Here is a 72,089-nt window from a genome sequence, read left to right as displayed (position 1 = left end):
TGGTCAAACATTAGCACGAGTATGACCCGCGTACCAGAGGAGTACACCCCCCGTACATCCTCTGTTGGACCTTTGACAATTGGGCTTCGGGTTTGGGCTGTTTATGGGCTAATTGGGTTTAGACTTTTGCTGGAATTTATGAATAAGATGTTTTGGGCCAAATTTTGATAATGGATCTAGGGATTAGGCCCAATTAAGGAGTTGGGCTCAATTTGGTAAATTGGGCCAATAATGAGCTTTCCATAAGGAATTTCAAGATTTTGGATCTGGAATTGGGCCTTGGCCTAATAGAGAGAAAGGACATGATGGATTGTGTGGACTGTAGTCAAGATTTTTATTTTTTATTGACTTAGTATCTATTGTGTTATAGTTCGGGATTTTCAGTGAGATAGCAATCAGAGATTTCCAGTACTTCGCCACTACTTGCGAGGTGAGTTATCCTCACTATACTTAAGGGTCTAAGGCACCAAGGCTAACCCTTTTGGATTGCTATCCTGATATGTTGTATGCTCGAGTATTGTATGATCGGTTAGATCAGTATCCTGGTAGATAGGATGTTATATGCCGTTATGATCCGTTAGATCAGTATCCTGTTAGATGGGATGTTATATGCCGTTATGATCCATTAGATCAGTCTCTTGGTAGATAGGATGTTATATGTTGATATGATCCGTTAGATCAATATCCTGGTAGATAAGATGTGCTATGCTATTATGATTTGTTAGATCGGTTTGTCTGTCTATAGACTGTTATATGATTATTTGTTATATGCGCACATGTTGTTTGGTAGTTGAGGCTTATCTACTTTATGAGAAAGCCAATACACCTGGGCATTCCAACCTGTTAGTTATGGGCCGTGAGTATTCCATCCCGAGGATGATTGGACTCATAGCATCCCAACCTGTTGGTTGTGGGCCCGGGGTATTCCATCCCGTGGATGGTTGAACCTATAGTATGCTGGCATTCCAACCGGATGGTTGAGGGCCTAGGGTATTTAAACCCGGTGGTTGACTGGACCCATGGTTGAGGGTATGTGATATTCCAAGTTGTTGGTTGTGGGCCATGAGTATTCCATCACGCTCCTCACTTTTCATGACTTTGTTTCTGAGAAACTCTAATATAGACTATTTTGATAACAAATTTGTAATGACTGTTGGTTTTTAAATGTTTTAAAACGTTTAAATTTGGCATGATTTTTATGGGTGTTACAAGTTGGTATCAGAGCCTTGGTTTGAGTGAATTGGAGGAACATTCGTGTGAATCCAGTCTCAAACCAAGGAAGGATTTTCAAAATAATTTTAAAATGGCTTTCAAAATGAGAAAAGGAGGATGCAAGGTGTACAATCAGCCGGAGCCAGTAAGTAGACACCAAAATTGTTGGGTTATGAGCATTCTAACACTCCTAAGTGTACATGCAACCCTAAATACCTTGGATCTATGTTTTCTCTATTATACATGCAAATATGAACATCCAAGGTATTATCCTAATATAGCATACAAAACTATTAATATAACAAGATAGAATACATACCTCTTTGATAGTGCTTGTCTTCATGAAGCTTGAGTGCCTAGTGCCCCAAGTGTGACACCTCAAATGGTTCACACAACACCAAATACACTTGGAATAACTTGAGAGAAATTAGAACACTTCATGAAATCGTCTAGCCCTCATACACACACACATAGTCACGATTTCTTGAGCCATGGGTTTCTTTTATATGGTGGCTATTAGGGTTACACCATGTAACCCATGACTTTACCCATTCCTTATGGTCCATGGATTTTAACCTCCATGGAGTATCCATGGGTCACCCCATGGACTTAGTCCAACATAAGGAATCTTGGATCACAAGCCCACATATATAAGAATGAATGATTTACACAATCAACCCATATATTTAATTAGTCTTCTTTTGACCACTTAATTAATCCTAGATTAATTCTTGATCAATACTAATTAAATAACCTTATTAATATATTAGAACTTATAATATATTAACAAACCTTAAGTGTTATTTCTCTCATTTTAGTCTATCCAAGTGCATGATGCCATGCAACCCAAATGGACCATGCCGGGTCGGGTCAAGTCTTACCAATTATAGTTATGGACCTAGACATTAATCCAACAGTCTCCCACTTGGATAAGTCTACAACTATTATTGCGTATGACTTCAGGAACCAACTGGCAATCGTAGCTCTCAAAAGCTTTTGTCGAACTCTGACCTTGTAGATGAACTCTGATCTTGTCAATGACTTGTCCATTAGATAAGGGATCATATATTCCTCCATTCTAGATATCATATGGATTGAGACATGGATTATAATCATTCTCTCTGTCCATTTGTTGTTTCCCGATTTCCGATTTATGACGACTGACTAATTGAACAAATCAAATCAGTCCTGGCCCGGCCGAGCACTTCCATTTGTCATCATCAAATCATCGAGGGGCCCACAGATATCGCTTTTATCCCGAAGGTAAAAGGAATGGATAAACTTCGACTCATATGGCTTGTTCTACTACTTGTTGAATCATACACAAAGACACGTTTTATAACATCGAGTTACCAATGCGTTTCGTGTAATCAATGTACTATCAACTCATAGTAACAACTCATATCTCTAGGTTTGAAGAATATAAGATATTATCGTCTCATGATCACTCGTGATAAAATCCATGAAGCGATTCCAATGAGCGCGGGTTGAATCCAATACTCAGAACTTATGAGCACTCATGAGTGTTGTAGCCCTTTGTCCAACACCTTAGACCTCTACAAGCCAACCCATGACAGTCTTAATTCATATCTACTTCCAACATATGACCGACTGTGGATGGTTTGAATAACTTAGTTATTCCGGAAGAATAACCTAGTTTATTCGGGAAGCCAAAACATGCAAAATGAAACACAATAATAATTGAATCCAATATGGTTTCAGAACTTATGAATTTAAATAAAACACTTTTTATTTATCACCATATGATTACACATTATTCATTGTATACTGTTTCAGCTATCAACATTATTCTTGAATTTAAAACAATAGTTGTCCCATGCTCCAAGCATGTACACTATGTTTTCTAAACACTAGTCATGCCATACACCAAGTGTGCATACTATGTTTGTCTATGATCTTTACTTTGTGAACTAGATCAATTGAACATAACTTCAATGATTCTCTTTTCACACTCCCAAATCCTTACTGCAAATGCAAGAATTCCAAATTCATGTCATTTACTGAAATCTGTTAGATTCTAAACTTATATGCATTGATCCTCTTGTAATGATTATGCACAAAGTCAGAAAGACTTAACAACAATCATTACAGAGCATTCCAAAGGAGATCAAGTCCTTGGAACCATCCTTCTTGCATTAAGTTTCCTTAATCTTACACAGATTGAAAATTCTAACTTTGAAACATTTCGAGGTTCCATTTCGACTATCACTTCTGAACAAGAGTTGCCTCCTTACAGATTATGTCAATATGGTCCTTCCAGAATTATCACTATACTTCCAATTGTCCTTGAGAAACCATTCTTTGGTAAACCTTAGATTGTCCTCGACAATTGTTTAATCCTTTTAGTCATATCCAGTTCTAAACCTTTTCCCTTCTTAATGCCCTAGGCATTTGGAAAATTTTAGAAAGGATGAATATAGCACATGTAATCGGTCCTATATCCGAAGCATATGGGACACGATTCATGATGTCTCACATAAAGACTAAACCAGTCTTTTGCTATAACATTTCCATTTCTATTTGCCAAGTTCTCATAATTCAGATTATGAAAAGGGATGCCGTAATCATAATCGAATTTAAGAACGCAAATAATGGACCCATATACAGAATTTCCTTATGTTGAGCCATTCCAACATGAGATTCATATATATCCTTGACTAAATGATTAAAACCTCACGATCTAAGCTTATAGATTTGAGATGAAGTATAATTTCCTCTCGCTTAATTATAGCAAAACAACTTTTTCCCAATTGAAACCTTTTGTTTTCTATAATTAACATTGCTAGCTTGCAATACTTATCGTAATTATCATGCTCCCACTAACATGATGATCATTAGCATAACACTTATGCTCCCACTAGCTTTGACATATACTCAGAAAGCTCGACTTCTAGAAATCAATACTTTATTGACTTTGTTACCAAAGTTCAGATTTCTGATACTAGATTGTTTTGATAAGACTTTATCAAAAACATACACCTTCCCTTAGATAGCTCATGGGTGTGTCAAAACAATTTTAAGAACTATGAAAAGGGATGTCGTAATCATAGTCTTGATTGTTTTGACCTTTGCCATTTCTCACAAGTCCAAGTTAGTGTGCCGGTAAACCACACACGCTCCACTAACGACTTTGAGAATGCAAATATCACAATTGCTATCTAACTAAAATCTACTTAGTGGAAGTGTTTCCTCACCATCATTTTCATGAATCAGAGAGAAACTTTATGACACTTAGATTTAAGGGTGTATGTGTTCTTATCCATGTGAATTGTCAAAACCATAGTCACAAGACAAGGATAATGACAAATCCAAACTCATATGGACTGAACTCAATCTCAATTTCTTGCCACCTGGCAGCTCAAGGGCCTACCATTGCTTCCAAGTTGTTGTGCAACACATTGAGAACTCTAAGAACTCATATGCAAAGCCAACTTTAACTAGCATGGGCACAGAATATGTCAACACGATAGGTTATAAACCTCAAGTCGTGTGCTAGTGAAGAACTTCAGGTTTCATTCTTGATTAGTTCTTGAGAATTTCAAGACCTTTAAGACTCCCACTGTCCTCTTGACCTATAAGACTTCCTTGTCAAACATCCAAGAGATAGTGTGGATTCTAATCAAGACAAACACTTCACACAATTGGCCTAAGTTGGTCTTTGTTTTATCCAAAACATCACAACTTACCAATTTCAAATGTACAAGAGTAGAAAACTTTTACTCTTACATTTGTCAAGTGTTTTAAACCTTCTTTAAGACATGTCACTCAAATTACAATCTTGGAGTATGACTCTAAGACTTGTATTGAAACGAAGTATGACTCATCTTCTTGATTTAACCATTTCAACAATTCAAGATCCCTTCTTCTTAGTCATAAGAATGCACTAAGACTTCCTTAGAGAACTAATTTTTGATATGGATTCTTAATCATTAAGATGATCACAAAGCTGATACTAAAGTACTCTCCCATCCTTTCAGATTTGAGAAACTTTTATCCTTCTGCCTAATTTGATTCTTCTTATTCGCTCTGCCTTACGTTGGAACCTTTTCCAATGTCTCAGAGTTACACTTAAGCATGTAAGTATAATCATATTTATTGAGCTTTAGTAAACTATGACGAATAGCCTTATATCTTTTGTGGTGGACTTAATCAGTGCACATGACTATGTACTCGATCCCTTAGTCCATTACATTACTCACACATCCATGTGAACAAGTAATTAGTCTTAATTTTCCAATACTTGAAAGTTCTCATTCATCATGCTATACAACTTGCATGATTCCAAGTCCCGGTCCAATTGAGACTTTGGATGATGAGAATCTTTCCTTATTTGGTAAATTTAGACATTACCACAAATGAAAGAATCAATTACATATTTCCACTCTTGCTATTAATGGAATCATATAAGCAACAATTTTTCCTCAAATGCCATTGTAAGGATATTTTAAAATAAATTAAATCAAAAAATTTTCTTTTATTTTAAAACTATGCGGAAAAACTTATCCTTACAATCCATATGAAAACTTGTTGTTATCTATTCCTAAGCAATATCTCATAACTCCTAAGAAGTAGCTCAAGAATCCGATCTTTCAAACTACGCGATAGAAATCCATCTATGCGATCAGATTCAGCATATTCTTTCTTTAAGTTCCTTTACTTTTCTTTGATTCTTAAAACATTACCATGTGACCCAGTCACATCATGTATCAAGAATCTGAAAATAGAAACTTAACAGAGTTAGATTAGTGGACTTTTACCTGAAGTAGAGTCAATCTTATTGACTTTAACATCCTTAGGTAAATCAGGCAGCTTCGCAACCAATGCCCCTTCCTTTGGCAATATAAACATATGGACCCTTTGATAATGGTACACGAGACTATCACAGACTTAGACTTTTCTCTTTACCATTTGGTCAACCGAGTTGACTATGGCCGATCCCTTTCCATTGGGAAGAGAATGCTTTTTCTGTATTTCCAGTGTCACCATTGTCAATGTCCATAAAGTTTCAGGAAGTTGATCTTAGCAAATAGATAAGATCATTAAGGGTCTTGTCATAGTCTGTTTCATAGGTGTTCCAAAAGAACTCACTATGTGACTTAGAAAGTGATTGAGCCACTAACTTTCTCAAGACTTTGACACCCAACTCTCCCGGCTTGTCAATATGTGACTACATCTCCAAGATGTGATCACACCTAGACCTTGCCTTGCCAATAGGGCTTGAGTGACTTTGAACTTGTGGGTTGGGGAGAATAATCGGAGGAGGAGAAAGAAGTATGATATCCATGGGACATCATCTTCATTTAGGAAAGCTTGTTTCAAGAGATTTGGGAAGATCATAAATGTCTAAATCAGACATTTTTTTTTGGAGATATTCAAGATAGTGATTTTAAAGTCCTTAATATGACACCCAATATGAAATATTAAGGCTAGGACCCAACAGACTATTTTATAACTTAGAAGAGGTATGCCGTAATCCAAGCTATAAAACAATTTGAAGGTAGGTGAATGACGATTCACCAATTTCCACCAAGATAAACGAAATGTATTATTAGGTCTTAATTGGTTTCAAAACTCCTAGATCTTTTGAGGTCATTGAACTGTTCAATGGCATGTTTCAATCTCGAGTGTGCCCTTCAGGTTTTGTGACTGGGATGCCGAGGATCACAAAACAAGGTGTGAAGTAACCATGCAAATTACTTGGTACCCTTAAGTGTTTACCCCTCAATCGATGTGCCGGTTAACCACACACGCTCCATCGATACTATGATAAACATTAAGTTACCCTTTGCCTACCTTGTTAAATACGAGTTAGTGTGCCGGTTAACCACACACGCTCCACTAACCGACTTAAACAAAGTGCAAAGTGTAATTTCATGGATTAGCACCTTATTCACATTTTCCTAAGTAACTAAGATTGGGAATTATTAAGAGTTTAGTTACTTAGTATTTATCATTAATACTTTTAATGAAGGGAGAATTATAGTCCTGTCAAACCCGTTCGGCTAACGACCCTCCACCAGTCAAGCAAGCGGTGGGTGAGAGTGGACACCCATTAATTTGCCATTTTATAGGCACCCACCTTATAAACCGGCTTCGTGAATGAGGCGTACTAGCGGTAAGACCGACTTTACTCTTATACATATAAATATTATTAACTTATAATATTGTAAAGTATAAGGGTTGAATTTTAACTTTTAAAATTCTAAGGGCTAACTTGGAATTAAAGTATTCATAAGAGAAAACTTTACAAATTCCAAAACTTGAGGGCAAGTTTTGAAACTATTCAAAACTAATTAATTCCATAACTTATGTGTTTAAAGTAGTTTTAATCCAAAAACTCTTCAAGTTCCATAACTTGAGGACAAATTATGGAAGACTTTAAACTAATAAAGAATTAACTTTTTCTTTATTTTATAACTTATGAAATTAATTAAGGTTACATTTTTTTTATATTTATTTAATGAAGAGACTCTTGGTCCTCCATAACTTGAGGACAAATTATGGAGTCATAACTCCAATTAATTAGAACTAGACTCTTCATTTTTGTAACCTTTGCCAACTTTATGAGTTTTATGAGTCTTTAATGTGACTCTTCATGTAACTTGAGGATAAGTTACACAAACACATTTTATACTCAACTCTTAGATTAAAATGGATTGAAAACAACTATTTCATTCAACTTTTCTATTAATCTAAGAAACTCATAAGAACAAGATAATTCAAATCAAACTTTTTCATGTAATTAGTCTAACCTTTAAACTAATACAAAACATGAATCTATTGACAATTATCTTTGAAAATGGATTAGCATGAACATTACCACATCAAAAAAAAAAGTTTATAAGTTCAAAAACAACTTAGGGTAATGTTTCTAGTCCATTTCTAGCCAAAAACCTCGAAAGTATGCTGTCTGGGGTCCAACTCGTCGAGTGCATGAACACAACTCGGCGAGTTGGATGCATTTTGCCTTGGACTCGGCGAGTCAGCTGGGCTGACAGTATCAAAACTCGATTTTTCAGCTTCTATTGCAGGTATAACAAGAAAACAAGCCTAGGCTCTGATACCACTGTTGGATCATGAGCATTCTAACACTCCTAAGTGTACATGCAACCCTATATACCTTGGATCTATGTTTTCTCTATTATACATGCAAATATGAACATCTAAGGTATTATCCTAATCTAGCATACAAAACTATTAATATAACAAGATAGAATACATACCTCTTTGATAGTGCTTGTCTTCATGAAGCTTGAGTGCCTAGTGCCCCAAGTGTGACACCTCAAATGGTTCACACAACACCAAATACACTTGGAATAACTTGAGAGAAATTAGAACACTTCATGAAATCGTCTAGCCCTCATACACACACACACATAGTCACGATTTCTTGAGCCATGGGTTTCTTTTATATGGTGGCGATTAGGGTTACACCATGTAACCCATGACTTTACCCATTCCTTATGGTCCATGGATTTTAACCTCCATGGAGTATCCATGGGTCACCCCATGGACTTAGTCCAACATAAGGAATCTTGGATCACAAGCCCACATATATAAGAATGAATGATTTACACAATCAACCCATATATTTAATTAGTCTTCTTTTGACCACTTAATTAATCCTAGATTAATTCTTGATCAATACTAATTAAATAACCTTATTAATATATTAGAACTTATAATATATTAACAAACCTTAAGTGTTATTTCTCTCATTTTAGTCTATCCAAGTGCATGATGCCATGCAACCCAAATGGACCATGCCGGGTCGGGTCAAGTCTTACCAATTATAGTTATGGACTTAGACATTAATCCAACAAAAATACCATACGTTTATTCGATATTGTGATATTTTAGAACAACATGCTAGTACTAGGCTTGGGATCTTCAGGAATTGCATGATAGAATTTCCTGATTACATGATGCCTACTAGCCTAGGGTTTTCCTTATATGATATTGACATCATTACTGTAGTTGCTAGTGTATGTATCACGATTGTACATAATTAAGATCTTATAGCCTAATAATGTCTGATTTTGCCTTATCATCTGTTCTTGCTGATTAGGGGCTTAGGATAGGATCAGATATTTGAAAGTCTATAGGGTCCAACGTTATGTATGGCTAGCATACACTAGTGTTGCAAGGTTAGTGGAAGTTTCATGGATGAGTGAGTTGTTGAGGCCGGTAGGTCGATGTGAAACAATTAGCTTTCCTATAGGAGTAGGGATTAAGAGACCACCATGTGAACGTATATTGTTAGGGTGTTGTGGTGATACTTGAGACAAATATAGGTATGTGTGGAAGGTCGTATGGGCCCATAATACTAAAAGCACAGTACTCAAACGCGTAGCAAGGAAGTCACAACCCCTAGGGTTTAGTCGGGAGTTGGTTCCCTATTATTTATGTGGATTATCTGATATCTTCCTGTTATATTTTTTAGTATGGTGGTTACGAGGCATTTTGTGACCAGATCTGGATCGAGAACAGGACAGGGCGATCGAGGTGGTCAAAACTGTCCGGGGTCAGATTTCGGAGTTGTTTGGGTCTATCAAGACCTCTATGATGGAGTACTTCGATGATAGATATGCAACCCTTGCGGAGACGACTACCGCTGCAGCTGCATCGGCTGTAACAGCGGTAATAGGAGGAGTAGGAGCCAGTCGGAGCTTCCAGTACAGAGACTTCGATAACACGGCGCCCCTTACTTTTGATAGGACCTAGGACCCTATCAAGGATATGAGGTGGCTTTCTGATGTGGAGGGGTGTTTCTTTACATGCTCGTGTCCTACTGACCAGAAGTTCAGGTGTGCACTGAGCATGCTGAGGTCCAGGGCTAAGGAGTGGTGGAGACTGACGACAGGGTCATACACTGATGATCCAGAGAGCTGCTGTTACTTGGGAGCAGTTCAGGAATATTTTCTGCACTCGTTACATCATACAGGTTGAGCGGGAATGATTGACTCAGGAGTTTTTGAGTTTGAGACAGGACGAGGAGTCTGTGAGGGAGATCGCCTGCATATTCATAGAGACGACAATGTTCTGCCCAGAGTTGACTTCCGAGCAGGCTTAGATGATACGTTATTTGAGCATGCTCAAGACTGACATCCGATAGTTTATGTCTACCCTGCGATGTGATACTCTTCTAGATTTATAGGAGGCTGCAAGGCAGCATGAGTTGGAGATTGATCTGCAGTTGACGGAGCAGCGGTAGGCCCCCGACACAGTCGCAGCCGGCACCGAAGCGTTCTAAGACCACTGATACCACGCTGGGGGATAGCCAGGCTGCACTTGTGGGAAGTGTGGAAAGGCTCATTCAGGGATGTGTCGATCAGGGAATGGGTGCCACCGATGTGGCAAGCAGGGCCATTCGGCCAGGGATTGCAGGAAGTAGACTCCGGCTCTGTAGTCAGACTTTGTTATCATTGTGAGCAGGTGGGCTATATGAAGCCCCAATGTCCTCTACTGACCACCAAGCCAATGCAGGCTCCAGCACCGACTACATTTAGGATTGCGGATGGGAGGCCAGTTAAAGCAGAGTCTCTGAAGGCTCAGGGGCGTGCCTTCCAGCTTACGACCGAGGAGGCCAGGGCGGCGCCGAACGTGGTTGCTGGTATGTTTCTATCCTCTGTTTCTTTTATTATATCTATTTTATGCTTATCTGTTGTACCTGTTGTTAGGTACGTTTTTAGTGAACTTATTGCCTGCATTGGTTTTATCTGACTCAAGGGTGAGTCGGTCGTTTGTATCTCAAACTTTCTGTAAGGTGTTAAGTGTGCTAGTCAGAGAGCTAGAGTGTCCGTTGTGAATTTCCATCGCCAATGAACACGGGGTTTTTGCTTCTTCGGTCTACCGAGGATGTGAGTTGGAGATCTTTGGGGTATCCTTTCTGATAGACTTGATTCCGATTCCCATGGGGGAGGTGTGCATGTTTGTGGGGATGGACTCGCTTAGTCGGTTTGGTGCCATGATTGATTGTGAGGGTCAGCGAGTGGTAGTTCGAACCCCAAGTAGGGGAGAACTGATTGTATATGGCGAGGGCACTAGAGTGGGATCAGGGTTTTGTTCGGCTGCTAGGGCTCGACAGTATATACAGCACGGGTGTGCGGGTTATCTAGAATATGTGGTGAACACGCGAGTCAGGGTTCTGATTTCAGTTTCAGAGGTTCTAGTAGTCAGGGAGTTTGCCGATGTGTTTCTGGAGGATTTTCTAGGGATACCTTCAGAGAGGCAGGTCGGGTTTCGGATCGACCTAGTACTGGGTGCGACCCCTATCACCAAGGCACCGTACCGATTGGTGCCACCAGAGATGCAGGAGTTGTCATCACAGCTGCAGGAACTACTGAGCAAGCAATTCATTCGTCCTAGTAGTTCCCCTTGGGGAGCGCCGATACTCTTCATAAGGAAGAAGGACGGTTTCCACCGGATGTGCGTTGATTATAGGAAGTTGAACAAGTTGACAGTGAAGAACTGTTATCCACTCCCGAGGATAGATGACCTTTTTGATCAGTTGCAAGGTGCATCTTGGTTTACCAAGATAGATTTGAGCTCTGGGTATCATCGGGTCTGGGTCAAAGAGGAGGACATGGAGAAGACCGCGTTTCAGACCCGTTATGTACATTACAAGTTCATGGTGATGCCGTTTATGCTCACCAACGCGCCAACAATATTTATGGACCTGATGGATAGGGTTTGCAGAACGATGCTTAATTGCTTGGTCTTCGTGTTTATATATGATATCTTGGTGTATTCCAAGACCCGAGAGCAGCATGAGGAGCACGTAGGAGTAATTGGAATCTTTGTTTCAATAAGAAACTTCAAGGAGTTTGAATTTCAAGAAACATAGATAAACCATATATATGTTAATGCTAGTGGGAGCACTGTAGTCATCCGTGTATTATACATAGATTATGTATGATTCATAAGAAACTATACTCTAACTTAGAAAGTGTAAAAACTTGGCTTTGTATGAGAATTGTTTTGCTATGATATACATGGGAGATACAAAACACGTACATAATAAGGATCTATGGAGATAGATCAAAGTGATTCATTGGATTAAGCGAAATTAGATGGAATGTTGAAGAAACTCGAAAAATGGGTTTAGGCTTATTACAATATGGCATGACATTGAGCAATGCTAATGTCCTAGTTCTACTATTGAGCTAAAGCAAATGAGTCGTGTCCCATATGCTTCTGCTATGGGATCGATCATAAATGCCATGACATGTGCTAGATCTAATGACTCGTATGCCTTGAGCATGACAAGTTTGATTAGATCAATTTTGCAAGAATCAATGAATCAAGATCAAGAACATTCTTAAATTTCCTTGGAGGACAGAAGAGACGATCTTGATAGTATGGAATAGATCACTGTAAGAGTTACATTGATGCTAACTTCCATACTGATAAAGGCAATTTCGTTTGCAGTCGGAATACGTGCTTTTAATGAATGGTGAAGTTTTAGCTTGGAAGAGTACCATGAAATACACCATAGTGGATTTCACAAAATTAGAGTATATTGTAGTTGATTAAATTGCAAAGAAGACAATGTGACTAAAAGAGATTCATTAGTGACATCTTTGTTGAAATTCAATCATTGATGGTCCTTATGAAGTTTCTTGTGACTTTGGGTGAACTTACCTTGAGTATGGATCCCAAGTCACACAATATCATATTACACATACTCAGTAAGTACCAACACATTTGATAGTGAGTCAAATGTAAAGACATCATAGTCAATAAGTCATATCGAAAGATAATCTTGTCGATCAATTCCTAAGCCGATGTCACTGACCAAGTCTGACAGTTAGGCAAAGTCAAAGAGGCATTAGATTTGCGAATGAATTGGCTTAAACACTCTTAGTTTGGTTTGTTTTAAAACCCAAGAAATTAAAGCAGTATAAGTTTTAATTTGATTTGGCGATTATTAAGTGGTGATCTTAATATACGATGGGTTTCGGTCATTTCAATTAGCCTATCACTGCGTTATCACTTTTGCATGTTTGGAACCCGCTTCCTGATTATTAATTTACTCAAACGTCCATAGTCGGTCATACTCTTGGCAGTAAGTAGTAATTTAAGATTGTCATGAGTATTAGTGGATTGTCCATATTGATTGGACATAGCAAAGAGATTGCGCTAACACTCATGAGTGCTTAATAGAGATTTAAGTATTGGACCAACCCACACTTAGAGATTACTTCATGGATTCAGTCAAGACTAATTCTAAGACAATAATATCTTCTATTCTTCAAACCTAGATACATGTGGGGTTTTTCTCTATGATTCTCTTATGCATTGGACTACTCCAACGCTAACCGTAACTGGTAGTTATAAAGGGTATATGCATGTGTGACATGATGAAATAGACAAAAACTATGTATTCGAAGTGTATTCGTTCCTTCTGCCTTAACAGGAGAAGCGATAACTATGTATTGATGTGTTCAATTTAGTAGTCAGATGCATTCATCACAAATCTATATCGGGAAACATAATCTTGAATTCTGAGATTGACCATTATCTATGTCTCTAATTCATACAGATATGATAGAACGAAGGGATAGTTGATCACTTATCTAAAGGATGAATCTTGATTAGATCAAGAGTTCGGTAGTTGCATTGGATGGCTAACTATCTGCTGATTATTGGAGAAATATTAGTCCCCGTATAGTTGATGGCTTGTCCAAGTAGGAGACTATTGGAATAGTGTCCATGGTCATTAACTATTGGTAATATTTCTAATAATAGCAGGGTCCTTTTAGGTTGCCCTCAAGACCCAAATGGAGTAGAATAAATAAAGGAGAAATTGGTTTATTAATTATTATGGTTAGTAATTAATTAGAAAATAATTAGAATTATATTTTTGAAATATATTATGGGAATTAATTAACAATTTAATTAATTAAAGGGTTGAATGTTCATTAATTGATAGTTTGTTAATCATGAATGTTCCAGAACCCTTATGGAATTAGGGTTGGATGAAATTCACTCCACCCCACATGAGAAAGGAGTGAAATTTCGTGGTTATGCCTCCATCCCACATGGGAAGGAGTACAAAACCCTAGGATGCATCCAAGGCTATAAATAGGGCCTTTGGGATTTCATTCCTCCTGGCACCTTGGCTTGAAGTATTCGCCAACCCTTCTTCCTTCCCCTTTTAGGGACGATTTCTAACCCCTTTGGGTTTGTGAAATTGACCCTTCTCCTACTTATTTTTATTTCACTCTTTGGTGTCATTGGGTGTGATACCATTAGAGGGATTCTGGTTTGGATCCTTTCATCCAAGCAACTTCATAGAGGTTCAAGATCTCAAGCATGGAGATCAAGGGCTACGTAAGATGTATGTTTTCTTACCTATGTTTTAGTTTTCTATGGTTGATGTAACTAGCATCAAACCATAGATCCATAGGATGCATGTACACTAAGGTATATCGTTGTTTCAATTTTTCTGCTGCCTAGTTTTAGAGTATATTTGATGCGTAGAAAACCTAACAGGTTATAAATTTAAAATTAGGTGTAGCTACTTGCATGCATCAAAGTTTTTGGCGCCGTTGTCGGGGAACGACTTATTTGATTGTTGATTTATTTGATTTAGGTTGATAGATCCTTTTTGTGGGGGTAAAACCTGCAAAAAGTTACTTTTTCAACTTAGGTTTTTGTTTCAGTACTAGATTCACGACGTGAGCCTTAAGCTCACGATGTGAGTTCAGTAGTTTTTACTTTTTCTTTGGTTTTCTTTTTTGTTAGTTTGTCTGCGACAACACGAGGTGGTGACCTTTACCATGTCGCGGTGGCTAGTTAGTAGGTTGTTCTTGTTTAGTTTGTTTAGTTTTATGTTTTTGTTTTGTTTATTTTGCAGAAGTTAATGACCAGAGGATTTAACACACCTTTGGTACCACCACTTGAAGATCCAGAGTCGGCCTTCACAAAAAGAAGGATAAGAACGTGAAAGAAGATCAAACACCAAAGAAGACACCTTTACAAGAACTCAAGTCGGTATTTTCAAAGAAGTCAGGGAAGAAAAGGGGAGAGTCGAGCTCATCTTCAAATGAAAAGAGCAAAGTTGAAAGCCTAGATCCAATTCCTAACCCAAACAATCTGAATACGAATCTGAGACTGAGTTTGGACTATATACGAGTGAACCCGAGAACGAGCCAGAAACGAGATGGCAAACATTGAAGAGATGTCGATTGGAGCTTTCAAAAAGCGAATCAAATACGATGTTGGTCCGGGGTTAGTACAACCTGAAATACCCGCCACTGCCACATTTGAGCTGAAGGGGCATATTCTTAATGCACTGAAGGATGTTCAATTTTATGGAAAGGATCACGAGGATTCTTTTAAGCATTTAGATGAAGTCAATCACATTGCAAACTATTTCAATGTCCCAAATGCTAACAGAGATATTGTCTTGCTAAGGATGCTACCAGTTACTTTCAAGGGAGCTGGAAAAGACTGGTTAAAAGCACTTCCACCTGGTACAATAACTTAAATACTTTTGTTTATGTTTTATTTTTTATTCAGAAAATATGAAAAACCCAAAAATATTGTGTGCTAAATTTTCTTTTAGTTTTGTTTTGTCTTGAAAAGTGAATTCAGGTGAAGATGACACTCATGGAGTTTGTGTCGAAGATTTTTGAGCCAAGGCTTCGTCCGTGAGCATCGAAGAATTCTCATTCGAAGGAGCAAGAAATGAAGATTATTATTTCAACATTCAATCCTTCAACCCCAGAAGCAAGGTTAAGCAGAAATTGAAGATTATGTGACGGATTGCATTGAAGCCTCCTCAATCAGTCTGCTGCCTGCTAAAGTGATCCAGAAGATTTGTTCTCTCTAATGTTCCCTCTGAGGATTCTCAAGCTGAAAGCACCATCTTTCAAGAATCAGTACAAGAAGCCTCCTCACCTAATGTGCATTCAGAGTCAAATCTTGAAGTAAAGCTCAAGTGCTCAAGATGAAGTCATTCATTGAAGATTCATCAAGTACATCTTGAAGTTGTGAAGAACTTGAAGATAAATGTTGAAGCTAATATTCCAGTGAAGATTAACAAGAAAAGCCAGCTACTTTTTAGGGGGAGCTTTTTGTGTCATTTAAGAAAAGAAAGCTATAAACCAAGGGGAGATTGTTGGCTCAAAATATGGTTTATATTTTAGTTTTCTAGAAAATGTATTTTTGTGTCTTGGACCATAAACAACTTGGTGTTTACGGTCGTATACGTGTTTACAGCTGTGTTTACGGCCGTAAACCCATTACGGCCCATGTGTACCAAGCCCATATTCCCTTGTATATATATAGGTGTTAGGGTGAGGAGTAGAGGTTGATGAACAGTAAGGAGTGTACAGCCAAGAGAGAAACTAGAGAGAATTTTTGACCAGATCCACACATGCACGTGTGTGCAGAAAAACGATATTGGATTGCCAAGCAACTTTTATCCCAAAATAGTCTTAAATTTAGCTTCTGTTTTGTTTTTGTTAAATTTGTACATAGTTTTCCCTATGCACAAATTTAAGGGGGAGAATTAAAAATTAAAAATTTTAAAAACCAAATAAAAAATAAAAAATCCAAAAAATCAATTTTTACACAGAAATTCAATTTTGACACCATGTTTTTTTTTTATGTCAATTTTGACACTGTGTTTTTCAATTTGATACAATTCTGACCACTTGACCGGTTAACCAGGTTACATGATGACATGTCAGTTTTGATGACGTGACATGCTGACGTGTCAAAATTGATTTTTTTTTTTCCACAAAAAACACTAAGTTTTCACTTTTTTTTCGATTTTGATACTAAGTTTAATTTTTTATTTCAATTTTGACACTATGTTTTGTTTGTTCCAATCGAACATCATTTATCAAATTTTGTTCAGTTTTGTCTATTTTCCATTTGAAACCATATAAATATAATTTTTTTTATTACATTATAAACCGTATAAATATATTTTTTTCGTTTAAAAACCACATTTTTATTTAAAAACAAGGTGTTTTTTTTTTTACATTCAAAGCATTAGTATCATGGGAATCAAACTAACCATAAGCTTCTAATAAGACGTAAAAATTTGATGGGTTGCAAACTTGATATCCGAGTTTTGATCGACTACACGCCTCCAAACCTCCAAACACATTTTAAAGTTGCATATTTAATATAAAATACAATTTTTATATAACTAACGCATATTTATACATAAATATATGGTTTGAGTGTAAAAAAAATGTATTTATACAAAACTATGTTTTAAATGAAAAAAAAAAACATATTTATACGGTTTAAATGTATTAAAAAAATATTTATATGATTTCAAATAGAAAATTGTCAACATTGAACAAAATTAGAAAAAATGATGTTCGATTTAAAACAAAAAAACATAGTGTCAAAGTTGAAAGAAAAATTAAACTTAGTGTCAAAATCGAAAAAAAAAAATGAAAACTTAGTGTTTTTTGTAGAAAAAAAATTCAATTTTAACACATCAGCATATCATGTCAGCATGCCACGTCATCAAAACTGATATGTCAGCATGCAACCTAGTTAACCACTCAAGTGGTTAGAATTGTAACAAATTGGAAAACACAGTGTCAAAACTGATACAAAAAAACACGATGTCATAATCGAATTTATGTGTAAAAAAAGTGTTTTTTGTATCATTTACCTTTTTTTAACTAATAATCCCATATCCATATTTGTAAACTAGATAACATTTTTAGAGAGTTTAGAGTTTTGCATTATGATTAAGAAATATTTCGATATGCACCTTACTATGGAAATTGAAGAAATTTCTGGAAAATAAATACCTTAAATATGGGGAACCATTTTTGGCACAAAAAAGAAATTGTGGCAATATCGTTAAAATTTATTAAGTTATACAGGTATTTTTGTAATTTTCTCTAATTACTTCCGATAGGAATAGTGGGATACGCATTACTATTCACCGACACTCCATATTCTATGACCTTTCTCATTAACAAAACCAAACACCTTATAGTCAAAACCATTACCGTTGGTTTAAAGTGTAAGACTTAGCTTCCATTCAAAACTCAAAATATCAGTTTGCGTAAAACAAATACGCCCATAATTTTCAATGTTAAACATTGTCACAAAATTATGGCTTTGGATTCAAGTAGATCATTTCTGCTTTTGGTGATGCTCGAGAGAACCGCATAACATCCTTTGAGATGTCAAGTATTTTTTTAACATCAAGACTTCGACTTGGTGTGATGGTAAACTTCCGTAGAGAAGAGGAATGAGCAAGAAGAAGTTTTACAAAAAGCAGTTCGGGTTTTGATCCTTGTAAACATTCTATCTTCACAGTTTGCAATCGATTCGATATATCCAAGCAGTTTGGAGATTCCAAAATACTTGAAGCGGGTCCTACGTTATCTCCATTTTTCTGGAATAACATAAAAATGCAAATGCACTTTAGCATCCACCTCTTATATAACACAAGGAAAATAAATATACTTTTACTTTACCATTTCCAAGTGCATCCCTAGTGTCTTTAGATTTGGTGAGTTCCGAAGCAAACAAAGAGCACCATTAAGTTGATGCAAGTCACCAAGTTGAAATTTTTGGAACCACAACCTCGTTAAGCTATTAATCGGTTGTGGAACCCACTTTGGAATATTTTCTGCAGTAAAAATCTATGAGGTGCAAGTTAGATTAAATGACAATGCTTCTTTTGAGGAAGAGAAAGGCTTCAAAACGACATGAGAATTATACCTTGAGAAACTGAGCATCGACGAAAAAACATTTAATTTTGGTCATGTTACTTAACATTGTGGTCAATATAGTATCAGGGCAAGCAATGACAGTCAATTTTTCCAATTTTGTAGCCTTAATGTTGAAATTGTAAACATTTGTGCACTTATGCAGAGACAACTTCTTAAGTTGTGGTAAGTTGATCTGAGTTCCACACAAGCTAGCCCCAAAGTCAATACATCGGAGATTAAGATCTTTAAGATTGAGAAATCCTTCAAAATTAAGTGGTGGCTTAAAGAAACAGTTTTTCATTTTCAACTTTGTCAATTCTAGACAAGAAAACACATAAGAAGGAAGTTGATAACGTTGATTTGAATTAGTAAGAATGAGTTCCTTGACTCTGTTTCTTGATAAGAGTAGCATCCATTGATCGACTTCTTCGAAGCAATCAAGAAACATATTCATATTTGGTATATGGAGAAGAAATTTTGAGATAGGACCATTATGAAGGATCAAGACTTTGTTTATGATCCTTATAAACCCATTACGACCAAAAGCTCCATTTTTTGCATATTTTTTGAAGAACTGCTCATCAAAAGCCAGTGCCCCCATTTTGGTCCATCTGTACCTCCAATTTTTTGATAAAATGCTTGTCCTTGCAGCTTCTTCAAGTGGGACCCGCTCTAAGATTGAGTCTATTAAGTGTTCAGGCAAGTTACTGATTATATCCTCTTTAGCACAAGTGACAACCCTCCTTTTATTTTTCTCTGTTGTTAGATTCAGAAAAAAAAAAATAATAAAAAATAAAAAAGGGACCAAGTTATTTAAAAGAAAATGGAAGGCAATAAGAAACATGGAACAATAAGCTCACCTTGTGAAATAGTGTCACCCATGGCACGAAACCCTAGAGTGAGACAGATTATGTGTAAAAGGAAACGATTCCTTTTTGGTTCGAGTTTGATGTATCCTCAAGCTTTTGGTTGCATCAATGGCTTCCCCTGGCAAAAACTAACTTAAAACAACTTACATGATCACATAATGATAGACAACGACTAACCAAAAACAGAGATTACGTTTCCAACTGGAATGAACAGAAGAAATCCTACCAACATAATTCAAATGAAATCTCTTTGACACGCGACTTACAAAGAATAAAAAATACGGAGGTTTATGAAGAAGAAACTTACCCATCTTACAGTCGGGACGAACCAAGTAGTTTATCCGTCGAGGTAAAATGTGGAAGAATTGCGAATTAGGGTTTACTATTCAGCAGTCCGAAGTGAGTGAATTGTGGTTTCCTTTGGTTTTGACTCTTTGAGTAATAAATTCTTTACATATTCATACCATAAGCGATTTGAGTAATAAATTCTTTAACTATTCAATTTAACACTTTGATTTTTTACAATCACATATTCAATTTAACACTTTTATTTTTTTACACTTTTACGAAAGTTGAATGACTTATTGATCGGATAAAAGGTTTATCTGATAATAAGTCATTCAACTTTCAAAAATTACATTTTTAACTTATATTTCAAATTTTATTATAAATTTGCTATAAATTTTATACTTTTTGTCTATATTTTAAATTTTATTACAAATTTAATTCAAAAATTATCATTTTTGCTCAATTTTTAGAAAGTTGTTATGAATTTATCCTAATTTTGGTTTTTCTTTACAACGTCTTTTCCGAGAAGCCTTATTATAATTCTTTAAAGGGAAATCTCCAACAAAATCCTAATATTTTATCCTAATTTACGAAAATATCTCAAACTAAAATTTGTTTACAAAAAATCTCAATTCCCGATAAAAATAACGACTTCACCCATTTTTCCGGGTTTAACGATTTCATTATTTACTCGGTTTTATTAAATTCTCATTATTTTACTATAATTTATGAATATATCCTAAATTATGGTAAAATAATGAAACTCTAATGAAATTATTGTAAAATAATGAAACTTTAATGAAACTGGGTAAGTATTAAAACCGATAAACCGAAAAAATGTTATATCATCATTTTTATTGGTAATTATGATTTTCGTAAATAATGGTGAAATATTAAGATTTTTCCGAAGATTTCTCTTCATTAAAATTCTCAATTACTACATATATGAAAAAATTACCAACTTATGTAACAGTCCTTTTGTTTAAAAAAACAATAGAAATGTTCCTTTTTTTTTTTAAAAGAAAATTACAAAAATGGTCAAGGAAAAATTATATAATTTTCTCTACATATGAAAAGTAACGAATGGTCTACAAAATTTTCTTATGGTCTTTATATTAAAGAAAATTACAAAAATATTCCTTATGTAGAAATTGTATTTATATCTAGCGGCCTTTTGAGAAAAACTATAAAAAAAAAAGTGTCCCAATAAAATGATGTAATGCTATTGATAATTGTAAAATTACAAAAAGGTATATATATATATATATATATATATATATATATATATATATATATATATATATATATATATATATATATATATATATATATATATATATATATATATATATGAAAAGGGAATATACATTACAGCCCCACCTAAACTTAAGTATTAAACCTCTTGAAAATACATTGTTTTACTATATAAAGATTACGGTTATGGATTCACGATTAATACTTGAAGATGTAAATTCAAGATCGACACAATATGGTTTAGGGTTTAGGGTTTAGGGTTTAGGGTTTAGAGTTTAGGTTTAAGGTTTAGGGTTTAGGTTTAGGGTTTAGGGTTTACTAAAGTTCATTTGGGTGAAGTAATAAAAGATAATGGAGGAAAGAAAATAGAGATTGTAAAACAATAATGAAAGAAAGAAATGTTATGGAGGATGATATATTTACTAAGTGAAACCAAACCGGGTATATTTAGCAAGTTAAAACGATATATTTTACTGGTTTAGTACCTAAGTTTAGGTAGGGATGTAATGCATATTCCATATCCCCTATATGTATGTATGTATGTATGTATGTATGTATGTATGTATGTATATATATATATATATATATATATATGTTTAAGTTATTTTGTTTTTACTAACTATTGTGTGTCAGAATGCACAAATCTAGACCATCGGTGCAGTACCCATTACCAAGTCAATGTGAAACTCCACATGTCGTTCAGGAGGCATCCCTGGTAGGTCCTTGGGAAATACATCCAAAACTTCTCGCATAATCGGTACATCAACGCCCTACTTCTTCTCTTCTTCCATCCGCATATCTACTACATACGCCAAGTACCCAATACTTCCATATTGCAAGTACCTCCTTGCTGTTGCTGCAGAACATATTGTTGGGCTTTATCTAGCTATGTCCCCCCAGACTAATAACACCCCCCGCTTGGGGTCCTGACCCAAACTTGCTAGTGAAGACAAAGTATCTCAACATCAAAAACATCCATCCAATCTGTAACAACCCAATTTTCACATCCAAAAATTTCATTTTTATAAATTACTTTAATTCAAACATTCGTAGGAAAAACATTGACAAATCATAACATCTCATAAAACTATGTATAATGTCTGAAAATCCAAATCATAAAATAGTGGTAATGTCAGAGTACAATCCCAAGGAAACTCATAGTGTAGAATATGGGGTGTGTGTATGATGTGCAGCTACTGCGCCACTCTTTCCCCTTTGCTGAAGAGGTACCTGAAACAAAACTGAAAACTGTAAGCATGAAGCTTAGTGAGTTCCCCCATAACACCACATACCATACAATATATTGTCTGGCAATTCTGGGCCGCCTGACTTCCCAGGTCAAACCATTATCGGGTGTTTGACGTACCCAGGTCAAGCCATTCTGGGGTGCTTGACGTACCCGTCGGTCTATTTCACCCCTACTACTACCACATAATCACATAACATAACATAATATATTGTCAGACAATTTTGGGGTGTCTGACTTACCCAGGTCAAACCATTCTGGGGTGCTTGACGTACCCATGTTTCCAAGTAACCATCTCATCAACACTCTCTCTTCTCCTCTCTCTTTTTCTCTCAGCTGAAGACACACACCCACACACACATTTCATCCAATTTTAAAACAAACTCTCTCAAGAATATCCTCACTTTTCTTCATCAAATTCTCGAGATTTAAGAGCTTTTCAAGGAGATTATTTCACAAAAATCATCATCTAATGTAAGTTGATGTTTAAATCTATGATCTAACTACTTCATTTCATCAAAAACCTCCTCCTAATCAATTCAAACTTGTGATCTTACATCTTAGAACACATCTAAGTTCGAGATCTTCCAAGAAGGCTTGCTAGGACCATGTTTTCTTCATTTTTTCTTTCTAAATCAAAAACAACAAGCAAAGGTGAGTTCATACCCCTCTTTGTCGGTTTTTACTAGTTTTATGGGTGAGAATACAAGAAAAATGTGTAGATATATGTCTATGTGTATGCTATGTATGATTTTATGCATGTATGTGTTTATGTGGTAAGTATGCAACAAAAAGAGTAGAAATCTCGAAATCTATGCTATAAGAAGAAAATCAAACATGATCCAAGTTATATTACACTAAACAAGTCAAAATATTAATCTCTAAGATTATTATAAAAACATTGCAACATAAAACTGATTTTTGGGCTTAAATTCTCAAATAAACAAAAGTTGGGTGAAAAGTTGCTATTCACGGTTTTCTTAAAGGTCAAAATAGTCAAAACAGTTAAAATAAACGTTTTTGTGACAATAATGATCTTCAAAGGACTTGAAATGTAAATAATAGCTCAATGGGCTAATTTTTGGGCTTTTTGGCCCATTAAGCCCAAGGTTGCGAAAAATCCGATTTTCAAAGGGCTAAACTGAAAATTTTCTCAAAACAGGGGATAAAAAGGGTAAACAAAATCATTTCAGGGGTTAAAATGCTAAGTTTTTGGATTTTGGGTCAAAATTGTAAAAGTTGCAAAAAGTTTGGACTTTAGTCGTAAAATACTTTTCTGGAAGGGCTGAAACCGATAAAAGTAAATTTTGAGCTAAAACCACCACTTAAACAAAGTCTATGGGTCAAAAATGACAATAAAATGGTTTTAGGGCCTAAAATGTCTTTATATATATATATATATATATATATATATATATATATATATATATATATATATATATATAAAAGGGTCAAAAATGACAATATATATATATATATATATATATATATATATATATATATGAGGGGCGAAAATTGTCATTTTTATCCAAGAAGGGCTGAAATAGTCAAACCAATATTTTGAGTCAACTATTTTATTATTAACATACTTGGGTCAAAAATACCAAACCACAACTTATGAAAAATGGCAAGATGAATATACATAAATTTCGAATATCGGTCTCGTATCGATACAAATTTAACAGTTCAATTAAACATTCCGACAACTATACTATACCCAAAACAAGTAAACAATAAATTCTTTGGGCTTGAAAGTTCCAAACATGCTTATTGGGCCTTTGTGACCCATTAACATGATTTTTGGGCCCAATAGGTAATTATAAATGTTATTGGACCTTCTATGACCCGATTTCATATTGAAGGGACCCTCAATGGCTTCGAAGTGTTATTGAGCCTTAGTGGCCCATTAGCATTACTAGTAAGGTCCAAGTAGTCAAATACAAAATGGGCCAACGTGTCCTTCGTATACGCAACAACCTAAAATAACTCATGAAGGTAGCAGGGCTTTGTATTTCCTCTTCTTCTCATTTGTTAGGATTATGTGTTTTCAAAGTAAACAAATACAGGTCCATAAACAATAGTAATCAAAGTCAATTTGGGATTTAGTGAGCAATAACGGGTGAAACCAACGTTTATCGGTCGTAGTCTGTAGTTATAATCAAAGTGTCCTGGAGGGAGAATGAGAGTTTGTGTATAGATCTATACGGGGGTGACTCCCCCACACCTCAACTGTTCGCCACAGTTAGATTCGGCCAATCTAGGGTGACAAAATCTTAAGATCAATTCCGGCGTTCACCAAAGTGCCAAGACAGACGAACTAGTCAATATCATGCATGGTTATAACGACTCACATAAATAAATCAAATATAAATCAAGTAATCAAGGTAATTCAAAATCATTCACATGATGGATAACCATTCCAACCGTTATATGATATTTTTATTTTGGAAAACATCGGGTTTTTTGGGGAAGTTCAACATTTTCACTTGTACATTTAATACAAAGTTTTTCAATTATACATGTTTTGAAATCATCATGCGTATATTTACATATCTTCACACCTTTTTTTTTTTTTTATAAACAATGGTCTTTTCAGAAAATATCGGATTTTCTGGGTTGTTTTCGTTCAAACTACACAAAGCGTTTTCATATCAAATCTGCTTATGAACTCACAAACCTTCCATATGTTGACCATTTTTCAAAATAATTTGTATTCTCAGGTAACATGTAAGCTGAGAAATAAATACCAAGTATGTTAGTGTGTTTTGCTTTTAAAAATTATCAAACAATTTATGTATGGATTTGTAATGTTAAAACAATGTACTTGATGTGAACAGTGTCAGTTGTAATATATGGATGCATGGTGATGTTTATGTTATGGTTCATGTATATTCATTGTGATGATATTCAATTTAAGTCACGCGAGCCCTCGGATGTTTCCGCCGTCTGGTTCGGGGGTGTGACAAAAAACCTCCACAAAAGCTTATTTAACTTTATTCAACTTATTTGACCCAAAAGCTTATGAATCAAGAACACAAACATACTTATTTGAATTTCTTCAACTTATTTGAGCCAAAAAAAAACTCATGAATTAAGAACATAAACATACCTCTTTTACATGAACTACATGCTTTCCTTGGCAAGTACGCATACAAATCTTATGCTCTTCAACTGTCTTCAGGGATTTTTTTTTCTAGCTTCATCCTGGAACAAAAATTAAATTTTGGAAAAGAGATTTGAAATTAGATCATGAATAACTACATAACATATAAAAGAAAATTATGAAAAGAATACTTTTAAAGTGAAAACACACCTGACTTGTATCTTTACCTCAGTTAGTTTCCCCTTATCTAGAACATCAAAAACGTTGGAAAGAAGTTTCTCATATCCTTATTCTAATAAAAGACCCCTAAAAAATGCTACGTAGCACTTTTCTACACCTCTACTTTGCCACATGGAAACCATAATAAAATTCAGGTGTGCTCCTAACTCTTATGGAACGCCTCAGAGGTACATACTCATCTATCAGCTCAACAAGAGTTTCCTACTCAGGTTGATTGCTAGTGTTTGAGGTTCCTTCACCGCTTGACTCTTGAAGTTCTTCAAGGTCAATTTGCCTCCTAATGTTTCCTTGGCTTATAAACTCTCTCTCTCTCTCTCTCTCTCTCTCTCTCTCAAGACCCCTCTCCTTGCCACAAAGATCACATTCTCACTAGGTCTATAGTAGAGATAGCCGAAGGAATTTTGTAGGTAGCTGATGAAAATACACTGCTCACTACGAGGTTCGAGCTTGTCCTGCGCCTCGTGTCTCACGAAAGCCTCGCAACCCCAAATCTTGATGTGGTCTAATTTGGAAACTTTCCCAATCCATATCTCGTGAGGTGTTTTGGCAACCTTCTTGGTAGGGACTAGATTAAGGATATGGGTGGTAGTATCTAAGGCATACCCCCAGAATGAGATTGGTAATGAAGCTCGACTCATCATGGAACGAACCATGTCCAACAAGGTTTGATTGTGCCTCTCAGCCACACCATTAAGTTGTGGTGTTCTGGGAGGTGTCAATTGTGAAACAATTCCACATTCCTTAAGATAGTCAAGGAACTCTGTACTAAGATACTCTCCTTCTTGATCAGATTGGAGCATCTTAATGTTCCTGTTCAACTGATTCTCCACTTCCTGTTTAAACACTTTGAACTTGTCAAAGGTTTCTGAATTATTCTTGATTAAGTAGACATAACCATATCTATAGTAATCATCAGTAAAAGTTACATAGAAGCGGTTAGCATCCATTGTGGCAGTTCTAAAGGGTCTACACACATCTGTGTGTATGAGGTCCAACAAACCTTCACCCCTAGCACAAGTACCAGTGAAGGGTGACTTTGTCATTTTTCCAAGCAAACAAGACTTGAAACTATCATCTGACCTTAAGTCAAATGACTCCAAGACCCCAGCCTTCTGGAGTTGGCCTATACGCTTCTTGTTGACATGTCCAAGACGACAGAGCCACAAGGATGCCTTATCCAAACTACTGGAAGAATCAATGTGTAAAACATTATTTCCTAAGTTGTCTACAACATTCACAACTTCATACATACCATTACACAGTAAAGCTTTAAAGTAAAATACATCATTGTAGAAAACATTAATAACACCGATTTCATTATCAAATGAAAAGGTAACACCTTGTTTGTACAAGCCATGAAAAGAAATAATATTTCTTGCCATTTCAGACGAGTGACAACACTTATTCAAATCTAACACTAACCCACTACTTAGCAACAAAGAATAAACCCTAATCTTGGTGACAAGTGAAGCTTTCATATTCCTTATGATCAAGTTTATCTTTCCGTGCTCCACATCCTCACTTCTTCTTAGGCGCTGCAAATTAGAACATATATGAATACCAAAACCTGTATCAAGAACCTAAGAAGTAGTATGTGGTGAGTTATTAGAGAATATAGTGTAAATACCTGCATGGGTAGGTTTGACCTTCCCATCCTTAACATCTTGCAAGCACTTGGGGCAGTTTTGCTTCCAGTTCCCCTTTCCCTGACAATAAAAGCATTGAGCCTCCTTTGGGTTGGATGAAGGAGTTACAGAACCACCTTTGGTTCCATTTGAAGAGGAGCCATCAAGGGACTTTCCCTTGGTACACTTCGAAGGGGTTTTCCTCTTCTTCCCTCTACTTTGCCCAATTGCCAAGACAGGGTCGGTGTTAGGAGTAGGAGTAGTAACAACCGATTTACCCTTGAGACCACTTTAGGCGGTCTTCAAAAGTCTTTGAAGCTTGCTGAGTGTAACTTCCTCATTGTTCATGTGATATGTCATTCGGAATTGATCATAACAAGTAGGTAATGAGTGCAGTATGATGTCAATAGCCAACTCCTCGGGGAAGTTCACATTCAACTTCAGCAAACGGTCCACTTACATTTGCATTTTCTGTAATTGGCACGTGATGGATTCACCATCCTTCATTCGGGTTGTTATCTTGGAAGAGATGATATCATACCTCTCTTGACGAACACTTTGATAGTAGCGGTCCATCAGATCCAAGTGCATCTCAAAGGTGTAAAAATCCTCATAGGACTTCTGGATTCTAGCTGTCATTGTGGCCAACATGATACATGCCACTTTGGTAGCATCTCTTTTATGTGCCCTAAAGTCATTGATCTCCTCTGGAGTAGCAGTAGACTCATCAATTTCTTTCAGTTCCTTGTCGAGGACATATTCTTTGTCCTCGTAATGCACGACCATCCCGATGTTCCAGATCCAATCCATAAATTTGGAACCATCAAAGATGACTCTCCCATAAAGGTTCATAAGAGAGAAGGAGTCGGTAGGGTTTAAGCCAGAAACAACATTGTTGGAAGACATCTGAAAAGAAGAAAGATAAGTTTATATTAGATATGGAATCCTTAATAAGATACCTAAATGTAATATTGAGGCTAGGACCCAACACAAAACTTTATAACTTGGAAGAGGGATGCCGTAATCCAAGCTATAAAATATTTGAAGGTAGGCGAATGATGATTCACCAATTTCCACCATAAAAATGAAATAAATTATTAGGTTTTAATTGAAACTCCTAGATCTTTTGAGATTCATTGAAATTTTCAATGGCATGTTTAAATCTTGATTGTGTCCTCTAAAGTTTGTGATTGGGATGCCGAGAATCACAAACAAGGTGTGAATAACCATGTAAATTAGATTGGTACAGTTAATCTTTATCACCTAATCGACGTGTTGGTTACCCACACGTGTTCCACCGATCTACGATAAATGTTAAGTCACCATTTGCCACTCTTACTAGTCCATGTTAGTGTCCCGGTTACTCACACACGCTCCACCAACGATTTGGTAAGGTACAAAGTATAATTTCATGGGTTAGCACCAAATTCACATTTTCCTAAAGTAACTAAGATTGGGAATTTATAAAAGGTTTAGTTACTTTATTTATCATTATACCTTTTAATGAGAATTATAGTCCTTGTCCTACCCGTTCAGACAGGGCTGTCAAATCGGGCAGTCGTGTCGTGTTTTTGTCTTACACAACACGACACGACAATGTTTTGTATAACACGAACATGACACGAAACGATGTCATGTTTTTTTCATTAACACAAAAACGAACCAATAAAAATACGACAACACGACACGACACGACACGACAATGATAATATTACATAACTATTAGTGTATTTCATTCATACTTGAAAATATATAACACGATAAAAATGACAAACACGAAAAACCTGACAACCACATGCTTAATCGTGTCAATTTCGTGTCAATTTATGAACACGACACGACATCTTGTTTTTTAATCTTGACACGAACACGAATTTGAATTTTGATTTCTTCCCGATTTCGTTTCGTTTCATGTATTTTGTCGTCTCGTGTCATAAATTGACACCCCTACGTTTAGATAACGACCCTTCACCAGTCAAGGAAGCGGTGGGTAAGAGTGGACACCCATTAAGCTGCCATTTTATAGGCAACAACCTTATACCCCCATTATAGACCAACTTCGTGAATGAGGCCTACTAACGGTAAAACTGACTTGCTCTTTTATATATATATATATATATATATATATATATATATATATATATATGTATGTATATATATATGTATATATATATATATATATATATATATATATATATATATATAATATTATAAAGTATAAGAGTTGAATTTTAACTTTTAAAACTCTAGGGTATGGAATTAAAGTTTTCTAAAGTGACTTTACAAAATCCAAAACTTGAGGGCAAAGTTTGAAACTATTCAAAATCTTTCATTTCATAACTTATGAGTTTAATGGTCTATTAAAATGAAGACTCTTCATTTTATGTAACCTATGGTTCTTTAATGGATCTTTAAAAGAAATGACTTTTGGTAATCCATAACTTGAGGATAAATTATGGACTCCATTAAAAACATTTAGATCAAGAATTAAACTAACAAATAATTTGCAAATGATTCCTATGATCTACCAAGACTCATAAGTGTATGAACATTCATATCAACAATTTCAAGAATCATATAAACACACATAAACTTGAAATTTTGATAATAACCTTTGAAATTGGATTAGCATAATCATTACCACATCAAATACAGGTTTTATAAGTCCAAAACAATTTAGTGTAATGCTTCTAATCCAATTCCATCTTAAAAACTCGAAAAAATGCACTCTGGGCCTCCTACTCGTTGAGTGCACGAACCTACTCGACGAGTAGGATGAAGATACACTTGGGCTCGTCGAGTCCCCCATTGCACTCGGCGTGTCCACTGAACAATGAACAATTTTTCGACTTTTTCAAGCATTTTGTATCAAGTATATAGAAAACAAGCCTAGGCTCTGATACCACTGATGGGTTTTGAACAATCTAACACTCCTATGGTGTGCATGCAATCCTAGAAACCTTGGATCTCTGTTTTCTCTAATATACATGCAAATTTGTTTTTCCAATATTCTTATCCTAACTATCATGTTATGGGGAACTTGCAATATAGAAAACTAGTAGAATAGCATACCTTTGTGTGTTGCTTGATTCCTTAAGACTTTGTAAGCCTAGCACCCCAAGTGTGATGCCTCAAATGTTTCACACAATACCACAACACTTGGAATAACTTGAGATAAGAACACATTGAGCACAAAATCGGCTAGCCCTCACTCTTACTGTCTTAGTGCCGATTTTGCTAGCCTATGGGGTCTTTATATAATGTGCCACATGTAGGGTTACACCATGTAAACCCTAATGTGCATAGCTTTTCATATTCCCATGATCCATGGGTTTTAACCTCCATGGAGCATCCATGGAGCGCCCAATAGGTCCTAGCCCAATCTAGTGAACCATGGATCATAAGCCCACAATATAAGAATGAAATATTTAAACAATCAATCCTCATATATTTAATTAGTCTCTTTTGATCACAAAATTAATTCCAAATTAATTCTTGATCAATACTAATTAAATAATATGATTTCATATTAATATTAACAAATCATAAGTGTCCTTATTCTCATTTTGTCTATCCAAATGTTGAGATGTCATGCAACCCAAATGGACCATGCCAAGCCGGGTCAAGTACATACCAAATATAGTTATGAACTTAGACACCTTATCCAACACCATCTACTAATAGGCTAGCTATGACAACTAGAAATCTACAAGTTACAAAGCATCCATCTCCATCATCTCCATTCCAAATCTAAAAAAGAAAAAGAAAAAAAGTTTACAGACGAAAATATTAAACCTTTAACTACCTTAGTGATGGTTTTCGCCGGCGTCACCTGGTTTTGGTTTTGACGATCAATCTGTGGTGGTACATTTAAACAAACCAGAAAAAAAAAAATTATTAGTTACCTAAAGAAAAAATTAACAAATTATTGGATATAAGGAAGCACCTTTGAAGAACCCTTAGAGTGGTGGCGTTGAAAAATTGATTCGTGGGTGTTTTGATTTTGATTGATTGAGCCATCGATCCCTCTGGAGGCGAGGTCAGCTTGCGTGGTGTGGACTGTGGTGGCTATCGTGTCTTCTGCGGTGCGGACCCCGAATCTATGAAGCTTGAGATGAAGAAGAAACGTAGAGAAGAAGCGTCATGTATTAGGCAGTAGAGCGATCGGGGAAAAAAGAAACAGGGGATAAAAGAGGAGGTGTATGGTTGAACCTGTGATAGTAAGCGGTGATGAAAATACATCGGGGTACCGGTTGGATTTAGAGGTGGTGGATCATAAATGGAAGACATGTGTCCAGTGGATCATAAATGCAAGGCGGTGGGAAAGACCATCATAAAAAGATTACGAAGGAAAAAAAAAAATTAAAGGAAACAAAAAAAATCTACAAATAGACACAAAGTACCGTTCCTAAAGAGGCCATAGATTTAAGATATTATATAATAACCACATGATAATTTTTAATAGCATATATTTATATGTATTTTTTAAATATGTAATTGTGTTTTTCGCAATGTGTGGCCTTTCGCCTAATTTTTAATAAAATTTAGATATATTTATGTAACATTTTCACAAGATTCTAATGTTAAATTACAATCAAGCAATGCATGGGTGGGGGGCTAGTGGGTGTTGTGCCCCCTAATTCCATTGACATTAGTATATTACCACTCAAAGCTCATCAACTATATACTCCATCTCTTTCAAAGCCTACCATCAATTGTATGCTTCATCTCATTCTGTATGTATTAAAATGTAATTAATTTTATTGGATATTAATGTTTTGTTATATATTATTCATTATTTATTACTTAACTTTTTCAAAAAACATTAAAGTTATAACTAACTCACATACAATATAGACATATATCTCACTCAAACCCTTTATTATATATATATATATATATATATATATATATATATATATATATATATATATATATATTACGATGTATGTCTAAGCTCTCGTTAATCTAAAATTCTAGCTCCGTTCCTGATGCAATGCAAATGCAACACAAAAGTTGTAAAATTGACATTTTTTTAACAAATAATCCCATATTTGTATACTAAAAAGACATTTCAAAGAGTTTAGTAGTCTTGCTTGTCCATTTGGAGACATGAAGCCAAGTCTGAATTTAGGATTATGATCAAAAGACTTTTCGATTTGCAGTATAGTTTGTAAATTGAAGAAAATACCTTAAATACGGGGAACCAATTTTGGCGCTACATAAGTTCCTAATTTATGGCATGCTATATGTGACTTTAATTATTACTATCAATATCAACCAGATATCATTAATGCAATATGGATGGTGGAATACGCGCTATTATCCACCAACATTCCATGTTCTTTATCATTAGCAAAACCAAGCACCCTTTTGCCAAAACCAAAACCTTTCTTGGTGGTTTTAACTTTTAAATCGTAAAAGTTAGCTTTCATTCAAAATCCAGAAGATCGTCTCTTCTTAGTGCATAGAACTATTTACATGTGTTAACACACACCAAGCTGAAGCAAAAATCAAAACGAGTAGGACGTGTCAAATTACATCATAAAGAAAATACGCTCGTAAGGTAGAGCGTTTAAACCTACTTTACAATATTGTTGAACATTCTTACAAAATTATGTCTCCGAGTTCAAGTAGACCACTTCTGCTTTTGGTGATGCTCGAGGGAAGCGCATAACATCCTTAGAGATGTCAAGTATTTTTTTAGCATCAAGATCTCCACTTGTTGTGATGGTAAACTTCTGGAGAGAAGGGGAATGAGCAAGAAGAAGCTTTATAAAAAGCAGTTCTGGTTTTGATCCTTCTAAATATGTTATCTCAACAGTTTGCAACTGTTCCAATGTACAATCCAAGCAGTTTGCAGCCTCTAAATGATCTGAAGCTGGTCCCACATCATAACGAATGGCTTGAGGTTCCTGTAGAAAAAACATAAAAATGGTGAGCATCCGCATCCTACTCTAATAAATATACTTTAAGCACTCGTTACTTTACCATCTCCAAAAACCTCACAGACAGACTTTCTAAATTTGGCGAGTTCCGAAGCAAACAAAGAGCACCATGAAGTTGATCCAAATCAGAAAGTTCATAATATAGCAAACACAGATGCTTTAAACTACTAATCGCACATGGAAGCAATTTTGGAAGCTTTTCTGCAATCAAAACCTGTGAAGTGAAAGTGAGGTCATAACTTACCTAAAAAAAAGACAAAAGGTATAACACTAAAAGTTCACTTTGTATCATACCTTAAAGAAAAGACCATCAAGATATAACGATTCAATTTTGGGTAAGTTACTTAACACAATGGACAATGTCTTTCTTTCATCTCTTACAAACTCATCTATAGGTTTCAAAAAAGACATAAAAACCTTAGCAAGGCATGGATTGTGCAATATGTGAAGCACCATGGAATCAGGAGATTCGAAGACAATCAAATTCTTCAGTTTTGTAGCCTTGATGTTGAAATTGTAAACATTTGTGCACCTAAACAGGGACAACTCCTTAAGTTGTGGTAAGTTGATCTCAGTTCCACGCAAATTAGCCCCAAAATCAACGTTACAGAGCTCAAGATCATTGAGATTAACAAATCCTTCAAACTCATCTGGTGGCTTGAAAAAACAGTTTTCCAGTTCCAACTTTCTCAATTCTAGACAAGAAAACACATTAGAAGGAAGTTTATAAGATTGACTTGAATTAGTTAGGATGAGTTCCTTGACACCATTTCTTGATAAGAGTAGCATCCATTGATCAACTTCTTCAAAGCTATCAAGAAACATATTTATATTTGGTATATCGAGAAGAAATTTCGAGATATGACCCTTGTGAAGGATCAAGACTTTGTATATGATCATTATAAACCCATTACGACCAAAAGCTCCGTTTTTTGAATATTTATTGAAGAACTGCTCATCAAAAGCCAGTGCCCCCATTTTGGTCCATCTGTACCTCCAATTTTTGGATAAAATGCTTGTCCTTACAGCCTCTTCAAGCGGGACCCGCTCTAAGATTAAGTCTATCAAGTGTTCAGGCAAGTTACTGATTCTATCTTCTTTAGCACAAGTGAGAACCCCCGCTCTATGATTCTCTGTCGTTAGATCCGGAAGAAAGCAGGACCAAACTATTTAAAAGAAAATACAAGGCAGTAAGAAACATAAGGCATGATAAAGGAATTATTTTATTTGCAATACTCATGATTTAATGTTTGTAAGCATTTTTTTGAGGATATGTGACTCATATATAACATTTTGTAGTCCTAATAGATATTAATCCAACCTAAGAGCAATATAAGGTATCCGAAAGCAAAGGTAGAGACTTTTTCAGTTAATGGTTAACTAAAAATAGTTAAAGGAGCTATGGGTTATGTATGATGGAATATGCCAAACAATATACGTGGTTCTGAAAAACTGTCACCCATATCACGAAATCCTAGAATATGTAAAAGGAAACGATCCTTTTTGGTTAAATTTTGGTGTGTCCTCAAGTTTCTTGTTGCATCAATGGCTTCCCCTAGTAAAAATCTAACTTAAAACGACTTACATGGTCACATAATATACATTCTACTGGCAAAAACTAGATTTTACCCTTCATATTCGAACTCATGTAATAAATCTTCTGGAAATCAGTTTCCTGATTTCTGTTTTCCAGTGGATACGTAATGATCGACAACGACCACAAAAAAAAAGAGATTGTGTTTCAAACTAGAACGAACAAGAAAATCTTAAACAACAATCCAAAAAAAATCCTTTCCCACACGACTTTCAAAGAATAAAAACATGGAGTTTTATGGAAAGAAACTTACCCATCTTACAAGCTGACGAACCAAGTAGTTTATTCTTCCGGGTAAAATGTCGAAGAATAGGGTATTAGGGTTTACTATCGACCGGTCCTAAATCGTATATGTAGCAAAGAGTAAGCTGTAAATATCGTGGTTAGTATTCCTTTGTTTTTTAGGAAACCGCTGAATTTCAATAAAATAACCAACTAAGGGGTGTTTGGATAAATAAATAAATATGTTTATTGTTTATGGTTTATTATGTTATAACCCTAAAAACTACGGATAAAAAAGAAAAATAATATAGATAATTAAAAATTATAATGAAAAAGTTGATTTTTAAAACTTTATTAAATTAATAAGACATAAGTTTTGTATAGACTTATATTGATTATTTAAAATTAATATGTGAATTTGAATATATATACATTGTGATATATTCTAAGAGGAAGTATATTGGAGCCATGGTATTACCGGGATGAAAATTTGTGATAGACCCAATTAAAGAATAGGTAATGTCACCGACAAAAATGGAGAAAACACAACACTGCTTAGGAACCAACCAACAATACAAAAGGAAATTACCCTTACACACATTATAGTTCCCATCATAAGGTAAAAAAAAACTATGATAATCGTGATTAAACCGATTTGCAAATAATTTTAAACGAAAAACTACAAAAAGTAAATCCGTCAATTCTCATGAAACCACCACCAAAAAAAGATTATTACGAAATTTTCTAAGAAATAACCAAATTGACATCCTTATTAACCAAATCCAATTACCTGATGCAATTGAAAGTAAAGCGGCTTCTGATCACTTTCAGAAACAGATGCTGAGAATATCCTTTATTCTTTAAAGTTCTTCATTATTTTGAAATATCGATCTTCTATTACTACGGTAAACCTAAATATGATATATTATACTAACTTTAGAGACTTTAATCCCCGTATTCTTGTTACAATCTTCATAAAAGAACCAAAAATACATAAAATGAACAAAATATCCATAATTATCTTTTTTGCACTTTCTCTTATTTCCAATGTATTTAATTTCTCTAATTTTCAGGAATTGACCATTATATGCCCTCTTTAATGATACCAAAGAACAAAGAAACTCCTGGTGCAATTAGATGTAACACATATTATGGTGATTATGAAAAATAAACGCCGAAAATACCATATTCTCTTGATGCTTCTCCAATCTTCTGAAATCCATCTTACCAATCTTTTCTTAAGACTACTTTCCCAAAACCCATTGATTATACCATGTTCTTAATCTAGATGTTTGCTCCAGTCTTCATAAAAGAACCATAAATACATAACAGGAGCAAAATACCCTTTTTTGTGCTTTCTTTTATATCCACTGCATTCAACTTTTCTATTTTCCAAAATTGACCATTATAGCCAAACTCTTTCTCGAAATAGCATCCTACTCACACCAGATGCATCATGATTTAACTCTTTGTCATTAATTGACTAAAAAAAAGTTAGAAACTGGCGTTAGTTAATTATTTGACTATAATCTGAGTAAATAATCTGAATCATGCAAATAAGACATTTATTTTTCACCTCATGCATAAAAGGTTACCTTAGAACATGAAGAATTATCGGTAACAATCTTCTTTAACTTCCACCATTTTGAATTATTGATAAAGAGATGGAGTCAAAGCGAGCCATTATTCAACCTTGCTCTCATAAGACAACTCACAAGAAGTTTTATGTGTGAATGTTTGTCTCTAGAATAAAAACCATAGAATTGTTATGTGTGTATGTTTGCCTCTGTAACTAATTCACCAAAAAAAAAAGTATTATAGAATTATATCAACAATCCTGCAAATGATAATCAAAACCAATAAATATTAAAGTAAAAACACACAATTTTAGGTATATGTTTTTTCCTGTACCCTTTCCAACTTTCCAATCTCATTCTCCAAGTCTAATACTCAAAAAAATAGTAGTTACACTTTTTGGGTATAGTTCGAAAGGGTACAAGTAAAAACATACCCCAATATTCAAATTTTCAATCTTATTTTGCATTCCAATACTGAATTAAATCTAAAATGATAATATTCCAATAAATATTACCAAATTGCTATTTTATTAACTTGCTTCTACACACCTCAATATTATCAATAAACCATGAAACAACTCCACAAAAATACCAACCTTTTCACAAATTTTTATACCAATAATCCCCCTCTTCAAATACTTCAAACCTATCTCTAAAATATAACCGATAGTTAATAATATAGATAACCAAATAAACACAATTACCAACCCTTACACCATTTCTTCCCATCTCGACATAAAGACAAAATTGCCATTCATCCCATGTAGTAAATCATTTTTGTACATATACCCATCTTTTAAAAATCAAGACTTTCATTTCTTTCTTATATATAATTGTTTCTGAAATAAGAAGATAATAAAGAATAATCCCAATTATTTGAAATATGTATAGGAATGAAAGGAATCACAAAATAAAATAACTTACAACCAAGTGCTTCAATCCAAATGCAACTTTCCCACCCAATTTTAATATAGCCAACTACAAACTAACTCAAAACCCATAAACTTGTTGAAATCCTCTTTTCTTGACGAATCATATTGGTGTTTCTCTCTTTCAATTTCTATAGATATTGGATTATGTAGGTAATGTAAACTGAAATTAAATGAGTTATAGATATGGAGTGAGAAGAAGGAAGAAAAATTGCTCATATGCCGCTGAAAATCTTTACCAGTCAAATAACATGTAACACATTTACAAAAGAAATTGGGTTTTAAGCTTAATCAATACCGATCCAATGCATTTATGAATGTTCGAATTAAATTCCTAGTTTATCAAGAACTTGTACAAAAAAAATATAGATTATGGAATCTAAATAAATCTTAAACTTTTCTAAAGTATGTATATTAAAAATATCGTAGTAAAAGCCCTAATTTTAAAATATAATCATATGAATTTGCAAAGTAATTGATAGTAAAGACTGTATATGCTTAAAAATTATCCATTTTAATGTAAATAACATGACTGACCTATCTCTAACATTAACTTCTTCGGCATTAGCTAATAGGCGATGAAGTACAACAACATGAGAAAAAGAAAGAGATTAGGGCAGATGTGCTAATAATGAGAGACATGGAGAAATCTTAGTGAGGATTGACAGAAAATAAGGTTAGAAATTGAAAAGACTAAGCAGAAGAAGACACATTCACCTTGTTATAAAACCAAGAGAAAAGCTGATCTAACCAATCATTTTGTTTCTTTGCATAAAAAAAATCCAAATGATGAAGAAGAAACGCCAGGATCAATCCTTCAACACCATCGAAAACACTAAACACCACAAAATCAACACCGCAACACCCATTACTGCCACCCATCACAACCTTTACGCCACCACCACTACCAACCACCGAGCACCATCATCTTCTACCTGCTGCCTCCTCTATCTGAAAAAAATCGTATACCTCACTTTCTTATTTGTGTTATCACTATTGCCAACACCACAAACCACTTGCCACGTTAATACCATTCTTTTACCACCCTTGCTCAAGTCAGATTTCACCATGGAACCAATCAAACCAAAAGAGAAACGGAATAAGGCGAAAGTGGCCATAATTAGGGATTTTAAAAATGAGATTCAGATTTCACTTTTCATAGAGGTTTAAGAAAAAACCAAATTAGGGATGGAGATTTTAAATTGGCAAAATTTAAGGAAATCAATAGAAGAGTTTTCGATTTTGAAGCAATCATAGGGCCATTTTAGGAAAATCACTTTGAGAGAATGGGCAGGAAAAGAAGCTTGGAAGGGGCTAAGTGATTGCCACATGGCATATTTGTACTGTTTTATTAGGATAGGGGATTTCCACCACAATAAGCTAAGTTTAAGTGTTTTGATAGAAATCATTAAAAATTAGCTTATTGTGGTAGGGATAAGCTAAATAAGTTGATTTTAATAAGCATCCCCCCTTGCTTATTGCTTATTGCTTATTCCCACTGCAAATAAGCAAATAAGCTAATAAGCTATAATCTAATTTTTATCCAAACACCCCTAAATGTTTAAAGGACGACTATACCAACTAACCCAACTATAATGATCAAATTTTCCAATAGACCGATGGGAGTGGCTACGACCTCTACCACACCTCTGATGACACATAAGCCTGAACATCGCCCCTTGATTGTGGTTAGGTTGCGGCAAGGGCCGCACTTAGGCAGTAGAAGGGAGTGTTTTCCTTTAGTTTGTGATTGGATGGTTGTATTTGACTGTTTGGAACGGTTATATATATATATATATATATATATATATATATATATATATATATATATATATATATATACACACACACACACATGAGGTTAGGATTAAATATGAATTACAATTATTGTGTGAATGTATGACTAGATTTGAACCGTCCGATTATAATGCTTAATGATTAAGATTGATGTGGTATACGATAGTTACCGTCTCATGCATCACATAGTGACATTGCTTTATTTAAAAAAAAAAAAAAAACTTGTTCCTGAGGGCATTAAAGACATTGTTATACATCACAAAGTAAGGAAGTTGCTATTATTTATGGATTTACATTTTTTTTCAGTTCCATATAAGTTAACAAAGTTTTATTATTATTATTATTTAAAAAAACAGTTTAAGATGATTGAACGTGTCCTTTTATTCTTTAAAAAATATGACTACAGTCAAATGATTGTTTGAGAATTAATATTCTTAAAGAATATGCATGTATATTTGTTAATAATAGTAAATTGCATCAAAATAACACCTCTTATTATTGCAAAGTTGACATATTCTTATGAGAATAATATAAAAAAAAAATAGAATTTGACAAAGCATTCTATGAGAATATGAACACTCTTTGTATTCTTTATATTTATATACATATCACATTCTTCAAGCATGTACATATGGTTATGCTTATTCTAGAAGAATATACATTTGGTTATGTTTATTCTAACAACCGTATTATCACATTTGAGGTTCTTCAAGAATAAATGTACAAAAATCAAATTATTATGCTTCAATAATGAATTTGAAATCAAACCAATTTCACATTTTCATTTTCAGAAATAGTATTACATAAAGGTTATCAACATCATTCTATTAGTTTCAAAAACCAAATGCATTAAATAAAACATAAACAAACAAAATTACTGTTTTTCAAAACACAAGTTCTCTTCCCTTTGAATTTTTATTTTTTGTTCTTCTTGTTTAAAAACTTCTTCCAATGGTAATTGTTGTAGAGGTTCTCCTTGTAAATCTATTGATGCTTGTTGTGGTGCTTCTTGTGTTACATCTACAACTACAAAAGTAAAACAAAGTAGTTAAGAATTCATTTATATATATATATATATATATATATATATATATATATGTATATATATTTATTTATTTATACCAGTTTTTAACCCGTGAAAACTACGGTTATAAAATTAATTAAACTTTCATATTAAAAAATTAAAGTTATTAATCAATTACTTTAAAAAAATTATTATTCAAAAGATATTTTTTTAGTTATATCAAATTATAATCGTTGATTTAAATAAATACATGAAGTTATACCATCTTATAATTTGTATCAATTTTATTTTATTTGTTAATGTAATGTTATTAATTTAATATAATTAAAGTAAAAAAATTTAAATTTTGAATTAAAATTTAATATAATTAGGGTGGGAAATTTAAAATTTGAAATAGATAATTAATATGTTTACAAGTGATATTATATGTTACATATAATATTAATGAGGAGTTACAATATAATGACACTTGTCAATAGGAGAATAAACATATTTATTTATTAGAATAGAGAGGATTTCATTTACCTCTTACTTACATGTGTGTTGATTATGTAACGAACACGGTGGTGAATGGCTTTAATAAGGAAAGTATTAGAAGATATTATATTATTATTGTATATCTTTCTATATATTTGTTTATTGTGATTAATGAGAATTATCGAATTATATACTCATATTCCTTTACGGTATTAGAGCTTCCAACCCAAATCCGTAATTCTCTTGATGGCTACGACTGATGTCTCTATCTGAGATGCGCGAAGATGATCCAAACCCTTCCAACGGTTCTCTTTATCATGTATATATCCCGTAACAAAAATCCAAAACAAAGTTCATGTCTTGGATGGTATCAAAGTGACCTACTCCACGTGGGTCAAACTATTTAAACTCCATGCTCGTGGATACAAGGTGTTATCTCACATCAACGACACAGAACCACCAGCCAAGACCGTTCCCGACTAGGCATAATGGAGTGAAATCGACGTTATTGCCCTTTAATGGATCTATAGATCCCTATCCAAAGATCTAATCACTCGAGTCCTGGAGAACAATGTTTCTGCTCATCAAATTTAGGAATAATGCAAGCAAATATTTCTGAACAACAAGGGGTTTCACGCAGTTGCTCTTGAACATGAGTTCACAAATCCCACCCTCTGGACTGTAAACTCCCTCGAAGACTATTGGCTAAAAGACCTTGACGATCAACTATCAGATGTAGAATGTCTTGTCTCTAAAAATCCCTTGGTCCTCCAACTCGTTAGAGTATGACATCACCGCCTCCTACATCAATTAAACGTTTCTTAATTGGGATACATTCTCCAGTTGGAGCAAAATCCTCAAGCTTTTCATGAAAACAATACCAACAGCACCATTGGTCTCACAGTGAATGAAGCCAATGTCGCATATGACTCCTCATCATCACGACCACCACCACGACATCCCCGTGGAGGTCTGTAACACCCGCAGATTCGGGTTAGTCAATTTAAAGATAATAAGCGTCAAAAATAACTTTTTTATATAACATTATTTAGAATAAATAATCTTGACCAACTTATAGTATATGTCACAAGGGTTCCGTACACATAAAGAACGTTGAAATATGAGTTATAACAAAGAAGTTATGACCCGTCGAAGTTTTATGGCCAAACCGACACAACACTGAGAATTGTAAAAGTGAATTTACGATAAAATACTTTCTAGCCTTAACAATCTAAACGAAAGTCTTAGTATATGTTAAATCGAGAGTGCATAAAAAGAACGTCCAAAACTAACTTCGTATGAGGAAGTTATGATTTTTCTAAGATTTAGCATAGGAGTGCACAACCCGAAATTTGAATTTTAGATCGGTCGATTTTTAGCAAAAATAATCTAAACAAGAAATGAAGATATTGTTAATAGGAGTTCAAAGATAAAAAGGCAGTTGAAAATGTAGCTCGTATGCGAAAGATATGGACAAAACTTAGTCCCTAGTCTTATAGCACGGTGAATTCGATATAGTTTTGTAAATCTGAGATAGAATGAGAATTACCCAACGGGGTCTAAATGAAAGTTGTAGTACTCATAAATAGAATGAGAATTCCTTGTCCAGCTGCCACGTTGCTCCTATTATTGCATAGTCAATGTCTTTCTCTCTTTGCTATAGACGATTTTGTTAGAGGGGAAAGGATGCATTTGGCCAGGGTGTTAAGTAACCTGCCTGAAATTCAAGCTTTATTTATTGATGGTAATTTTCTTAAGGTATGATAAGAACTAAAAAGTTTAATGCTTACCATTTACTCTTCCTCAATAGAAGTATCCAGTAATTATTCCTACACTCCTAACTTTCTCATCTAATGTAATTATCATGTTCTTTTAGGTAAAGTTAAGACTCACTTTCACTTCACAGTTTTTATGTGCAGAAAATGTTCCAAGGTGGCTTCCCGATCCGGTTTGTAATTTAAAGCATTTTTCGTTTAGAAAAATTCAATTTGGTGATTGGATCAACTTGATGGTGTTCTTTGTTTGCTTCAGAACTCGCCAAATATAACACAACTCCTTGTGATGCACTTGGAGGTGGTAAAGTATATTTGTTTTTCTTAGAGTAAATTACAGAAAGATCCTTTTTGTTTGGTCGAATTCTCAATTTTGGTCCCTAGGTTTAAATTTGGATAGGATTCATCCCTGTGGTTTGTAAAAATTACACTATATGTCCTTGGTCCATATAAAAAGACCAAATTAACCTTTCTATCTTTTTTTTTCTTTATATACACACACACACACACACACACATATATATATATATATATATATATATATATATATATATATATATATATATAGGTATATTATTGGTTTTTTATCTTTATTTTAATAGAGTTAATATAGATTATTTATAAAATTATTTTTATTTTTTAAATCAGTTATCTAAAGTATATAAAATCATATTATTATTATTATTATTATTATTATTATTATTATTATTATTATTTATTTATTTATTTATTTATCTTTGTTTTTGTGCTTTAAAAATCTTTTAATATTTTTGACGTTTTATTTAAAAATATTTGTTAATGCTGTATTTTTTTGACGTTATGTTTGTTTAAATTATATAATGATTTGTTTGACCTTTTTTTTTCTAATAAACAAATTAAAACAATAATCCGAACATGAACAAAAATTATCATTGATTTTGTTAAACGCACGAACACGAACAATGTTCTCGTTCGTTCATTTATGTTTGTGAACGTTTGTTTATGATGTCTTCTTGTATTCATTTATGTTCGTTCATTTAATTTATTTATATTCATTTACGTTAATTTTTTTTTATATTATCATATTATATGTTCATTTATGTTCATGTACTTTCAATTGTGATTGTTTATCTTTGTTTGTTTATGTTCGTTTACTATGTTCACGAACATAAACGAACGAACATAAACAAGATAATTTGTTAAATGAACTAACACGAAAAAGAAAATCTCATTTGTTAAAGACCAAGAAAAAAGAAAGATAGGGTAATTTGGTCTTTTTATATGGATCAAGGACTGACACTGCAATTTTCACAAACCACAAGGATGTAACCTATCAAATTTTAAATTTAGCAACCAAAACTTAGAATTCGACCAAACTACAATCACCATTTCTGTAATTTACTGTTTTTCTTATATGAAACATGAGTTGGATGCTAAACTACGGTTGCATTTTATTTTATTGTATTTTATTTATTTATTTATTTATTTTTTGTATTTTCAAGGGCCTCAAGTTGATGTGGGACTAGCTTCAAATCATTTGGAAGTCCCGGACTGGTTGCGCTATACATTGACTGAGTTGCAAATAGTGTTGATAAAATATTTAGAAGGATCAGGACCTCAACTACTTTTTATAAAGTTTCTTCTTGCTCACTCCCCTTCTCTTGAGAACTATTAGATTATCCCACGTGGAGCTTCTAAAGTTCAAATAAGACTTGACATTGCTATAGTTCTTATGTTGTTCCCTCAATCCTCACCTAAAGCAAAAATTATATACTTGAATGTTCAATACCCTTAAACTTTGTTCAAAAAAGTACTTTGTTAATATCGGAGAATAATTATCATTATCCTTAAACTCCTATAATTAAGTTAACAAATTCATGTCAAACACCAATATCATGATTTCACTATTCAAGCCTCCAGCACAAAACACCATCAACACATGTACCAGGTGTACCTCTTGTTGTTTAACATATATAGCCTCTACTGTCATTTGGATACAAACTATTTTTCATGTGGTTTTTTGTGAGAACCTGAAGTTTTCATTCGTACAAACCCTAAAGTCAAGCACTTCAATTAAAAGTCAATTACATTTATGATAATTGTTAGCCAGTTTAAAGTCCGTTTGAGTGTTTTTAGTATTTATCCTTCAAATGAACGAATGAAAGGTCGTACCTTCTCGGGTCTTGGAGTAGCAAACCCACACATATCACCCTAATAAAGAGTTCACGGCCAAACTTTTGGAGTTTGGGCCGTATACTCTCAAGTGTCCATGAACTCATGCCCTAGGCATGAGTTTACTCCCCAATTCCTTCATTTCTCACTTCCACCCTCAAGAACTCTCCCCATTCTCTCTCAAGTAGCATCTCATTATTCACTCGATCTTCCGAAAACATAAGTATTTCTCAACTTGATTTGCTGTTATAAATCAACATCTAATTGTTATACATAATTTTATCAATTCATTATTGATTTTCACTTAGATCTTCAAGTGTTCTTCAAAACACCAAGAACACACACTAGTGTTCTTGGACCTTAAACACCCAATCAAGCTTCTATCTTGTAAGTACACTTGCCCTAGCTTCTTGTGTTCTTAATATGAACTTGTTTACACTTGAAAATCTCCAAGAAACATAAGATCAAAGGAGTTTATTGCCAAGGATGTTCTTAGGTCGTAAACCCTTCTAAGTGGGGTCGAATGGACCCTACTCCCTTCCCAAGCCTTGGATGCTAGCCTTGATCCTTCCTAGAAGTGTTTAAGACCTTAAAAAACAATCAAAACATGTCCCCATAAGAGTTTACGGCCGTAAACACATAAGGATATGGTCCTTAGTCCGTAAACTCTACAAAGTAGTGATATTGTGCCCCTAATGCTTTCCTAAGGCTTGGACTTGATCATTGGATGCTCAATCATGACTTATAATACCTCAAAACACAAAATGGCACTTAGTACCATGAGTTTACATCGATAAACTCATGGGGAAATGACCATGGGCCATAAACTCCATAAGGAGTGGTTCTTGGGCCATAAACTCCAATGCCATACCATACAACCCTTAGATGCACCCTTTGGTACGTATAACACTTGAATTAAAGTGTTTCCATGTCCTAGGGTGTTTTAACTTGGTTAATTAGTTGTTAAATGACTAATTAGATACATATATGTTTTATTATATGTTAACTAGGATCATTGTGTGTGTTCAAGTCTTTACTTGACACCTAGCACCTTGTCCAACACTTCCGTATAAACCACTCACTAAAGGTGAGTTCATACCCCTTAGTTAACCTTTGAAATGTTTTTAAATGCTTTTATGGGTGGGGGGAATACAAGTTGAACCATGTTAGTTATTAGATCAATCACATGTGATTAATAACTAGCATACAAATGGACTTTCCATACTTTAAACTGTTTAACCAAACAAATGACTTCAAACTGCTTATCAAACTATTTTACATATTAAACTCTTTGTCAAATTCACTTTTGTATACTAATCCTTTCTTTTACAGTTTTCAAACTTATATATTGTTAAAACCATGTCTACTACATATATAGTTATATAAATAAGGTTTGAAGGACTTAGGACTGATAACTCACTTTACTTCCTGTTCCTCGTTTGGTTGTGGACTTAAAGTACCCGGTTATTTGTCCGAGTGTCGTTGAATCCTTAGTTATATATTATGTATATATGTATAGATATAAAAACTTTTATCTCAATTCAGTACATTCAGTCATACAAACAAGTCTACTAATAAACTATAATAGGTATAGTTTAGGGTTATACTACTTACTACTTCTAGTCCAATGGAGCATCCAAGAGTCAGTTCATTCATGAGTCATTACTTACTACTATGAGAACTTATACAACTATACTATGATGAGAACATATACAACTATACTATGATGAGAACATATACAACTATACTATGATGAGAAACAATACATTCATTACACAAGTACATACATTACATATACAAGTATACTATAACATAAATGTGATCCACTGTATCAGAGCATGCCTTCATTTTAATGGCTCGAGTTGTAATCAGAATCTCCTATAGGGAGAGCATGAGTTTGTGTATAAATCTATACTGGATTGACTATCCTACACCTTATTGCTAGCTATAGTGGGACCGACAGGTCTTCGGGTGCCAAATGTCATACCTTTTGACTGTTGGATAAGGTGTCTAAGTCCACAACTATTTATGGTATGTAGTTGACCCGACCCAACATGGTCCATTTGGGTTGCATGGCATCATGCAATTGAATAAACTAAATGAGAGAAATAACACGTATGGTTATTAATATATTATAAGTTCTAATATATTAATAATATTATTTAATTAGTTTTGATCAAGAATTAATTAAGTGATCAAAAGATAACTAATTAGATATATGGGTAGATTATGTAAATCTTCCATATCTTATATAGTGGGATAAGAGGCTCCATGGATTTTCAAGTTGGGTTCCACCCATAGGATGCTCCATGGAGTTAACCTATGGATCAAGAAATAAAGAGTCATGTTACATTAGGGTTTACATAATGCGACACACTATATAAGCAATGTGTTTCTCCCCAAAATCGGGACACTAAGAAACAAGAGGGCTTGGCCGATTTTGCATGTGTTAGAGTTTTCTATCAAGTTTATTCTTTTCATTTGGTCTTGTGTGAAGCAATTGAGGCATCACACTTGAGGTGCTAGGCTCACAAGGTTTCAAGGAACATTTTCAACAACAAGGTATGTAGTTCTATCTTTTATACAAAGAAAATTGTACCCCATGTATGCTAGATAGGTTCATAACCTTGGAAAACAACTTTGCAAGATAATTAGACAAACATAGATCCAAGGTTATTAGGGTTTCATGTACACTTAGGAGGTGTTAGAATGCTCAAAACCCATCAGTGGTATCAGAGACTAGGCTTGTTTGTTGATTATTGTGCAAACCGCTTGAAAAAATCGATTTTCTACTTTATGCTCGTATGAACTCGCCGAGTCCATGGGGGGACTCGACGAGTCCATGACCAAATGCAAGCAACTCATCGAGTTTGCTCTTGCACTCGACAAGTAGAAGCTGCAGATTTCAGAATTTCGATTTTAGTTGCTGGAAATGGACTAGAAACATTACCCTAAATTGTTTTGGTACTTGAAAACATGTTTTAGATGGTGTAATGTTTATGCTAATCCATTTACAATGAAAATTATCAAAATTACAAGTTTTTAAGTGTAATTTATTGATTCTTGAAAGTGTTCATATTCATGTTCTTGTTCTTATGATGTTTAGATGATCATAGGAATTGTTTGTAACCTATGTGGTAGATTAATTCATGATCATTATGCGTTTTAATGGAGTCCATAACTTGTCCTCAAGTTATGGAAAACCAAAAGTCACTTTGTTAAAAGCCATTAAAAGAACACATGAGTTATAAAAAAATGAAGAGTCTTCATTTTTTAATACTCTATTAACTCATAAGTTACAAGAAATTAAAAGTTTTGAAAGTATACAAAACTTGCCCTCAAGTTTTGGAACAAGTAAAGTCTTGATTAAAACTTTAGTTCCAACCCATAGAATTTTAAAAGTTAAAATTCAACCCTTATACTTTATAATATTATAAATTAATATATATATATATATATATATATATATATATATATATATATATATATATGTATATGTATAAGATCAAGTCGTCTTACCGCTAGTACGCCTCATTCACGAAGCCGGTCTATAAGGGGGGTATAAGGTTGTTGCCTATAAAATGGCAACTTAATGGGTGTCCACTCGCACCCATTGCTTCCTTGATCGGTGGAGGGTCGTTAGCCGAACGGGTAAGACAAGGACTTATACATTCTCATTAAAAGTATGATGACTATTATAAAGTAACTAGATGTTTTATTAAATTCCTAATCTTAGTTACTTTACAAAAAATGTGAATAAGGTTCTAATCCATGAAATTACACTTTCCACTTAGTTTAACCGGCACACTAACTTGGACTTAACAAGGTAGGTAAAGGGTGAGTTAAGGTTTATCATAGTATCGGTGGAGCGTGTGTGGTTTACCGGCACATTGATTGAGTGATAAACTTTAAGGGTTGCAAGTGATTTGCATGGTTACTTCACACCTCGTTTTGTGATCATCGGCATCCCAGTCACAAAACTTGGAGGGCACACCTGAGATTGAAACATGCCATTGAAAAGTTCAGTGAATCTCAAAGAATCTAGGAATTTCTAAGAACCAATTAAAAACCTACTATCAATATTTTGCTTTTCATGGTGGAAATTGGTGAATCATCATTCACCTACCTTTCAAAAATGTTATTACTTAGATTACGGCATACCTCTTCTAAGTATAATATATTTTGATTGGGTCATAGCCTTAATACTACATTTGGGTGTTTTATTAAGGACTATCTCAATATCTAAACTAAACTTTTTCTCCTTTTCAGATGTCTACAAACATTATTGCTTCTGGCTCTAATCCTAATGGCTCCTTTTCTCTAATGAACTTGTGTGGGAAAGTCACTTTTGATGGGTCCAAATTTAATGAATGGATCAGAAACATCCGAATGATTACCCGCTACAAGGACAAAGAATATGTTATCAATAAGGAGCTTAAGGAGATTGATGAGACAATTTCTACTCCTCAACAGATCACTAACTTTAGGGCACATGAAAGGGATGCCACCAAGGTGGCATGCATCATGATGGCTACTATGACAGTCGATCTCCAAAAGTCCTACGAGGACTTCTACCCTTTTGAAATGCACCAAGATTTGATGGAAAGATACCATCAAAGTGCAAGACAAGGAGGTATGAAATCATATCCTCCATGATAACAACCCAAATGAAGGATGGTGAACCCATCACAGTCCACATACAGAAAATGCAAAGATTTGTGGAACGGTTGCTGAAACTCAATGTGAACTTCCCCGAGGAGCTTGCAATAGATATCATTTTGCACTCCTTACCATCGTGCTATGGTCAATTCCACATGACATATCACATGAACAAGGAAGAGCTCACTCTCAGCAAACTTCAAGGACTCTTAAAGACCATGGAAAGTGGTCTTAAGGGTAAGGCGGTTATTACTACTCTTACTCCTACCAACTCCGCCCCTGTCTTGGCAATCGGGAAAGGACGAGGGAAGAAGAGAAAGAGTTCTTCGAAGGGTACCAATGCTAGGACCCTTGATGGCTCTTCTTCAAGGGGAACGAAGAAAGGTTTCGTCACTCCTTCTTCTGACCCAAAAGAGGCTGAATGCTTCTATTGCCATGAAAAGGCACACTGGAAGCGGAACTGCCCAAAGTACCAACAAGATGTGAAGGATGGGAAAGTTAAACTCAACCATGCAGGTATTTACACTATCTTATCTAATAACTGACCCCATTCTAACTCATGGGTCCTTGATACCGGTTGTGGTATTTATATATGTTCTGATTTGCAGGGACAAAGAAGAAGTGAGAATGTGGAGCAAGCAAGAATAAACTTGATCATGGGAAATGGGAAAGCTTCACCTGTCACCAAGATTGGAGTTTATACTTTATATCTAAGTAGTGGGTTTAGTTTAGATTTGAATAAATGTTGTTATTCTCCAGAAATGGTAAAAAAGCATTATTTCCTTTCATGCATTGTAAAAACAAGGTTTCACCTTTTCATTTGATAATGAAGTTGGTTCGATTAATGCTTCATTTAATAATGTTCTTTATTTTAAAGCAGTACCTTGTGATGGCGTGTATGAAACTATATATATGGTTGATAACTTAGGAAATAATGTATTGTGTATTGATTTTGTTAATAATAATAACTTGGATAAAGCATCATTATGGCATTGTCGTCTTCGATATATAAGCAAGAAACGCATAAGCCAACTCCAAAAGGAGGGAGTCTTGGAGTCATTTGACCTAAAGTCAGATGATAGTTGCAAATCATGCTTACTTGGAAAAATGACAAAGTCACCCTTCACAGGTTCTTGTGAGAAGGGTGAAGGTTTGTTGGATCTTATATACACGAATGTGTGTGGGCCCTTCAAACATGCCACAAGGGATGCTAATCGTTATTATTTGACTTTTACTGATGATTACAATATATATGGATATGTCAACTTAATCAAGCATAAGTCAGAGAATTTCGAAAGGTTTAAAGAATTTAAACAGGAAGTCGAGAATCAATTGGGCAGGAACATTAAGATTCTTCGATTCGATCGAGGTGGTGAGTATCTTAGTTCAGAGTTCCTCAACTATCTTAGGGAATGTGGGATTGTCTCACAATTGACACCTCCCAGAACACCGCAGTTAAATGGCATGGCTGAGAGGCGCAATCGAACCTTGCTAGATATGGTTTGTTCAATGATGAGTCGAGCTTTGCTACCAATCTCATTCTGCGGGTATGCCTTAGAGACTGCTACCAATATCCTTAATCTAGTTCCTATAAAGAAAGTTGCCAAAACTCCTCACGAGATGTGGACTGGTAAAGTACCCAAACTAGACCACATCAAGATTTCGGGTTGTGAGGCTTTCGTGAGACGTGAGACTCATGATAAGCTTGAACCCTGAAGCGAGAGGTGTATTTTCATCGGCTACCCACAAAAATCCTTTGGTTACCTCTTCTACAGACCCAATGATAATGTGGTCTTTGTAGCAAGAAGAGGAGTCTTTCATGAGAGAAAATTTATAAGCCAAGGAGATAGTGGGAGGCTAATTGACCTTGAAGAACTTCAAGAGTTAAGAGGTGAGGGAACTTCAAACCCTAGCCCTCAAATTGAGGAGGAAACTCCTGTTGAACCAATTGATGAGTCTGTACCTCTGAGGTGATCCTCGAGAGTTAGGAATGCACATGAACATTACTATAGGTTCCACATTACTGCAGAAGGTGATACATTTATTAGTGATGAGACACTAGTAGGTCTGGATGAACCTAACAGTTACGCGGAAGCCATGGCAGGCCCCGAGTCTGTTAAATGGAAAGAGGCAATGGATAGCGAGATACAATCCATGTATGAAAATCAAGTTTGGAACTTGGTTGAGAATGTACCAGGTCGTAAGACTGTAGGGTGCAAATGGATCTTCAAGAAGAAGACTGACATGGATGGTAATGTATACACTTATAAGGCACGACTGGTTGCCAAGGGCTTCTCTCAAACTCCAGGATTGGATTATGATGAGACATTTTCTCCAGTAGCCATGATTAAGTCTATTAGGGTTATGTTAGCCATAGCTTCTTTTCATGACTATGAAATATGGCAAATGGATGTCAAAACCACTTTCCTTAATGGAAAGTTGACTGAAGATGTTTACATGAGTCAGCCAGAAGGTTTTGTCAGCAACGAGTACCATAATAGAGTGTGTAAGCTTGAGAAATCCATTTATGGATTAAAGCAAGCACCTCGCAGATGGAATCTTTGCTTTGACAAGAAAGTCAAGGAATTTGGCTTTTCTAGGAGTGAAGATGAATCTTGTATGTATGTCAAGGCTAGTGGGAGTATAGTTAGCTTTTTGGTATTGTATATGGATGACATACTACTCACAGGAAATGACATCCCAACTATGCAGGAAGTCAAGTCCTAGCTTGGGAAGTGTTTCTCTATGAAGGACCTAGGAGAAGCTGCCAATATTCTAGGGATAAGGATTTTGAGAAACCGGAGTAAAAGACTAATTGGACTTAGTCAAAGTACCTACTTGGAGAAGGTGCTGAAGAGATTCAGCATGCAGAATTCCAAGAAAGGAGAGTTGCCTATCCATAGTAATGCCTGATTGAGTAAAGCTCAGAGCCCAAGTACCGAGGCTGAGATAGCAGAAATGAGTCAAGTACCTTATGCTTCGGCTTTAGGATCGATCATGTATGATATGACATGTACTCGACCTGATGTAGCCTTTTCCTTGAGCATGGTTAGCAGGTATCATGGGAACCTTGGCAAGGCACACTGAACTGCAGTAAAGAATATCCTCAAGTACCTACGGAGGACTAAGGACTGGGTCCTTAACCTCGGCGAGAGTGATGACGTGAGAGTTGTAGGGTATAGTGATGCTAGCTTCCAGACTGATAGCGATAATTTCCGCTCTCAGTCGGGTTGGGTCTTTACCCTAACCGGAGGAGCAATCACTTGGAAGAGTTCCAAGCAGGAGACAATGGCTGATTCCACTTGTGAATCAGAGTATTAGCAGCGAGCGAAGCAGCAAAGGAGGCAATATGGCTGAAGAACTTCATTGGAGACCTTGGAGTTGTACCAGCTATAAAGGAGCCTATGGAAATTTTCTGTGATAGTGAAAGTGTTGTTGCCTTAGCTAAGGAACCAATGGATCATGGAAGATCCAGACACATCAACAAAAAATATCATTTTATTAGACATCGCATAGAAGAAGGAACCGTCATTGCAAAGAGGGTATCATCATATGAGAACCCAACAGACCCCCTCACGAAGGGACTGAGTAGGGCAAAGCATCTTCAGCATACTCGGAGCATAGGGTTAAAGGATGATATAAGTTTTAGTAGTTAGATAAATTATGAAGTTTGTAAAGTGTAATTGACATTTTATGATAAATAATAGTTGGTTGTTTATTTATGATTAAACTGTTACTATCTTTTGTCAATCATTTACTATAATTTCTTTTGCATGTTTATATTCCAGAATATTATGTTTGGTATATCATATTATTCGAACCTCCACAGTCGGTCATATGTCGGAAGTAGGTATGAAACAAGACTATTATGATTGGTTGCAGAGGTCTAAGGTGTTGGACATGGCTACAACAATCATGAGTGCTCATAAGTTCTGAGTATTGGAATCAACCCACGCTCACTGGAATCACTTCATGGAATTTATCTCGAGTAATCGTGAGATGGTAATATCACATAAGTCTTCAAACCTAGAGATATGATTTGTTACTTATGAGTTGGTTACGCATTGATTGTATTAAAACGCATTGGTAACTCGATGTTATAAAACGTGCTTTTGTGTGTAATTCAATGAGTAGTAAAACAAACATATGAGTCGAAGTTTATTTTTTTCCTTCTTGGATTAGAAGCTGATATATGGGCCCCTCGATGATTTTGTTTTGACCTATGTACCGGGCCCGGTCAGAACTAATTTGATGTGTTCAATTAAGTTCTTTGTCAAACAAATCGGAAATCGGGAAACAAACTGCTGGACAATAAGTAAGACATTGTTCCATGTATTTGTCCGACTGATATCTAGAATAGAGGAGTATGTGATCACTTATCTTAAATGGCGTATCAATATTTTTCTCAATTCCGAGAAACCTTGAAAGAGCTAATATTGCTGATCGGTTCCTGAAGTATTACAGTTATAGTTATTAGACTTATCCAAGTGGGAGACTATTGGATAAGGTGTCTAAGTCCATAACTATTTCTGGTATGTACTTGACCCGACCCGGCATGGTCCATTTGGGTTGCATGGCATCATGCAATTGAATAAATTAAATAAGAGAAATAACACTTATGGTTATTAATATATTATAAGTTCTAATATATTAATAATATTATTTAATTAGTTTTGATCAAGAATTAATTTAGAATTAATTAAGTGATCAAAAGATAACTAATTAGATATATGGGTAGATTATGTAAATATTCCATATCTTATATAGTGGGCTAAGAGGCTCCATGGATTGTCAAGTTCGGTTCTACCCATAGGATGCTCCATGGAGTTAACCCATGGATCAAGAAATGAAGAGTCATGTTACATTTGGGTTTACTTAATGCAACACACAATATAAGCAATGTGTTTCTCCCCAAAATCGGGACACTAAGAAACAAGAGGGCTTGGCCGATTTTGCATGTTTTAGAGTTTTCTCTCAAGTTTATTCTTTGCATTTGGTGTTATGTGAAGCATTTGAGGCATCACACTTGAGGTGCTAGGCTCACAAGGTTTCAAGGAACATTTTCAACAACAAGGTATGTAGTTCTATCTTTTATACAAAGAAAATTGTACCCCATGTATGCTAGATAGGTTCATAACCTTGGAAAACAACTTTGCATGTTAATTAGACAAACATAGATCCAAGGTTATTAGGGTTGCATGTACACTTAGGAAGTGTTAGAATGCTCAAAACCCATCATTGACGACTTACATTGTTGTGTTCACATTCGATAGTATGGTACAATTAATCACATAATACCTTGATATAAATCCGGTTCAAGGTAGTTAGTACAACAGTAGTTCCTATAATACAACACTACATTACTACATTAATTTAGCCTTTACATTTATTTGGTGATCATTAATGTACAAACTATATTTTGATAACGATGGTTGCATGAAACAAACATACAAAACAGTTGTGCCTTGGTAGTAGGCTACTTTTAGTAGAAAATTTAGGATTTTCTAGGAGTTACAACCTTTTACAAATACTTATAAACATTCACATACTTTTACTACAAACGTTTACAAACTCGTACTTCAGACACTGTTTCAAACATTTTGATACAAACATCGGCACTAAATACTTATGAACTCACCAGCTTTAATGCTGATAAACTCTTTCAAAATAACTTGTATTCTCAGGTCATCAGTAGACAGGTACCGATGCCAAGTTTTGAGAAGATGGAGCGCATACAAGACTCATCTTATATTTTGATTCATATTTTGGTGTCTTATATACTACAGAATACACTTGTATTAAAATTATATATTTAATGCAATGGATGATGTTGTTTACTTGTTTACTATTATAATGTGTTGTGATACTTTAAATGACGTCCTCTGCTCCAGAACGTTTCCGCCGTTCTTGGTTTTGGGGTGTGACATTTTTAGGGTCATGCTAAGCACAACTCAAGTATGACAATGAGCTACATTATATAACAAAAAGTACACTAAAATAATTATTTTTAGTAAACAGTTATAGTGTGCCATTATAATTACAAAATAATCGATGCCTTTCATTGATAAAGGAGGGGATTAAATACCCACTGTACATAGTGATTACAGGAGAAAATTGGGGAAAATCTAGGCGAAATAAGGAAGAAGTAATCTACATTAATTACGCAGTAAATATAAGATCGAGAATATATAGAAGGTATATATTTTTGTTAATACTCCCCTGCAGTCGAATGGTTGGCTGGCTGAATAGAGAGACTGGAACGGAAGCATATGAATAGGTGACGGGGTAATTCTTTGGTAAATATATCTGCATATTGGTAATCAGCAGGGACATGAAGAACGCGAAGGGAACCCATGCGAACTTTTTCGCGGACGAAATAGATGTCAATATGCTTCGTGCGTTGGTGCTGAACCGGGTTTTAATTTAGATATACGACTGAAATGTTGTCATAATATATAATCATCGCCTGGTGAAGTGGAAGATGTAGCTCGAGGAGTATGTTGTGTAGCCATGTAGTTTCAGCTGCGGCGTTGGCGATGCCTTTGTACTCGGCTTCGGCACTGACCGGCGGGAGATATTTGGTTGTTGTTTGGACAACCATGACACAAGATTATCACCGAGAAATACACAGTAGCCGGATGTGGACCGTCGAGAGTCGGGACACCCCCCAATCTGCATCGGAGTAGGTAGTGAGTTATGTAGATTTGGAGTGAGAAATATGAAGTCCATTGTAACACCCCCCTCTGAACATATCGACCCGTGCCCTGGCTCTGATACCATTTGTTACATCCCTCTCTAGCACGTATCATAATATGTCCGCTTTGGGCCACTCGGCACGAGGACTTCCCAGGGGGTCACCCATCCTGGTACTACTCCAGCCCGAGCACGCTTAACTGCAGAGTTCTTATGGGATCTGCTGCCCTCACGGCTTTAAAACGCGTTGTGTTAGGGAAGGTATCCACACCCCTTACAAGGAATGCTTAGTTCTCCTTCCCAGCCGATGTGGGATAAGATCTAACCCACTTTCACCCCCCCCATTATAGGGTTCGACGTCCCCGTCGAACACATCGACCCGTGCCCCGGCTTTGATACCATTTGTAACACCCCCCTCTAGCACGTATCACAATATTGTCCGCTTTGGGCCACTCGGCACGAGGACTTCCCAGGGGGTCACCCATCCCGGTACTACTCCCGCCCGAGCACGCTTAACTGCAGAGTTCTTATGGGATCTGCTACCCTCACGGCTTTAAAACGCGTTGTGTTAGGGAAGGTATCCACACCCCTTACAAAGAATGTCTAGTTCTCCTTCCCAGCCGATGTGGGATAAGATCTAACCCACTTTCACCCCCCCCCCCCCCATTATAGGGTTCGACGTCCCCATTTTCACGGCCAGAAAAGACCGATTTTTGTTTATGTTTTATAAAAATCAGAGTAATTCTTTTAATAAAAATGTTGCGGAATTTGTTCCCAGAAAAACATGATAAATACGTTTTTAAAACATTTTCGAAGAAACGTATTTTGTTCGTTTTAAAACATTTGGGATGTCATCGTTAATATAGAAACATAAGCATAAACAGAACTTACATTTATTTACACTAGTGATCTACATCTCTTTAAATCTCTCAGTGTAATGTGACTTCATATCAACACCTGTGATATAAATAAACTGAGTGGGTCAGGTTGGGAAACCTGGTGAGTACATAGGGTTTTCAACCCACAATAATATAATTATTATTTTCAAACAATCAAACAATCAACCCAATTACCCATCCCTATTATCTGCTTTATTCTTAAGGATCTACCCTAAGAATCAACTATTCCTCGTTCATACATTCCTAAGGATCATCCTAAGGAATCGGCACGAAGTCCATCTTCACCAGGGTTTAGGCACTAAGTCTGCATAGTCGCCAGAATTTATACAATAGGCACTAAGTCTGCATAGTCGCCAAGGTATTGGCACCAAGTCTGCATGATCGCCAGGGTCTAGGTATCAAGTCTGCATGATCACCAAGGTTTAGAGTACACCGGGAGAACACATCGTTCACAACACCTACAGGTTGCGAGCCTGATAGTGTTCCACTGGACTATCTAGGATAGTCCGTGGTTGTCATCCATACTCTGCTGAATGACGGGGACATCGTTTGGGAAAAAGGCTTCTTACATCGTACCCCTCTCACCCACACCTTATAGTCTATATCACCTCTCAACTCATCATCCAACTCATATTTCATCTATTATATCTACCCATGTTTTACCCCAACATTTTCGTAGATATAAAATACATATATAGTTTAAATCATTTAAAACATGTATAAAATCTTTCACTCAGCATAGACAGTAAGTATTCAGACAATATGCACACATAGCACGTAATTTATATTAAAATACTTCATATCTATGTGTAAGATGAAAGGGACTATGCACTCACCTGAGAAGGTGGTGACTCGGTACTCGGACAACGCTTTGTTTATTTTAAAATAATTTCCTTTGACGAAACCTAGTATTATCACCACTAGATTTTAGTCTAATATTATCGTGACTAATTATTAGTCTTATTATTATTATTATTATTATTATTATTATTATTATTATTATTATTATTATTATTATTATTATTATATAAGCGTTTAAACAATACTTTCCAACTACTATGTACAGACAGGGGCAGACATAAAACACCGGAGGGCAGGACCATTTTGGCGTATAGCACTTCTAAAATCCAACAACCCTATGCGGCCCTTTAAACCAGATTCCCCGTACCGCGAGTAGTTAAAAGATATTATAACGACACTTATATAAGTCATAATAATAGCTCAAATATTTATTATAAATTTATAATAACAATACTAATTTTAAATATATACTATATTTAAAATAGGGTAAGCATAACTTACATAGGTGTCCAAGTTCACCCTAGACTATGCCTCTAATAGGCTACATCATACGACACTATGGCTACTGCATAACTTGATCTTCGGATATGAAGTCCTCATCATTGATTCCTTGCACGGTTTTCTGCTTCGTCGAGGATCATGTGGAATGCCCTTGGCCTCGGTGGTGTTTCTGGTCTTGCTGCCTTATTTTTCCCCGGGCAGTCCCTGGAAATATGCCCTTCCTTGTTACATCCATAACACACCTTCTTGTTGGACGCACACTTGCTGACATAATGCCCTGTCTTCCCACATTTGTAGCAAGTCACCTCCTCGCTACATTTCCCGAAGTGCTTCTTTTTACACTTCTCGCACCACTTGGTTTCACCTTCTCCTCCTTCTTCAATCTTTGAGAATTTCTTTTCCTTGTTGGATTTTGATGATCCTTCATGTTTCCTTTTCTCGCCAACTTCAGCTCTCTCCAGACCTTTTTCCCTAATCTGGGTCTCAACATTCCTGGCTGCCCAGATGGCTCCTTTCAAAGTGGTTGCTTGCTTGACCATTGGTTCAAAGTCTGCTGGTAATCCATGGGCAAAATTATTGACCTTAGAGAGCTCAGTTGGAACTAGATAAGGAACAAGCTTCATTTTCTCTGTAAAACTTGCAGCATACTCGATGACACTCATCTTTCCCTTCTTTAGATTCTGAAACTTGTTGTTAATCTCCAGAAGATCCTGCTCAAAGCAGTACTGCATTTTAACTGCACTAGAAAATCCTCCCATGACATCTTGCTCGCTTTTCCTTTGGGCATCGAATCGGCTAGTAGCTTCCATCAGCTTAGTACTCCAGATTTCAACAAAGGAACCGCGAGAGCGGTCTTTTTCCTGTTGCTACACTCGCAACTCTCAAACATCGTCTCCATCTCGGAGATCCAGTTCATGACTTCCACCAGCGTCGGGCTTCCAGATAGACTCGGTAGTTTGGACGCCATGAAATCCTTGTATTTGCATCCACGTCCATCATTTCCTCCATCCTGGTGGTTTTGCCTAACTATCGGTGGGTTGGCTTGACCAACAGTCCCACTGTAGTTTCCCTCCTCAGTCTGCCCTTCGTTCAACTCGGGTTGTTCGATCTGTATGGTTGCTTCTTCTCGATTTTGCTGGAGCAAACGTCTGGTTTCCTCCATTTGACGATCCAACATCGCCTGGATCATTGCTTGCACTCCGGCCATTGTTATTGGCTCAGCAACGGTTACCACAACCGGTATTTGCTCAATCACCGGGGGTTGGTTCCGGTTCCCATTTGCATTCATGTTTTCGCTACGGGTCCTTGCCATCTTGATCTATACGCCGAATAAGGTGAATCTAGACTTTTACTTAAGATTGACGTTTAAATCATCCTTATCACTCCGAAATGTTTATATGCTAGTTCTAATATCGTATTCGTAAGTTTAGAATCCTAAACACATAAGGTTTCCAGATCCGGTCGGCAACAGACCATAGATCCGATCAAACTATAGCATCATTTAGCACGTAAAAGGAATTTAGGCATCATTCCTAAAGTAAGCTAGTGCTTGTGTCTATTCAGGTGCATTACCTAAGTCTATTTGACACACTCCTCACAATCATCACTTAGCATTCTAAGTTTAAGTCTAGAAATAAATCCATATTCCTAGTTCGCTTAAACTAATGCTCTGATACCAACTGTGACATCCCCATTTTCACGGCCAGAAAAGACCGATTTTTGTTTATGTTTTATAAAAATCAGAGTACTTCTTTTAATAAAAATGTTGCGGAATTTGTTCCCAGAAAAACATGATAAATACGTTTTTAAAACATTTTTGAAGAAACGTATTTTGTTCATTTTAAAACATTTGGGATGTCATCGTTAATACAGAAACATAAGCATAAACAGAACTTACATTTATTTACACTAGTGATCTACATCTCTTTAAATCTCTCAGTGTAATGTGACTTCATATCAACACCTGTGATATAAATAAACTGAGTGGGTCAGGTTGGGAAACCTGGTGAGTACATAGGGTTTTCAACCCACAATAATATAATTATTATTTTCAAACAATCAAACAATCAACCCAATTACCCATCCCTATTATCTGCTTTATTCTTAAGGATCTACCCTAAGAATCAACTATTCCTCGTTCATACATTCCTAAGGATCATCCTAAGGAATCGGCACGAAGTCCATCTTCACCGGGGTTTAGGCACTAAGTCTGCATAGTCGCCAGAATTTATACAATAGGCACTAAGTCTGCATAGTCGCCAAGGTTTTGGCACCAAGTCTGCATGATCGCCAGGGTCTAGGTATCAAGTCTGCATGATCACCAAGGTTTAGAGTACACCGGGTGAACACATCGTTCACAACACCTACAGGTTGCGAGCCTGATAGTGTTCCACTGGACTATCTAGGATAGTCCGTGGTTGTCATCCATACTCTGCTGAATGACGGGGACATCGTTTGGGAAAAAGGCTTATTACATCGTACACCTCTCACCCACACCTTATAGTCTATATCACCTCTCAACTCATCATCCAACTCATATTTCATCTATTATATCTACCCATGTTTTACCCCAACATTTTCGTAGATATAAAATACATATATAGTTTAAATCATTTAAAACATGTATAAAATCTTTCACTCAGCATAGACAGTAAGTATTCAGACAATATGCACACATAGCACGTAATTTATATTAAAATACTTCATATCTATGTGTAAGATGAAAGGGACTATGCACTCACCTGAGAAGGTGGTGACTCGGTACTCGGACAGCGCTTTGTTTATTTTAAAATAATTTCCTTTGACGAAACCTAGTATTATCACCACTAGATTTTAGTCTAATATCACCGTGACTAATTATTAGTCTTATTATTATTATTATTATTATTATTATTATTATTATTATTATATAAGCGTTTAAACAATACTTTCCAACTACTATGTACAGACAGGGGCAGACATAAAACACCGGAGGGCAGGACCATTTTGGCGTATAGCACTTCTAAAATCCAACAACCCTATGCGGCCCTTTAAACCAGATTCCCCGTACCGCGAGTAGTTAAAAGATATTATAACGACACTTATATAAGTCATAATAATAGCTCAAATATTTATTATAAATTTATAATAACAATACTAAATTTAAATATAAACTATATTTAAAATAGGGTAAGCATAACTTACTTTCAAGGGGATTTTAGCTAGGAGTCGGGCTCTGCAGGGGCAGAACTTCGTCGCTGAATCTTTCTAAGAAAGATTTGTGCAGTGCTTCAGCGCTCACCTTACTATACTAAAACTACAGAAAGAGAAGTCGAATCACGAGGGACCGAAATGCTCAGGGGATAAGGAGAGAAAGACTCTTGAATCAAGAGAATGGTGAAAAAAATATGAGAGCCCAAGGCTCTTATTTATACTAATTGAATTTTAAAAAACTACCCTCCATAATTACTTAATGACCTTTTAGTTATATAAACAACTAAACACCCCTCTATAATACTATTTTAAATGGATTTAATGATATTTGTACTAAACTAATGTCGAAAGAACTCAACATTAGTCTTATAATTACCGCATCGTCGATACCTTTCTAATGATATATACATATGTATATATATATATATATATATATATATATATATATGTACGTATACATGATTTATACTTTATTTTAATACGTAAATATGCTATTATAATTTGTAACTCATTCATACGAACTCCGTTTTTGACGTTCTTTATATCCACGCGTAGGTGGAGACGTACTCTACAATTTTTGTTTAGACTCCGTCGGCTAATTTTGACTTTATTTTTAAAGTTATATTTTTAACAGGCCGGGACAGGATTGGTCCGTTAAAATCTCATAAATTCTTTATCCGATGTCCATTTTCATCTGTATTTTTATCGTTACGCTACTAATAACGAGATCTTCGATTCTTGTTTAGGTTGTGTCGGCTAAAAATCAATCGATCTAAAATTCAAATTTCGGGTTGTACACCGCTAATCCGAAACTTCGAAAAATCATAACTTCTTCATACGAAGTCAGATTTGGGCGTTCTTTTTATCGATGTTCTTAGTTTAACATATTATACGACTTTTGTTTAGAGCACTAAGGCTAAATCTCTCTGTATCATAAATTTACTATTTTACGCTTCCCGGCGCCGTGCCGGTTCCGACGCGAAACTTCGACGGGTCATAACTTCTTCGTTATAACTCGGATTTCGGCGTTCTTTATATGTACGGAAACCTTGTGACATATTCTACAACTTGGTTAAGATTATTTATTCTAAATAATCTTTTTGTAGAAAAGTCGTTTTCGACCCCTATTGCATCTAAATTGACTAGCCCGGATCTGCGGGCGTTACAATTATCTCCCCCTTAGGATGATTACGTCCCGGAATCATCAACGAAACAGAGCTCATATAATGACTCCATACGTCATCTCTTCATCCTAGGTAGTAATTATAACTTCTATATTCCTTCAAGTCTATCTCTTAGACTCATTGATTGTAAGCAGTACTCGATCGTGCACCTGCTCTCTACCTCACGCTAGACTTCAAATTTTGACCTATCATCATGTGATGCACGTTTAGACTTAGGTCTCTTAGAGTTAAATTCTAAAATAGACTATGCCTTCCTTCATGTTCTAATGTGATATAATCACACTTTAACATGTAGCGTTTCTGGCTACCAACTTCTTTAACAACGAACGCGATACTTCTATTGATCGCTTTGATTTCAATTGTTTGGTTTAATTCGGACGCTACATCGAACTTGGTTCCCTGAACCACGCAACATACTCATCGTAGTCGGACTCAATTCGGTACGACCACTAGGGTCGGAAATTAACAATCTTTTTAGTCATTATCGAAACGATGGTAATGACATACTTGAAAAAAAAACAAAATCAGTTACTAGCTTCTTGGTAACCTTGTGACTTTCCCTGATCTAAGTGTGAGTCCTGTGCTTCCGGTAGTATAGGCCTCTACTACCATTCACACCTACTCATACTCGTCCCAAGTATTGTCCCGCAGTTTCCCAAGTCACCATACAATAAAATCACATAACATTTTAACACATCAGATAACAAAACGAAGGTTTTATTATTTCTTGAAACTATTACATAGGTGTCCAAGTTCAACCTAGACTATGCCTCTAATAGGCTACATCATACGACACTATGGCTACTGCATAACTTGATCTTCGGATATGAAGTCCTCATCATTGATTCCTTGCACGGTTTTCTGCTTCGTCGAGGATCATGTGGAATGCCCTTGGCCTCGGTGGCATTTCTGGTCTTGCTGCCTTATTTTTCCCCGGGCAGTCCCTGGAAATATGCCCTTCCTTGTTACATCCATAACACACCTTCTTGTTGGATGCACACTTGCTGACATAATGCCCTGTCTTCCCACATTTGTAGCAAGTCACCTCCTCGCTACATTTCCCGAAGTGCTTCTTTTTACACTTCTCGCACCACTTGGTTTCACCTTCTCCTCCTTCTTCAATCTTTGAGAATTTCTTTTCCTTGTTGGATTTTGATGATCCTTCATGTTTCCTTTTCTCTCCAACTTCAGCTCTCTCCAGACCTTTTTCCCTAATCTGGGTCTCAACATTCCTGGCTGCCCAGATGGCTCCTTTCAAAGTGGTTGCTTGCTTGACCATTGGTTCAAAGTCTGCTGGTAATCCATGGGCAAACTTATTGACCTTGGAGAGCTCAGTTGGAACTAGATAAGGAACAAGCTTCATTTTCTATGTAAAACTTGCAGCATACTCGATGACACTCATCTTTCCCTTCTTTAGATTCTGAAACTCGTTGTTAATCTCCAGAAGATCCTGCTCAAAGCAGTACTGCATTTTAACTGCACTAGAAAATCCTCCCATGACATCTTGCTCGCTTCTCCTTTGGGCATCGAATCGGCTAGTAGCTTCCACCAGCTTAGTACTCCAGATTTCAACAAAGGAACCGCGAGAGCGGTCTTTTTCCTGTTGCTACACTCGCAACTCTCAAACATCGTCTCCATCTTGGAGATCCAGTTCATGACTTCCACCAGCGTCGGGCTTCCAGATAGACTCAGTGGTTTGGACGCCATGAAATCCTTGTATTTGCATCCACGTCCATCATTTCCTCCATCCTGGTGGTTTTGCCTAACTATCGGTGGGTTGGCTTGACCAACAGTCCCACTGTAGTTTCCCTCCTCAGTCTGCCCTTCGTTCAACTCGGGCTGTTTGATCTGTATGGTTGCTTCTTCTCGATTTTGCTGGAGCAAACGTATGGTTTCCTCCATTTGACGATCCAACATCGCCTGGATCATTGCTTGCACTCCGGCCATTGTTATTGGCTCAGCAGCGGTTACCACAACCGGTATTTGCTCAATCACCGGGGGTTGGTTCCGGTTCCCATTTGCATTCATGTTTCCGCTACGGGTCATTGCCATCTTGATCTATACGCCGAATAAGGTGAATCTAGACTTTTACTTAAGATTGGCGTTTAAATCATCCTTATCACTCCGAAATGTTTATATGCTAGTTCTAATATCGTATTCGTAAGTTTAGAATCCAAAACACATAAGGTTTCCAGATCCGGTCGGCAACAGACCATAGATCCGATCAAACTATAGCATCATTTAGCACGTAAAAGGAATTTAGGCATCATTCCTAAAGTAAGCTAGTGCTTGTGTCTATTCAGGTGCATTACCTAAGTCTATTTGACACACTCCTCACAATCATCACTTAGCATTCTAAGTTTAAGTCTAGAAATAAATCCATATTCCTAGTTCGCTTAAACTAATGCTCTGATACCAACTGTGACATCCCCATTTTCACGGCCAGAAAAGACCGATTTTTGTTTATGTTTTATAAAAATCAGAGTACTTCTTTTAATAAAAATGTTGCGGAATTTGTTCCCAGAAAAACATGATAAATACGTTTTTAAAACATTTTTGAAGAAACGTATTTTGTTCATTTTAAAACATTTGGGATGTCATCGTTAATACAGAAACATAAGCATAAACAGAACTTACATTTATTTACACTAGTGATCTACATCTCTTTAAATCTCTCAGTGTAATGTGACTTCATATCAACACCTGTGATATAAATAAACTGAGTGGGTCAGGTTGGGAAACCTGGTGAGTACATAGGGTTTTCAACCCACAATAATATAATTATTATTTTCAAACAATCAAACAATCAACCCAATTACCCATCCCTATTATCTGCTTTATTCTTAAGGATCTACCCTAAGAATCAACTATTCCTCGTTCATACATTCCTAAGGATCATCCTAAGGAATCGGCACGAAGTCCATCTTCACCGGGGTTTAGGCACTAAGTCTGCATAGTCGCCAGAATTTATACAATAGGCACTAAGTCTGCATAGTCGCCAAGGTTTTGGCACCAAGTCTGCATGATCGCCAGGGTCTAGGTATCAAGTCTGCATGATCACCAAGGTTTAGAGTACACCGGGTGAACACATCGTTCACAACACCTACAGGTTGCGAGCCTGATAGTGTTCCACTGGACTATCTAGGATACTCCATGGTTGTCATCCATACTCTGCTGAATGACAGGGATATTGTTTGGGAAAAAGGCTTCTTACATCGTACACCTCTCACCCACACCTTATAGTCTATATCACCTCTCAACTCATCATCCAACTCATATTTCATCTATTATATCTACCCATGTTTTACCCCAACATTTTCGTAGATATAAAATACATATATAGTTTAAATCATTTAAAACATGTATAAAATCTTTCACTCAGCATAGACAGTAAGTATTCAGACAATATGCACACATAGCACGTAATTTATATTAAAATACTTCATATCTATGTGTAAGATGAAAGGGACTATGCACTCACCTGAGAAGGTGGTGACTCGGTACTCGGACAGCGCTTTGTTTACTTTAAAATAATTTCCTTTGACGAAACCTAGTATTATCACCACTAGATTTTAGTCTAATATTACCGTGACTAATTATTAGTCTTATTATTATTATTATTATTATTATTATTATTATTATTATTATTATTATTATTATTATTATTATTATTATTATTATTATTATTATTATTATTATATAATCGTTTAAACAATACTTTCCAACTACTATGTACAGATAGGGGCCAGGCATAAAACACCGAAGGGCAGGACCATTTTGGTGTATAACACTTCTGAAATCCAACAACCCTATGCGGCCCTTTAAACCAGATTCCCCGTACCGCGAGTAGTTAAAAGATATTATAACGACACTTATATAAGTCATAATAATAGCTCAAATATTTATTATAAATTTATAATAACAATACTAATTTTAAATATAAACTATATTTAAAATAGGGTAAGCATAACTTACTTTCAAGGGGATTTTAACTAGGAGTCGGGCTCTGCAGGGGCAGAACTTCGTCGCTAAATCTTTCTAAGAAAGATTTGTGTAGCGCTTCAGCGCTCACCTTACTATACTAAAACTACAGAAAGAGAAGTCGAATCACGAGGGACCGAAATGCTCGGGGGATAAGAAGAGAAAGACTCTTGAATCAAGAGAATGGTGAAAAAAATATGAGAGCCCAAGACTCTTATTTATACTAATTGAATTTTCAAAAACTACCCTCCGTAATTACTTAATGACCTTTTAGTTATATAAACAACTAAACACCCCTCTATAATACTATTTTAAATGGATTTAATGATATTTGTACTAAACTAATGTCGAAAGAACTCAACATTAGTCTTATAATGACCGCATTGTCGATACCTTTCTAATGATATATACATATGTATATATATATATATATATATATATATATATATATATATATATATATATATGTACGTATACATGATTTATACTTTATTTTAATACGTAAATATGCTATTATAATTTGTAACTCGTTCATACGAACTCCGTTTTTGACGTTCTTTGTATCCACGCATAGGTGGAGACGTACTCTACAACTTTCGTTTAGACTCCGTCGGCTAATTTTGACTTTATTTTTAAAGTTATATTTTTAACAGGCCGGGACAGGATTTGTCCGTTAAAATCTCATGACTTCTTTATCCGATGTCTATTTTCATCTGTATTTTTATCGTTACGCTACTAATAACGAGATCTTCGATTCTTGTTTAGGTTGTGTCGGCTAAAAATCAATCGATCTAAAATTCAAATTTTGGGTTGTACACTGTTAATCCGAAACTTCGAAAAATCATAACTTCTTCATACGAAGTCGGATTTGGGCGTTCTTTTTATCGATGTTCTTAGTTTAACATATTCTACGACTTTCATTTAGAGCGCTAAGACTAAATCTCTCTCTCTCTATCATAAATTTACTAGTTTACGCTTCCCGGCGCCGTGCCGGTTTCGACACGAAACTTTGATGGGTCATAACTTCTTCGTTATAACTCGGATTTCGGCGTTCTTTATATGTACAGAAACCTTGTGACATATTCTACAACTTGGTTAAGATTATTTATTCTAAATAATCTTTTTGTAGAAAATTCGTTTTCGACCCCTATTGCCTCTAAATTGACTAGCCCGGATCTGCGGGCGTTACATCCATGATGACGGCTGCCTTGGAGGTATCATATAATACGTTTCAAAAAGTTAAAATGTGGATCACGAAGGGCATGCATAAAAAGGCATACTTGTTGGACAACATACGCAATGTCGGGGCAAGTGAAGGTTAAGTAATGTAATGCTCCAGCGAGGCTGCGATATAAAGTTGTGTCTTGAATTAGGTTGCCGGTGGTTGTGCTGAGTTTAGAGTTAGTGTCGACAGGAGTGGCACAAGGTTTACATTGTTGCATGTTCGCTCGGTGAAGAATATCATCCGCATATTGTTCTTGTGTAAGAAATAATCCTCCATTTTGATGTTTCACTTGGATGCCGAGGAAGTGATGAAGTGTCCTAAGGTCTAACATAGCAAACTCTTTGGATAATAGAGTGATGAAGCGGCAAAGAGTTGCATCTTCGGAAGCGTTCAAGACGATGTCATCCACATAAAGAAGAAAATATGCCATTTTTGTGCCTTATTCGAAGACAAAAAGAGAGGTATCACTTTTGGTGCTTTTAAAACCGCATGTGTGAATGAATGTTGCAAAACGATAATACCAAGCTCGCGGAGCTTCTTTAAGCCCGTACAGAGATTTGCATAACTGACAAACATGTGTTGGGTGTTGCGGGACCATGAAACCAGGGGGTTGGAACATATACACGGTCTCGTTGATATTGCCATGTAAGAAAGAATTCTTTACATCTAGTTGGTGTATAGGCCATGATCGGGAAACGGCAAGACTAAGAACAATGCGGATTGTGGTAGGTTTCACTACGGGACTGAATGTTTCATTGTAGTCTACTCCGACTTGTTGGCATTTTCCATTAATCACTAAGCGTGCTTTATATCATGCAAGAGTTCCGTTTGCATGAAATTTCTGCTGGTATATCCACATACAACGTATGACTTGAGCCTCCAGGGGGACGAGGTACAAGTTTCCATATGTTGTTATCTATTAGAGCTCGATGTTCATCGGTCATGGCGGAGTACCAGTTTGGATTAGATATGGCATGTTTGTGGGATTTGGGAAGAGGTGAAATGGTGGAGGTGTTGGTGTTGGTGTGAAGGTTGAGTGGTGGGTTTAGTTTGGTGATCCCAACTTTGGAGCGGGTGGTCATAGGGTGACATGATGTAGGAGGGGGTGGCGGAGGTGGAGGGGGTGGTTGGCATTGTCAGGAGTAAGTAAATGGGTAGTATGAGGGTGGAGGAAGGGTAGGGTGGGACGAAGTGTCGGGGTTTGGTTGGAAGAGGGAGGGGAAGAAATGGTTTCGGTTGGAGCGGAATGAGTAGGGGAAGGGGGTTGTGGTTCGAAGGTGGTTGAGTAGGAGCTGATATTGATGTTGTTGGAGGGTGGAAGAGGAGAGGAGAGGGTTCTGTTTCAAGGAAAGAGTAATTGTGTGGTGGGTTTGGTGTGTGAGATGCATAAGGAAAAGAAGTTTCATCGAAGGTTACATTTCGGGAGAGAATGACTTTACCAGTGGACATGTCGAGGCATCTATATCCTCGGTATTGGACTAGGTAAATTAGAAAAAAGGCAAGGTGGAGACTGAGGTGCTAGTTTGTGTTGGCGGGTGGCGATTAGGTTGGGAAAGCAAGAACAACCAAGGATTCATAGGTGATCGTAAGTTGGATGTTTGTGTTGTCAAGTAATGGAGTAAGAAGGATGTTGAGAAAGTAGGTAGTCGTATGAAGGGCCTCGACACAAAAGGAAGGAGGTAAAAAAGCATGGGTAAGTCAGGACAACATGGTTTCATTTATGCAACATATCATTCGTTCGGCTGTGCCATTTTGTTGAGAGGTGTGTGGGCACGAGAACTGAATGTGAAGACCTGTGGTGGAAGCGAAATTATATAAATGGTGATTGTCGAATTCACCACACTTGTCACATTGGAAAGTTTTGAGGGTGATATTGAATTGAGTGTGGATATATTTGTAGAAGGCTTTGATTTTGGAAAAAGTTTCTGATTTGTATTTTAAGGGAAACACCCATGTAAAATGGTTGAAATCGTCAATAATGATGAGGTGGTATTTAAAAGTAGTTTTGCTGTGGATAGGTGAGGTCCAAAGGTTGGCGTGAACTAGATCAAATGGTTTGAGAGTGAAGGATGTGGAGTTTTTGAATGGTATATGTTTGTGTTTAGCAAGTTGGCAAGAATGACAAACTCATAAATGATCATTTTTATTGCAAGAAATATTTTTATTTTGACTAAAAAAATCTATTACATGATGACCCAGATGACTGAGTCTAAAATGCCAAAGAGGCGAACTAGAAGAATCATAAAAAGATGAAGCTGGAGCGTTGGCTTGTTTGGTGAAGGGGTACGATCGTCGGAATTGTCATGTCTAGAGAGGTGCTTCTTGGTCTTGTAATCCTTTATAGAAAAACCAAAGGAGTAAAATTCAATAGAAAATGAATTATCACGAAAAAATTTACGAACAGATATAAGATATTTAACGGTATGAGGTGTGTGGAGTACATCTTTTAGATGAATAGGTTTGAATGGATGGGGTAATGTTGTATGACCTGATCCAAGAACTGGTACTTGATTACCATTTTCAACAAACACAAATTTAATAGAAGGCAAACTATGGACCGAGATTTTACCTTCGTTGGCTGTGAGATGAGATGTAGATCCAGTGTCCATGTACCAATCAACATGTTCTTAGTCTAGAGTCATAGCTGAAAAAGCACCCCCGAGTTCCAAAAGTTCAAGTGGGTTTATCTCCGTAAGATTGGATTCGGCTGGTGGTTGTCGTGGTTGCTGCTGGGCAGAAGAGGTAGGCTAGGGAGAAGCCCATCCAACTTGAGTAGGATATGGGCAAGGTGGTGGTGAAGCCCAATATGGGTGGGCCCAGAATGGTGGTGGGTATCCGGCCCATGTAGAGTGTGTTTGATTGGACATAGGGCTTCTATGATTATATGACTGGGTTTGTGTTGACCGACTAGAGGACGTATAACCAGGTCGAGAAGGAGATGTAGATACAGGCGCTCGATGATTTGTGTTCTGCTGCTGGTTAGAGCGGCCTCTGTTTCCCGATTCGTCACATCGGAAATTAGAGTTTGCTGGTGGGTTGTGTTCAACAACAACAACGATCTTTGTGGATGAGCGCGAATCTTGAGCACGTTAACGTTGAGTTTCAAGTTTAAGCATGGAGTACGCGGTTTCCCATGGAGGTAGAGTCTAATTGATGTAGGCGCCGAATGTGTAATTTCGGATGGCAACCCACAGATAAGTTGAAGAACCGGACGTTTCTCGTTGACAGAGCAATCGACGTCATTCAGTTGACTTGCCAGATCTTTGAGACGTTGGCAATAAGCTTCAAAGGATGACATTGCTCGAAGGGTAAGGTTTGTGAACTCGTGTTCAAGAGCAGCAGCATGAGGTCCTTTGTTGTTGAGGAAGATATTCTGAATTTTGAACGAGGCTTCATATGTTGTGGAGTCCGGTTCAAGCACCCACGTAAGGAGATCATCTGAAATCGTTCCATAATTCCATTGGAGGACGATGGCATCAATCTCTGACCAGTTTTCATAGGTTGGGTCAGTCTTGGATGGAGGGTCGGAACCATCGATATGGGCAAGGACTCTGTAACCTCTAGCATGAAGTTTGAACAAGCGAACCCATGAAGAGTATGATACCTTGGTACCATCAAGGGTGAGGATCTTGTTCTGTATTTTTGTGACCGTGTAGACAGGATGGAGAGCTTTGATAGGAGTTGGGTCTTGTTTATCTGACATCGTGAATAGAGAGGATGATCAGAAATGAAGTAAAGATGTCCCGCAGTAGCTGAGACAGTAGGGAGAGATTTTGAGGTAAGGAGCACTTGGCTCTGATACCATATAATTACAAAAGAATCGATGCCTTTCATTGATAAAGGAGGGGATTAAATACCCACTGTACAAAGTGATTACAGGATGAAAATTGGGAAAAATCT

General features: G+C 35.9%; 2 protein-coding genes across 2 annotated transcripts; both read right to left on the bottom strand.

Annotated features, from left to right (window-relative positions):
* Positions 1–18,287: 18,287 nt before the first annotated feature.
* On the bottom strand, positions 18,288–19,928 carry LOC144999679 (F-box/FBD/LRR-repeat protein At1g13570-like). The gene is made up of 4 exons (XM_078958812.1): positions 19,799–19,928; positions 18,949–19,694; positions 18,702–18,869; positions 18,288–18,619 (listed from the first exon to the last, which is right to left on the bottom strand). The coding sequence occupies exons 1-4, from the start codon at positions 19,818–19,820 to the stop codon at positions 18,332–18,334; spliced, it is 1,224 nt and encodes a 407-aa protein (XP_078814938.1). The 5' UTR covers positions 19,821–19,928; the 3' UTR covers positions 18,288–18,331.
* Positions 19,929–33,178: 13,250 nt separating this feature from the next.
* On the bottom strand, positions 33,179–68,619 carry LOC145008652 (F-box/FBD/LRR-repeat protein At1g13570-like). The gene is made up of 4 exons (XM_078967248.1): positions 68,193–68,619; positions 33,806–34,677; positions 33,555–33,755; positions 33,179–33,478 (listed from the first exon to the last, which is right to left on the bottom strand). The coding sequence occupies exons 1-4, from the start codon at positions 68,617–68,619 to the stop codon at positions 33,179–33,181; spliced, it is 1,800 nt and encodes a 599-aa protein (XP_078823374.1).
* Between the last annotated feature and the right edge of the window lie 3,470 nt (positions 68,620–72,089).

This window comes from Lactuca saligna, chromosome 1 (genome assembly GCF_052625555.1).
Source record: "Lactuca saligna cultivar CGN05327 chromosome 1, ASM5262555v1, whole genome shotgun sequence".
NCBI lineage: Eukaryota > Viridiplantae > Streptophyta > Magnoliopsida > Asterales > Asteraceae > Lactuca > Lactuca saligna.
The sequence above is the reverse complement of the archived record's forward strand: the minus strand, read 5'-3'. Positions and strand labels throughout refer to the sequence as shown.

Coding starts and splice junctions, on each gene's coding strand:
- LOC144999679 (XM_078958812.1), bottom strand. CDS start 19,820: ATGGGTGACACTATTTCACAAG. Junction 19,695..19,798: donor GGGTGACACTATTTCACAAG/GTGAGCTTATTG, acceptor ATCTAACAACAG/AGAAAAATAAAAGGAGGGTT. Junction 18,870..18,948: donor TCGATGCTCAGTTTCTCAAG/GTATAATTCTCA, acceptor TGCACCTCATAG/ATTTTTACTGCAGAAAATAT.
- LOC145008652 (XM_078967248.1), bottom strand. CDS start 68,619: ATGGCATATTTTCTTCTTTATGTGGATGACATCGTCTTGAACGCTTCC. Junction 34,678..68,192: donor ACATTTTAACTTTTTGAAAC/GTATTATATGAT, acceptor TCTTTTAAATAG/TTTGGTCCTGCTTTCTTCCG. Junction 33,479..33,554: donor CTGTGAGGTTTTTGGAGATG/GTAAAGTAACGA, acceptor TTTTTTCTACAG/GAACCTCAAGCCATTCGTTA.